The following is a 69,036-nucleotide window of genomic DNA, read 5'->3' on the forward strand; positions in this document are numbered from 1 at the left end:
ATTATAAATATATTATATATCATTTATTATTTATAATATAATATTATACATATATTTATATAATATATATTATAAATATAAAAAACCAAAAAATCGAAAAACCAAACTGGCCAAAAACCAAAACCAAGAGACTGGTTAACCAGTGGTACCAGTTCGATTTCAGTTTGACTGCCCATGGTTCGGTTAACCGAACCTTGGACACCCCCAATTAATAGTGCATTAATGGACCTAGTTAATGGCGCAGAATTCAAATAGCGTGGTACCGTATCGCTGCGTATCAGCCCATACAGCACGATACAATGCAATATGGACTAATACGAAACCCGCATGCTGCAAAAAAAACACATATGTCCATTCGTACTTTCGTAAATTCGTACTTTCGTAGTGTGGCACATACTGTCCTTTACTCCTTTACTGAAACCGATACAATGTATCGGATATAACACATCTGAACATTGGGTTCCAGAGGAATATAAAACCAATTATTCTCCTTGATCTAAGCATTATTACACATGGACAGACTTGAATTTTTACAAATCTGAACACATATATCTTTTTTCATTTCCAGATGACTTTTGGCAATGCATTTTCGTACCGCAGATTGTTTTCTAAGTTTCCTTGGAAACCATTCATTATTAGAAAGATATTCGGACTTCAAAAATTTCACCCATAGTGCATCACTAAAATTAATAAATCTCCAACCCAGTTTCAACAAGAAAGCTTTGTTAAGCTCCTCTGACTTAACCCAATCCCACCATTCCATTTACTAACACAAGTTGATCCCATAAATACCAATTTATTCATTTTTCACTTTCTTCCCTATTCCACAAAAATGTAAATCCCGGTTTAGGGTAAATTTGCACTCTTTATTTTTGCCTGTGTTTGGCAACATTACATTTATGCATTGACAAATGACAGACCAATGCATATTTACATTGATAATAAAATGTAAAAGTACATCAATAAAAAAGAAGTAAATTTGCATTCAAGTGGGCTTTTGATAAAAAAGACATGCTTTATTGGAATTCGTATTTGCATCCATTATAGCTAAAAGTTTGTTTGATAAGAAGGTAAGTTTTACACTACATATTTGCCTTGTTTCCAAATGCAGCCTTTGCAATTTATTCGGTTCTTTCAAAGAAGATTTAGGGAATTGTATTATAGACATGGACATATAATAAAAGGTGCAATATTCACGTATAAATGATCAGCAGCCATGCGTACACATACACACACAAACACACTAATAACAGAAAGAGGGGTGGTTCTAGTTTCCGGCAGGTTGAGATGACTTCTTGTGACCGTTTACATTTTTGAACTGGAGGTGCACCAGCAACAAACTTGTAATAATGCACTTAATTCTTAACATAGTAAAGGAGTACCTGTATTTTTTACTTTCAATCACTTGGCACTTGGCACAGCATCATTCATCTTCTCATATAAGCGGTAGATCAAAGTTGATTTCGACATCTGGGGCTCCCTTTCCAGCGCTGCAATAACATCCTTAACAGAAATGAAGCGTGCAACCTTCGTCTGGGTCATGACAACATGACTCCTTCCGAATTTTCTCATACGCCCTACCAGAAAACCAACAAAGAAATTAACACTTTGCCATGAAGCATCTATGAGGTTTATCTAGTACATTTCCTATTACAGGTGCATCTAGGTCAGATGGTAATAACTTCCTCTTCCTACTAGACCAATAAGATAACTGTAATAGTCAGAAACTCTCTCATGGGTAAAACAATGTGGTGCAATAAGTTACTGCCGTATCTGTTCTATATCTGACCATCTGAGTAGGCAGATAATGGCCCATTTGAGCATGCGCCTATGATTTGTTTGACAGTGTTTGACATAGAAGTTGTGAGATCTCAGGTTCACTTCATTTTACTAGTTAAAAATAATATTGAATCCCCCTCCCCAATTCAGCCTCCAAAACTGGAAGGTTCATTATATGAAACTTTAAGCGATACGTTTTCTGAAGATGTATCAATCTGATAAAAAAGCATGTCCAACAGAACCTATGTAATTCAATTGACTGTGTTAGACATATCTTAGGTTTAGTCCAGCTTAGCAGTTAAAAATAGTAGCAAAACCCCTCTTGCCCAATTCATCCTCCAAAACTGAAAGATTTGTGACATTAAAGTTAAGCAAAACTTTTTTTGGAGAAGTATAATGTTTTAATAAAGAAGTACAGGAGCATGTATAAGATAACCTATGCACAAGTAACTGAATAACAGGATTATAATATCTTCCTAGATACACAAAATGTACCATGCATGGTTCATGCTCAAACAGAAAAAGATGGAGGCATCTCCCAAATTCCTGGCAGATGGATTTAAGTCATACTAACCAGATGCAGCAGCAGCAGAAGAGGGGCCCTTGTTCTCTGCATCTTGATTGTCCTTAGTGGCTCTTCCAGAGGTTGACAAAGGTCTCTGGCTCAAATCTTTACCTAGCTGAACACAAGATGCCACATCCATTCTTCCTTCCCGCTTCTGCCGAGCTTGCTCTGCCATGAGTTGCCACTTTGATAACATGTCATCTCCTCCAACGGCTGCTCGGGCTGCAACATTTGCTGCTGTTGTCCGCATTTTATCGTCTTCCTCTTTGTTTGCCTGAATATATTAGTGAAAAATGAAAAAACCTCCTTTCCTATGGCAGTTAGCTAGGGAGAGGAAAGAGAGCCTATATTAACCTTATGGGGCACTCATACATTAGACTGATCACATCCCTATAATTAATGTATGAAAATTTACCCACCACTAGACCTGTTCATGGGCCGGGCTGGGCCGGGCTTTTACTCTTCATTAATGGAAATATGTTAGGCCCGAGCCCGAGCCCGGCCCTGATAAAAAGCTCGAAGCCCGACCTAATAAAAAAAATTGGAAAATTTCCCTATTCAATAATCAATATAAATCAGAATTTATTTACATTAAAAAAGAATATAAATTCTGAATTCAATAATCAATATAAATCAGAATTTATTTACATTAAAAAAAGAATATAAATTCTGAATTCAATAATCAATATAAATCAGAACTTATTTACATTAAAAAATAATATAAATTCTGAATTCAATAATCAATATAAATCAGAATTTATTTACATTAAAAAAAGAATATAAATTCTGAATTCAATAATCAATATAAATCAGAATTTATTTACATTAAAAAAGAATATAAATTCAATATAAATTCTGAATTCAATAATCAATATAAATCAGAATTTATTTACATTAAAAAAGAATATAAATTTAATATAAATTATGAATTCAATAATCAATATAAATCAGAATTTATTTACCATAAAAAAGAATATAAAGAAGGGAAAGAGGATGTGGGGAAGAAGGGTTCGGCTGGAAAAAGAAGGGAAAGAGGCAAAGAGGTGAAAAAAAGAGGGGTATTCGATTAGGGTTTTTAGGTTTAATTATAGGTCGGGGTGGGCCGGGCCGGGCTATTTTGGAAAATCTCAAGCCCGGCTCGAATTTATTGCGGGCCGGGCTTTTTGGCCCGAGGTTAAGCCCGCGGGCCCATATACTTGTTCAAGCCCGTCTAGGGGATGGGCCAGGCCGGGCCGAGCCGGCCCGTCAGACCACCTGGCCCATGAACAGGTCTACCCACCACTATTTCTATTCAAATAAGTCAAAGCTCTGGTTTATAAGTTCAATGTCCTATAAATAGCTACACATTCAACAGGCACATATCAATTAGTTAGTGAACCATGAAAACCAATGCTCATTACATTATCCTTTCAATAATTAAGACATACAAACATTTCTACTAATGAATACCTTTTGCGCTTTTAAACGGCCTTCATCCTTGTCCTTGTCACCATCAACTCCAGTGTTCCCCTCTGCCTGCATTGGTACTCATTTGAAACCATGGATTAAGTGTGCCTTCTCTTGTGAATTGATTTGCCAACTTTTGCAACAAGTTCATCAATCACGAGAAAAAAGAAATAAATAACACAAAATATCTTATAGGCTTAAAATAGGATGATAAATCATGATATATGTGAGCAAGTCATGGCATAAAAACAGTGTATATAAGCTATGATACCTGAATACTTGAACAAGGGTTATCATGTCAAATACTTCAATTTTTAGTGTAAATTTTGTATCTGATACCATATCCAGTTGTATTTGGGTAATATAATATATAAGTAATAGATAAGAAAACAATTAAAGATTAAAGAAATTGACAAGGTGTGAACAACATGAAGCAAAACTAGAAATATCAACTTTTTGGTATTTGGCGATGGAAGAAATGCCTAATTGTAGTTTTCAGGTTGTTATCAAATAAAATAAAATATCAACTGCAAAGAGGTCACTGCCCAGTATTGTCCCAGCTATCCAGGATCTTGAGAAGGGTTGGATTGGACATGGAGATAATCAACGGATGTTTTAGCAGAAGGTGGATGCTCTCAAGACTCGAACCCACATTTCCATACTTTCATCCCAGGATTTTTTTCTATTTCACCAAATAATGGCCCTTACTTGCTAAAGAAAAAAAAGAACACATGCAAAAAAGCAATACATTTTTCTAACTTCGCCTATGGAATTCCTGCGTATGACCTACTGTTTGTCAATGTTGTGGGATGATATAGCTACTCTTGAGCAGCCACTGAATCAGGGGCTTTGAACTGTCTAAGTGCTTAATCCAACAGTCTATGTCAATTTTATATCCCATTATGTATTCAACTTTTTCTCAAGTGATATTTTTATGATGGAATTTTATCAAGTAATATTATCTGTCATGTCAATGGTTTTAGTCTTTCGATATAAAATCTTATACCCCATCATGTACATGAATTTGTGCTTTAACACAATTCTACCAAGGCATGACTATATGAATACTTTTTCTATCTGATTGTGCCTGCAAAAATCGCAGCCTAGATGATTATCTTGATAAACTTGAATTCTTATAATATTATATAATGCACTGGCTAGGAAACTGCATCATGTTTTTCTTTCTTTTTAAGGCTAATTTTGTATCCATATCATACTTTCTTTTGAATGAAATACTTTACCTTTTTAGTTTTTCCAGACAAATGAATTGTATTCATATCAATCTATAAGAGATAAACCACTAGTATAAGAAATGTTTAAAATGATTTTTCTCTGTCCACTTTAATAGATGCTTGCATCCTTGAAGTCCAGATGTCCACTGAGACCTTATCCCCCAACTTTCTCTTATCCCTATGGATGTTGTGAAAAACCTTGAGTTCCATTCCTTCCATACTGATCAATCTTCCTTGGCATGACCAATGATATACCAAGTGAGGAATTTCATGTTTCTCCATATATGATATTCTCGGAGGATGGCCAATGGTGGTAGCTACATTAGTTAGAAGGTACGCTTATGCTATATCATGTAATCCTCCACTTTTACCAAAAAAAAAAAAAATCTCCACAGAACAGGATAAAATTGAATTTTGATGGTTGTATCATTGAGGATCTTGAGAATTCAGGTATAGATGATGTCTTTTGGGCATGGGGAGACATTATATTGCATTCTCAGGGATCATAAGATTTGAAAACTCAGTATGAGTGGAATTACAATTTGTACTAGAAAGATTGAGACTAGCAACATTATCAAGTCAGAGTTACTTGCTTAAGGGAACTGTCAACAGTAATTGTAAGAGCCACAGGGGATTTTTTTTTTTTTGTCTTTGTACACTTTTTATTTTATTTGTTGGGATTCCCTAATATAAATAGTAGAGCTGGTGCCGCCGGTCTACCTTTTTTGACTCCCAACCCTCTGTTTCATTCTTTCTCTCTTCTCTCCTTCCTCTCCTCTTCAATTTTGTTGTTAGACTTGGTTTTTATTTGTGCTGTTAAAGTGCTGTCAGCATGTTCTTTTCTTTGTTTTAAGTTCTTATTATTAGGGTGTGCCACCAGGGGCATATTTGTAATCTCTTTTTTCTTTTATTTTACATCATGTTAATATAAATAGAAAGCTGGGCGCCGCCAGCCCAACATTTTGACTCAAATACTATTCTTCATCCCCTCTTCTCTTCTTTTCTCTCTTCTCTCCTCCCCACTCTCTCCTCTCTCTTCTAGAAAGAAAACATAGCATCAGAGCGTAACTCTGGGCGACAGGAGGCTCTTTTCTCCTCTGAATTACATTCATTCCACCTAGTTCCTCTGATTCTTGGACAGTGAAGACAAGAAACCCTAATCGGACTGATCAGAACCAACTGTTGCTGTTTTTTCTGGGTTCTTCCTTGGTCGTAGCACCAACGTAACCTAGTAGGAGGAGACCGATGCTGTGAAGGCTCTCTTTCCTTTGGCTGGTGCTATGAAGACTTGGTCTTGGACCTGCACCTTCGTACAGGTGCTGTACAGGGGTGTGTGATACCCTTTTGTCACAGGTATGTGCTGCAATTGGTTGGTGCGTGTTGTGCAGACCAATGGTGACTGAACTTTAATATTTGGACTGTCCCAGGATGGTTTAATTGCTGCTAGAGGATTTCAGCAGTGTGGTTTGTTATTTCTGGACTGGTTTTTTGAACTGTTTAAGTGCTGCCAGTAGGTTTCAGTAGTGGGTTCTTTATTTCAGAAGCAGATCTTTTGGTGTTTAGTGCCCTAATTGTGACTGGGAAAGGTAGTAGTCGTGTGGGGACTGGTCTTGTGCACCAATGGTTTGAGTGTGGTCTTGTAACCTTTGTTTCTATCAGTGGCAAATGATGATTCTGGCTCATCTAGGGTTACATCAACCTATAGGTACAGCTGGTATGGGAGCTGAAAATATAATGTTTCCTATGCCAATTACCCCATTTAAATAGCCTGAACTAACTGGAGTGGGCTGAAGGTGTAAACCTTTACGTAACAAGGGGAAAAGCTGGGTACATAAATGGAAGAGTAAAAGAACCCAAGGATGGAACAACTGAACATGATAGGTGGGACCAAGAGAACAGTATGGTGATGTCCTGACTTCTACTTTATGTGGGCAAACACAGCTAGTGAGATATGGGAACATACCAAAACCACCTATTCTGAGCAAAGGCACTATGCCAAGATTTACCAGTTACAAGTCGAACCCTCAACCTGTAAATAGGGGAACCGGAGTTTGTCAGCCTATTATTCAGCCCTTACTTCAAAACGGAAGGAGTTAGACCACTATCAAGCTTTAAAATGGAAACATGATGATGATGCTAAAGCCTATAAGAGGTTGGTTTCTCATCAGCGGGTTTTTGCTTTTTTGTTGGGACTAAACCCCGTATATGAACCTCTTAGAGTTTAGATTTTAGGGAGTGTAAAACAAGAGTAAACAGAGGAAGAAGAAGAATTTGTTGTATTATTCATCAATCTCGTATGTATATATACAAGTTACAAATTCTATGTTAGGAAAGAATATGTTAAGAAAGAAGACTAATCAAATTCCTACAAATCAGTCCTACAATCAAGGTAAATCATATCTCCCTAGTATTTACTTTCTATTTTAATTATACAGTCTGTAACATCATATTTCCCTAGCATTTACTTCCTATTTTAATTATACAGTCTGTAACATCATATCTCCCTAGTATTTACTTCCTATTTTAATTATACAGTCTGTAACATCATATTTCCCTAGTATTTACTTCCTATTTTAATTATACAGTCTGTAACATCATATCTCCCTAGTATTTACTTCCTATTTTAATTATACAGTTTGTAACACTCCCCCCTCAAGCTGGAGCATAGATATTAATCATGCCCATCTTGTTACAAAGATAATCAACCCTAACCCCATTAAGAGCCTTCGTGAAGATATCTCCCAGTTGTTCTCCTGTTTTCACATAACCTGTGGAAATCAAACCTTGCTGAATCTTTTCACGAATGAAATGGCAATCAATCTCAATATGCTTAGTTCGTTCATGAAAAACAGGATTAGATGCAATGTGAAGAGCAGCTTGGTTATCACACCACAACTTGGTTGGTACTGAAGTTTTAAGACCTACTTCAGTTAGAAGCTGATATATCCACATTATTTCACACACAGACTTGGCCATAGCTCTATATTCCGATTTTGCACTCGAACGTGAGACAACATTCTGCTTCTTGCTTTTCCATGAAACTAGATTCCCTCCAACAAATACACAATAGCCTGAAGTAGACCTTCGATCTTCCTTGGATCCTACCCAGTCAACATCTGGAAAACATTCAATTCTAGTATGACCATGATTGTCATACAAAATTCCTCGCCCAGGTGCTCCTTTTAAGTAGCACAAAATTTGTTCTACAGTTGTCCAGTGATTAACTGTTGGAGAGGACATGACTGACTCACCACACTAACTGAATACACAATATCTAAACGAGTTCCAGTAAGATAATTAAACTTTCCAACCAATCTTCTATGTCTCTCAGGATCTTCAAATAATTCACCATCTTTTGTGAGCTACAAGTTAGGAACCATTGGAGTGCTACATGGCTTAGCTCCCAACTTTCCCGTCTCAGACAACAAGTCAAGTACATATCTCCTTTGAGATAAGAATATTCCCTTTTTGCTTCTTGTTACCTCAACACCCAAGAAGTATTTCAACATTCCCAAATCTTTGGTATGAAACTGAGTGTGGAGAAAGGATTTAAGGGATGAAATCCCTGTAGTATCACTCCCTGTAATGACAATATCATCCACGTACACAACTAACAAAATGATGCCGGCAGTAGAGTGCTTGAAGAAAACAGAATGATCAGACTTACTTTTCTTCATACCAAAATTCTCGACTGCCTGACTAAACTTTCCAAACCAGGCGCGAGGACTCTGCTTCAACCCATATAGAGACTTACGAAGATAGCAAGCTTTCCAATACTCCCCCTGAGCAACAAAGCCAGGCGGTTGCTCCATATAAACTTCCTCTTGAAGATCCCCATGAAGAAAAGCATTCTTGATGTCTAACTGATGAAGGGGCCAATTATAAGTAGCTGCCATAGAAATAAACAACCTGACAGAAGTAAGTTTAGCAACAGGAGAAAATGTATCAAAATAATCCACTCCATAAGTCTGAGCATATCCTTTAGCAACAAGACGGGCTTTCAATCGGGCAATGGACCCATCAGGATTGGCTTTAACTGTAAACACCCATTTACACCCAATAGCCTTCTTATTTGCAGGTAAATTTACCAAGGTCCAAGTACCATTGTCCTCTAAAGCATTCATCTCCTCAATCATAACATTATGCCATCCAGGGTGAGAAAGGGCTTCTTTAACAGTCTTAGGAACGGAGATAGAATCAAGAGATGCAATAAAAGAAAAAGAAGAGGACGACAAATGATTATAAGACACAAATGAAGATACTGGATAAGTACACTTACGCTTACTTTTACGAAGAGCAATAGGAAGATCATCATTAAAGACTGGTTCTGATGAAGAAGGAACATGATCAGTTGAGACTAGATCTGCCGACGAAGGAGCTGGTGCAGGACATGGATCTGGAGGGGTTGGTCGCCGAGAATAAACCTGTACTGTAGGTGGCTTAGGCCTCGTAGGAACAGATTCAATAGGATGTGAAACAGATGAAGTGACAGTATAGATTAACAAAACATCATCCTCCCCCTGACTTAAATGAGGAGTAGATGGAAAGAAAGGTGTATCTTCTAGGAAATTAACATCACCTGACACAAGATATCTGTGAAGAGTAGGACAATAACATCTATACCCTTTTTGAACACGAGAATACCAAAGAAAAACACACTTCAAAGATTTTGGATCTAGTTTGGTAACCTGAGGACGAACATCCTGAAATACCCTAGGCTCAATAGGAAACAGTGTTTTATTTGGAAACAGAACATGATAAGGAATCTTACCCTGAAGGACAGATGAAGACATACGGTTAATAAAAAAACATGTTGTGGAAACTACATCAGCCCAGAAAGGTTTAGGAACCTTCATTTGAAATAACAAAGCTCTTGCAGTTTCAAGAAGGTATCTATTTTTTCGTTCGACAACCCCATTTTGAGATGGTGTATCTACACAAGAAGTTTGATGAAGAATGCCATGCTGAAGCATGTAAGTTTGAAAGGAATCTGACAACTCCTTAGCATTATCACTTCTCAATATTTGTACAGAAACATTAAATTAAGTTTTAACTTCAGCAAAGAAAGCAAAAAAATGATAAAACACCTTAGAACGATTTTTCATTAAATATAACCATGTCATACGAGAGTGATCATCAACAAAAGTAACAAAATACTTAAACCCAGTTTTGGACTCAACTGAACACGGACCCCAAACATCTAAATAGACTAATTCAAAAGAAGCACTAGCTCGTTTATTGACTCTAGGACTCGAACTATGATGATGGTGTTTAGCAAATTGACAAGACTCACAATTTAATGACAACAAACTCTGAAATTGAGGACAAATTTGCTTTAACACATGGAGAGAGGGGTGGCCCAACCGACAATGTGCTTCAAAAGGGGTTACAACTCCAGAACAGGCTATGGATCTTGGAACTTGTGTATCAAAGATGTAGAGACCTCTAGACTCATGTCCCTTACCAATAATCTTCTCTGTCGTAAGATCCTGAAATAAACAATAATCAGGAAAAAATGAGACACAACAATTAAGGATACGAGTGAGTTTGCTAACAGAAATTAAATTAAATGATAACTGAGGTAAACTAAGAACAAATGACAAAGGAAGTGATGGTGTGGGACTAATTGTGCCAGACCCAATAACACAAGATGTTGACCCATCTGCTAAAGTAACAGGGGAGGTAGATTTATGTGATTGAAAGATAGAAAACATACTTGAATTACCTGTCATATGATTTGTAGCTCCAGAATCAATGACCCATTTTGAAGAGAGGAAACAAGACATGTATTGGGTTTACCTAACTTGACGATGGCAGTAACAGGAGTAGATTGAGGTTTGAATGATTCTTGGTACTGAGCAAATTTGGCATATTCATCTGCAGATATCATAACAGACTTCTCAGAAGTATCCGTGGTGGATGCAATATGGGCTGATTGAGTTTTCTTATTCTGCAACTTCCTGCAATCCCGCTTCATATGTCCTGGCTTATGACAATAATGACACATTATCTCTCCCGACTCCTGTCCACGAGTATTAGTATTCCTGTCATAGTTACTTGACCTGTCATAATTGTTGGATCCTCTACCACTACCACTCCTGTATTGTTGTCTCCCTGATTCAGATGTATTATTGCGGCTGACAAGGGCACTACTAGGCTGAACAGGTGAACTTTCTGTACGAAAGACCCTACTGAAAGCATCTTGTAGAGAAGAGATCTCTGAACTGGAAAGAATCTGAGATTTAGCAGCCTCAAATTCAGAAGGTAGGCCAGCTAAAAAACTCATAACAGCCATCTTTTTTCGCTGAGCTTGTTGAACAGTCACATCAGTACTAAACAGAAGCAACATATTAAGTTCTTCATATGTTTTCTTGAAATCCATGAAATAGCTTGTAAGAGATCTATCGCCTTTGTCCGCCCTGTAAAAGGCTTTGCACACATCATAAATGCGGGAAATATTCCTCTTTCCGAAGTACAAGAACTCTAGATAGTTCATTAATTCCTTAACAAATCCACAGTGAGTAACTAAACCAACCACCTCACTCTCAATGGAGTTACGTATCTGCAAGAACAAACGAGCATCCTCCCTCAACCAAGACTTTCTCGAGTCATCATTAGGAGGGTCATCAGTCAAATGGTTATCCATAGCAATACTCAGCAAATATAGTTGAACATTTTTACTCCAATCCAGATAATTAGAGCCATAAAGCTTATGCTCAGTTGTTTTTGACATCACTAGAACAACATCCGACATAACTACTGATTTCTTGTTTGCCATAATCTCAAAATTCAAATAAACAGAATATTTTGAACACCGAAAATCAACGGAGCACACCTGTTGAAAACATCGGAATGGATATGCACGTAACAAAGCACAAATATGTGCTATACAGGACGAGGCGAACCAAAAGACAACGACTGAAATTTTTTTTGGTGACAGACGCGCCTCCACGTGCCGGCGCTTGTGACTAGCAGAATCTTCAGGCGGTGCGTGAGACACGCGCAGGGCTGCTGACTGCCGGACTTTGTAGAGACTAGATGCTCTAACTGCTCCAAGGAGGTGACCCGAAACACCCAAAAATTTTCCTCTACCTACTGTTTAAAAAAAAAAAACGAAAGGGCAAGCAGAGACTAGATGCTCTAATACCATGTAAAACAAGAGTAAATAGAGGAAGAAGAATTTGTTGTATTATTCATCAATCCCGTATGTATATACAAGTTACAAATTCTATGTTAGGAAAGAATATGTTAGGAAAGAAGACTAATCAAATACGTACAATTCAGTCCTACAATCAAGGTAAATTATATCTCCCTAGTATTTACTTCCTATTTTAATTATACAGTCTGTAACATCATAACTCCCTAGTATTTACTTCCTATTTTAATTATACAGTTTGTAACAGGGAGTAAAGAGTTGCCTTTAGTTCAAGAGGTGTATGCCTTGGTTCAATCTAAGAAAAGTAGACAGAGTGTGATGGTTACAACTGAGGGGGAGCAACAGGTGGCATTAGCTGCAATGGGTGTAACCAATGTTTTCAAAATCATGCAATTCACGATTTGAATCGTACAATTCAAATCGAATTAGGGCTAAAATGATACAAATTATATGTGTAAATCATTTTTTGAATTAATCGTATGATTTGTAATTAAATCGGTAGTTTAAATCGTAAATCGCAATTCCTAGATGATTCAAACGATTAGAATTTGAAAGCTTCATTTGAGATTAAATGACCATTTAATCCTCTTCCTTTTTAAAGTTTCACTTTTATAAAGAGGAGCAAAGTCGTCCTTCTATTTATAAAACATAGAATGCCCACTTTGGTCGATCAAAGAAGACTTACCATTCAAGGAAAAGACTTGGACGGGAGACCGGGAGAGAAGAAACCCTCCATTGTTTCAGTGAAGCTCCAAACTCCCTTCTCTACTGGTATGCGTTGAAAGGTAAGATTTTATTTTATTGTTTCGATTTCTAGAATTTTTCTATTATCTGTGTTGTCTTCTTGGATTTCTGTTGTTTTATTGTTCAATTTCTACTGTCCTTTTTTCTTCTTCCTCCTTTTCCACCTTCTGATTTCTTGCTTCTCCTTTATTTCAATTGGTTTTTTGGAATGAAAACAGGGGCTCCGCCCTATTTGTTTCAATCGATTTTTGGCATGAAAATAGGGGCTCATCCCCAAGTCTTTCATTCATTTTTTTCATGAAAGCTATGGGTACCTAGTTTCGTCCTTTCATTTTGAACAAAAATAGGGGCTCCGCCCTATTACATTTCCCCTTGCTTCATAATGTTTTGTCTTGATTTTTTTTGCATAAAAACAAGGGCTCCACCCTTTTCCTTCTCACCCTTTTTCCATGCAAAAATAGGGGCTTTTCCCCAATATTTTTACTTGTTTTCTTGCATGAAAATAGGGCTTTATCCCTAATATATTCCCCTCACCCTTTTTCTAATCACAAAACAAGGGTTCATCCCCATTTTTCATTCTTTTTTGCACAAAATAAAACTGTATTATGCAAAAATAGATATGTATTTGCACTTTGTAGTGTCTCACTATATAGTTATAAGATGTTTATGGGTTAGAAAGCTTGTGCAAAGTCATTTTTTCTATTTTTTGAGAGATTTAGGTATATTTTATAGTTTTTAATAGCTTTTGAAAAAATAATAAAAAAATCTTATGATTTACAATACAATTCGATCAAGCCCCTTTACGATTTGCGATATGCTTACGATTTTCAGAACATTGGTGGTGACATAGGGGTTGGTGGCAAAGGGGTATAAAGCGAGGTTGGTGGCAAAGGGATTCACATAGGTGTATGGAGTGGATTATGCCAAAACGTTTGCCCCGGTTTCCAATATGGACTCCATTGGAGTCTTCTTTTCTTTGGTAACTAATTTTGACTAGGGCCTTCACTAGTTAGATATCAAGAATGGTTTTTTGAATGGTAATCTAGAAGAAGAGGTAAATATGGTTCAACTCCTGGTTTCTGTGTCAAACGCAATGAGCGAAAAGTGTGCAAACTAAAGAAATCATTGTATGACCTAAAACTATCATTGAGGGGAAAGATCTGAGTTTCATGAGGTATTTTCTTAGAACTGAAGTCGCTCGTTCAAAAAAAGGAGATCTTCATTTCTCAAAGGAAATACATCCTAAATCTTTTATAGGACATAGGTAAACTGGGAGTAAAGCTAGTTGATTCTCCCATTGGTCCTAATCACAAGTTGGGTGATTGTCATGATGAGACAGTAAAGGATGTGAAACAGTTCTAGAGACTTGTGAGAAGGCTTCTGTATTTGTATATGACTAGGCCTAACATAGCATATGCCATGGGTGTCCTTAGTCAGTTCATGCATGCCCTTAAGGCTACCCACATGAAAGCTGCTGAGAGGATTCTCAGGTATCTCAAGAAGTATCCAAGGGGCTAGCTTATAGAATGGAGGCTAATTTTTTTTTTGGGTCCCTTTGTTTGCAAACTCTCTACTTTATTCAAAAGTAACAGTGGGAATTCCTTGCACATGGACCTGTTATGTTATCAATAGATATAAACTCACTGCTTACCAAGGATTGAAGTATCGGCATCGAGAATCGTATCAGACAACTTGGATATGGATATGGATACAGATACGCTTTGAAAACGCATGGATACGGACGAAAAATATGAAAAACTTGGATACAGTAGGGAAACACATGCAAATTTCATAAATACATTAATAACACTAAATTTATGGCCAAATAGCCATAAATAATGTATAAATATATAAGAAATATATATTTAATGGTGTACATAAAAATATATTATAATTAATAACAGAATGCACAGATATCATACAATGCATTAATTAAGAGTCCAAGATGGACTTATTATATTTATCCTAATTATTATATCAATTATTTTCAACTTTATTATTTTTACATTTTAACATTAACAAAAAAAGTTAACCAAATATTAAAATTTGAAATATAAATTAAATTATCAATTAATCATTTATAAAAATATATAATTTTATATTAAAATATATATATAATTGGTTAAAATTTCTAAGATATTTATCATATGCAAATTCATAATTTTTAATTATTAAAATAAATATTTCATTATTAAAATTTTTATTTGTATAATTTTTTTTTTAAAATAAAAAATCAACTTTTCATATAAATGTAAATTAGTGGAATTGATAAATTCAATTTAATATTATATTCTTGAATATTTTGCAAACAGATTTTTATTTTTTGTAAATAATAAATATGTTGTCATTTAATGTAAATTAAAATATTCATTAATAATTATAAAAATAAATAAAAATTTGTAAGATACATATCATGTGCAAATTTATAAATTTTAAGTAGTAAGGTAATTATTCTACTATTAATATTTTATTTGTATAAATTTCTTGAGATTAAAATCATCTTTTTATGTAAATATATTTTTTTGGGTACTCCTTTTGATGTAAATATAGAATTGATAGATTATTTATTCCATTTGTTTATAAAATACTAATTTTAGATATTATTTATTTTAATTTTTAATTGGGGTTCTTAAACATAAATATTGATTATTTATTTGAATAGACATTAATAAAAAATTGTTCTTTCGTTAAATATCACAACGCATGGTATGGCGAAGTGGTTTGATAGAGTGTTTAAGGCTTCAGGCACCACACACGCGGTGCTTCGGGTTCAAATCACTCTATTAGCAGCGTTTGCATTTTTAATCAAAGACGTGTATCGGTCGGTATCGGTGCATATTGGCCGATACAATGCGATACGAGCCAATACACACTCGTATCAGTCTGATGCTCACGCTTTACAAGATATGTTTCCATTCGTAACATATCCTGTATTGTCCTAATCCGATACCGATATGATACGCCCCGTATTAGACATATCGTATCGATATTTAAATCCTTGCTGCTTACTGGAAAAAGAAAATATTAGAGAAAATATGTGTACCTCCATAAAAAAGAATATAGAAAAGAAAAGAACTAATTCAGGGGCGTTTTGATAACAACTTAAGTGACTGAACTGAACTGGATGGCTTATTTCTTTGCCTTTTCATTGTTTAGTATTTTATTCCCTAATCAATAAGTCATTCAATTTATCCACTTGAGCCATTATCAAACTGCTGTTTAGTGTTTTAAAAAGTATAAGAGGCTTATGCATTGAAGCTCAACCTTGATGTTCATGCCTAAAAGTACAAGGCACATACCTCACACCTGAAGCTGCCTACGCATATATATATATATATATATAGGTAACTATACAATTTTTTTGAAAAAGGTAACTATAATGTATTAAAGAAAACAGAAGGGAAGTACATGAGGGGATGTACACATGAAAGGCTATACAAAAAATATGCCCTTTGACAAAAAATTATGAACACAAAAATCTTTCATTGTACACTACATCCCTATTAGCCCTCGTTTTAGACAACCCATCTGTAGTAGTATTAAGATCTTTGGGAATCCAGTGAAGGTAAGAGGAAACAAGGGATATCAGATCTCTGGCTTTAGCAAACCAGAAAATGTCATGACTTTCAAATCTTTTTAATAGTTATCAAATGATTTAAATCTTCTTTATTTATGTAACAACTAAAGCTTCTTAATGATTATTAAATGATTTGTAAAAAGTTAAGAATGTGATTGGTGGCTACAAACATGTATGGGGATTTGGGGTCAAAAGCAGAGCATGATGAAGATTAGAAGCCTTTCAAGAGAGATCGGTGTACTGGTTAGATGGGTTAGCAGACAAGCAAATGGTTTGGTTGATTCTTTATCCAAACAAGGGACAAACAGGGGAGATTTGATCTGGGCTGCATCATAATAGCAATTTCTTTGGGGGTCGGAATCCCTATTCTTAGGGACTAGACCTGTGTATCTTGTGTAATATTTTCCAAATTTAAAGTCACCATTTCCTATCAAAAAAAAAAAAAAAGAGAATGCCATGACTTTCTCTAAAGCACCTAATATTCTCAACTCCTTTGTTTATGTAATCCTTCTTTTTTTTTCAATAACTGTTATAGAGTTTATTGATTATAAGAAATAATGGTGTACAAAATACCAAGAAAAAATTTAATTATGTAAAAAAGAATGTATTCCTAGCACTCCTTAAAAGGTTAGGTCAGCCCTTGCTGCCTATCCCTTGGAATGCCATCCTTCTACAGATTTTTCTCTTTGTGCCTCTTTTTATCTAAACTCATTGGCTAGGCTTTTTGTTGATCGTTGAACCCAAAAGGAATCTGTTTGTGATTATCTATTCATTTATATGCTTTTGCAAAAAAGAAACTCCTCTTATGCATATTTATGTACTTTGTTCATATTAAATCAAGGCTCCAAATATTGATACAGTCCGATATGCTGGATGAGGTGCATCGGACTTTTGAATAGAGCACTTATATTTTTTTTCTTACTTTTTTTTTTGTCAAACTGTTAGGCTATGTTTGGTTTGAAGGAAAAGGTAGGGAAAGGAAAGGAAAGACAGGGAAACCAATACAAGGTTTGTAAAGGTTCCCCTACCTTTCCCTACATTTTCCTTCAAACCAAACATAGCCTTAAAGTTAGCTGATAGGGGCATACTTGTCTTTTTCTAGTTCTTTATCTTATCGAATGAGTTTTACTTAACTGGGGGCATAGTTGTAATTTCAACAGTCATAGAATAGGAATATACCAAGGGTCGACAGTCAAGGAAGCCTGGTTCCACTTCTCCTTGGTTCTCCCTTTTTCTTCTTCTCCTTTTCTTCTATCTCTTCTCTACTGCTCTTCACTTCTCCTATCTTTTTCTTTCAATTTTATCACTTTTTCTTAAGCCAGCACATGGTATCAGAGCACTAAAGCTGACTGTCACTATTCATGTCTTTCTCCTTCGTGCCCTAGGAATAGAGAACATTTTCTATTCTTTGTAAACAGATAAAAGGACACAAAAGGACTGGTTGCCCCTTTGAAAAAGAGGTTTTAATGCCTCAGATTGCAGTTTCTTGTTAGTTGGTGGTGCTTTTCTAAGATCCCTCTACTTGACAGTTCGAAGAGGGCAGCTCTATGATGTCTCGGATTGTATTGTGATTGATTTTCGATGTGTAGTGAGTATGTGGTGTCTTGTGGTTTGGTGATATCTTGGTGGTGTGTGATGCTATCCTAGTATTTCAAGTAGAAGTGTGGTGTTTTTCCCAAGTGAAAAATGAGTGCTACAGTAGGTGTACAACAATTGTTTAATATTTCACCTAAGTGATAAATCAATAATTTCTCCCTTTCACTTATGGCTACAACAAGTGGTAACACTAAACCTATTGTAGTTGTGCAATCAGACCTCATGACTTCCTGGTTAACCACAATAAAACTCAATGGTACTAATTATATACCATGGGCCAAATTGGTAGAGGTGTCTCTCATTGCAAGAAGCAAGTTTAAGTATATCAAGGAGGACCCCTTGAAAACTGGATTGGAAGGGTGCAATGAATAGGTACAAGAGAATGCTCAAATTATGACTTCTCTTTGGGATAGTATGGAGAACTACATTAGTGTGAATCTCATGTTTCTAGACACAACAAAGGAAATCTGAGACCATGCCAAGCAGTTGTATTCAGGACAACATAATTTCACAAGAATATATTAGTTATACCAACATAAATTTTCACTACAACAAGGGGGTAAAAGTGTTAAAGAATACTATGCTTCCTTTAAGAGCTTAAGGGATGAAGTTAATGTTTACCAGCCCCTATCCACTGATTCAGTCGGGCCCAAATCTTACGGAGTAATGACCTTCTATCATTGGTTGAGGTGTTCTCCCATATAAGGAGAGCTTCAACTCCACATAGTGATCATGTTCTATCTTTAGAGAGATCAGCCTGGGTAGCTTCTAGAGTAGGTTTTATAGGGCAGAGGTGGAGGTGGTGTGAGAGGCTTTGGGCATTGACCTAGAGGTGGCCATGGTGGTGGAAGAGAGGTAGAAGGTGCAAGAGATGGTGGTAGTTGTTGCAATGGTGGTGGTCGTAGTTCAGTTTGTGAGTGTTCACTGTTCACATTGTGGCTGAGAAGGTCATAGTCAACTTTTGTTATGATCTCTGTGGTCCTCCATCTTCTTGGTCCAACCATGCATTGGAAGATGATATTGGGAGCCATGGTATGACTGAGGGTATTCCTGCACCAAGTGCTGGTAAGGATAAAGACACAATCTCTATTTTACATTAAGAGTACGATAGGATTCGACCACTGCTACACTTACGAAGTCAGGTACTACTTGCCTTGTTTCTAATTCTACACCTTCACCCTGGGTAATTGATTCTAGAACCTCGAACCATATGACTAGATCCTCAGACATGTTTGTATCTCTATCTCCTCCTTCTACATCCCAGACTGTCATGTCAGATGATGGCTCCTCTTCATCCCCGATACTAGTAATGCGTCTCTTGGTTATGACCTTAGTCTACACTATTTTTTATGAACCCAAGTTTCCCTTTCGTTTATTGTCTGTAAGGTTACTCAATCTCTTCATTGTTCAGTAACCTTTTATTCTTCTTACTATGTCTTTTAGGATCTCAAGATGGGGAAGACAATTGGTAGCGGTCATGAAGTTGTACGATTGTACCACCTGGATGATCATGGTCCACATAAAGCTCTTCATTCATCTCTTACTCCACATCAGCAGCATTGTCATCTTGGTCATCCTTCCTTACATGTTTTGAAGAGGTTTGTTCCTACATTAGAGTATGTAACTCAGATGAAGTGTGAGTCGTGTAAATTGGGCATACATCATAGAGTATCTTTCGTTCCTAGAGAAGAAGTTGTAAATCACACCTGCAATAATATGAATTAACAAAAAAAAAAAAGAAACAAGAGAAAAGAAGGAGATTAAAGAGAGAGAAGTGATGGAGGAAGAAGATGGAAGAAGAAGAGAGAGTTGTTTTAAAACCTCTCTTCTGCACCCAATGATCTCTTTTATTCTTTTGTTGTAAAAAATAAGGACAATTACACGAGCTCCCTTAGTAGGGCATCCATCACTAAAGACAACAATAAAAAACAATAAAAAATAAGAAAACAGGCCCATAATTAAGGCCCACTACCTACTAACACAAGTCACAAACATAAGTTAAAGAAAAACAAAGAAACTAAGGCCCATTAGGCCCATTACCTCTATAGAAGTTAAGAGAATCATGAATCCTTTTGCTTTATTTCACTCAAATGTTTGGGGTCCGAGTCGTGTGTCTTCCTATAGTGGATTCAAATATTTTATAACCTTTATTAACGATTACTCAAGAATGACATGGATTTCCCAGTGTTTTAAAAGGCGTGGGAGGCGTACGCTTGAACGCCCTGAGGCGTATGCCAGAGGCACTGACACCTCTGAGGCATACGCCTCATGCACATCTGATATGAAAATATAGAAAAAAAAAAAAAAAAGGAAAGGAAAAGAAAAGAAAGGGAAAGAAAAGGAAAGGAAAGAGAAGAAAAAAAAAAGAGAAAAGGAAAGAAAAGAAAAGTAAGGGAAGGGAAGAAAAGATAAGGGGAAAGAAAATGGTTTGCCCCCTGTCCCTTCGGCTAGGGGGCTTCGCCCCCCCGACCCCTGCACTCCCTTTTCGATGCAGCCCAATTTGTTTTTTTGAGTTGGGGGGGGGGAACCCCCCCCCTTTGAACTACTATTATGCATTTTTGTTCTTCTTAATATAAAAGTTTTTTTATTAAAAATAAAGAAAAAAATGAGATCCCCCTTCCTTTTCATCCTCCTCATAACCCCCCTCCTCTTAAGGAGGCTTACGCCTCCTTGTGTTTGGGAGGCTTACGCCTCTTGCGTTATGAATTACGCGTCACGCCTCCACATTTTAAAACACTAGGATTTACTTAGTGAAGGCTCATTCCAAATTATTTTCTATATTCCTATCTTTTCATGCTGAGATAAGGAATCGATTTAGTGTATGCATTCAAGTGTTTCGTCCTAACAATGCTAAAAAATATTTTCATCATAGTTTCTAGTCTTACTTTGGTTCCCATGGTATTATCCATCAATTTTCTTGTTTGCACACCCCTCAACAAAATGGGGTGGCAAAACAAAAGAACCGTTGTGTGATTGAAACTACTCGTAACTTATTGCTTCAAATGATGAGTCGCCTTTTTCTATCTTATTTCCTTTTGTTTCCCCTTTTTCCCTTCCTCCTCACATGTTTGGTTGTGTGTTTTTTTTTCACAAATTAGGTAAGGGCCATTATGAACTTGACTCCCTAGCTATTAGATGTGATTTCCTTAGTTACACTCATACTCAAAAAGGATACAAATGCTATGATCCAATCCTTTGGAAAAGCTCTATTGTTCCTGTTGTTACCTTCTTTAAGAGTCTATCTTTCTTTTCTGGGAATGGACCATCCCCTTTTGTTCCTCTTTCTTCTGCCTCTTGTGATGTATTCATTCCTATTCCCATTGATGAGGAACCTCTCAGACCATCAATTCATAGAGTGTACTCTAGACATGATCAACAACTAGAATCATCATCAACAATTACTCCTATTCCAGATTTTGACCCACCACCTATGCCTTCACCATTGACAGGTCTACTATAGTTTGATCTTGATCTTCCATTGCTCTCTGTAAGGGTAAGTGTGCATGCACAAATCATCTCATTTCACGATATGTTTCACTTGCTCATTTGTCTCCTTCAAACGTTTCTCTCTTTTGTCCTTTGTTTCTTTGCCCCGTTGTTTAGGAAGTCCTTTCATCTCTTGACTGGATGAAGGCAATGGATGAAGAACTTCTTGCTCTTCAATCTAACCACACTTGGGACCTTACTCCCTCACCTCCTAGGAAGTATACAATTGGTTCCTGGTGGGTTTATACAGTTAAACATTGTCAAGATGGTAGCATTGAATAATTTAAAGTCCAACTTGTTGCTAAGGGATATATTCAGACTTATGGTGTGGATTATTTAGATACTTTCTTCCCGATGGCTAGGATAGACTTTGTACAGGTAATCATTTCCTTAGTTGTCCACTTTGATTGGCCCTTTTATCAGCTTGATGTCAAGAATGCCTTCATCCATGATGATCTTTAGGAGGAAGTGCATGTGGAGCAACCTCCTGGATATATTGCTTAGGGGGAGTTTGGCAAAATTTGTAAATTGAAGAAGGCCATTTATAGGCTCAAACAGTCACCACAGGCATGGTTTGGTTGGTTCAATAGTGTAGTGTAGGACTTTGGTTTGAAACAATGCAATGTTGTTCACTCCATGTTTAGCAGGGATACTTCATTCAGAAAGAACATCTTGGAAGTTTATGTTGACAGTATTGTTCTTACTAGCAGTGATACAAAGGGAATTAATGAGCTGAAACATTTTCTCTAGCAACATTTTCAAACCAAAGATCTAAGAACCCTAAAGTACTTTCTGGGTATTGAGGTTGCCAAATCAAAGTGGGGAATCTTTCTATGATAATGAAAATATGTTCTAGATATGTTACATGAAACCAGATTGTTGGGATCCAAACTAGTGGAAGCTCCTATGGATCCCAATGTGAAGATAACTCAGTCAGGGGGAGCCTTGAAAGATCCTGCAAGATATATGAGACTAGTTAGAAAGATAATCTACCTTACTACCACTAAACTTGACATTTCCTTTAGTATTGGAGTTCTCAACCAATTCATGTAGAACCTCACAATTGTTCATTGGGATGGTGTTGTGAGGGTATTGAGGTATTTAAAGGGTGCTCCCAACCATTGGATGTTGTACAAGAAAGAGTGAGATTTCTCCCTAGAAGGGTACTCAAATGTAGATTGGGCAAGGTCTCCAATGGACATGAAGTTATTGTACATTCTTAGGTGGGAATATTGTTACTCGAGAACAAGAAGTAGAGTGTGGTTGCTAGTAGTAGCTTTGAAGCACAATACAAAACAATGGCCCATGCTACCTGTGAGATGACTTGGTTAAGATATCTACTTCAAGAAGTGAACATTCTAGTTCATTAGCCCATTAGGTTGTGCGACAACCAAGCAACAAGACATATTGCCTCCAACTCAATGTTTCATGAAAGAACTACACACATTGAAGTTAACTGTCATTCTGTGAGGGAGAAGGTGACAAGTAGGGAAATTATTACTCCCTATGTTAAGTTATAAGACCCAAGTTTTGACATTTTTACTAAAAGTTCAGGGAGGTTAAGGATAAACTATATTTGTAACAGGTTAGAACTTTATGACATATATGCTCCAGCTCACCAGCTTGAGGGGGAATGTTAAAGTTAGCCTATAGGGGCATACTTGCCTTTTTCCAGTTCTTTGTCTCACTTTTGTATGAGTTTCACTTAATTAGGGGCATAGTTGTAATTTCAGCATTCATGGAATAGGAATATACCAAGAGTCAACAGTCAAGGAAGTCTTGTTTGACTTCTCCTTTTCTTCTACCATCTCTCTACTTTTCTTCTCTTTTTCTTTCACTTTTATCACTTTTTCTTAAGTCAGCACACAAACATGTTTATGAGGTTGGTATAAGGCCTGGCCATCTCTTGAAACTGGTCAAAACCCTGTGACTCTTTGTATTTTGCATATCAGTGGCCCACTAATACAACACGTACTGGCCGATACAAGCCAATATGTTGTAAAATTTTGATCCTTGTATTAAATTGATAATTTCTTAAAAATTGTTAATCCATGAGGCTTAAGCCTCAAAACATATGGATACACATCCAAAGATCCTAATGCCTCACCCCACATGTAGCGTTTTAAACATTAAGATCAAATCAAAGTGTTATATCTAAAAATAAAATTTCACATTAACAAAAGCAACAATATACCAGAACTTTTTTTCCCATAAATATACTAAAAAATAGATGAATTTATGTCCAATTAATTGAGTAATAGTGGTTCACTTACTTCATTGAGCTTTCGGAGTTTTTCAGCTTCTTCAGCCTGTTTTTTATCCCATTCCTCCTTGGCCTTACAGTTCATCATTATAATTTGACATCGAACATCTGAAGTAATAAGAGTTGGGTGTCTCGGCTTTTCAATATCAACCCTCTAAAAATATTTCACTTAAAATTAGGAATATGAAAATTAAAAAAAAAAAAAACATGTCAGCAAAAAAGAAAAAAAAAAAAAAGCTTACCTGCTTTGATAATCTGATTAGATTACTTATCAGTCCTCTCATTCTCTCCTCCACAGACTGTAGATTCAACTGCATAAGAATACAGCAAAAATGTACCACTATGGAAAATGACAAATTATAAAGCCAGTTATCTTACCAATGAAAGGCAACGTTCCACATCACTGCTTACACTTTTTATGCCACATTTTGACACTGTCATTAACACCAGATCAAGGTATAAATCATGCAACCAATTTTCTAGTTTAGCAAATTGCACAAATATCAATGGCAAGTAAACTGGAACCAGTTTCTTGTGGGTTCATAATGCTTTGGCAAAGCAAGGTGTAAATAAGCTCAGCTTTTTCAGGGACTATCTTGAGATTGTTAAGTAGTTAAAGCCTTAAAGGAAAAAGGCCTAGGTGACAGACACCAGCCTAGACAATCTGATGTTTGGCATACTTGTATATTTTTCTCACTTTTCAACTCTTAAAGAAAGTTTAACAGTTACGAATCAAAAAAAGTTGAACAAGTATCAAATATTCAAAAGGATTTCCCAAGGAGAGGGGGAAAGAATTTCTAACTAATTTCTGTCAGTTTCTTTTGAAGAGGTATTTTCTGCAAGATTAATCTTTCTTCTTCCTCTTGTACAACCCTTCGAGTTGCTTCTGAAGCTCGGATTTCCTCCTTCGACCCAGAGAATAACTGCTCTTCCTCTTCCTGTTCCAGAAAGAATATCCCGTGCACAATGAGCTTCTAAAGTACTCAATTCAACTGTTTGCTGTTATACTGCTAACTAACTTCTGATTCAGGTGTACATCACTACTGAGAACTAAAGAAAATACCATACCCTCAAATTAACTCCACTGACAGCAGTAACATCATTGAGCTGTTCAATGCTTTGATCAAGAAAGGCCCCAGATACCTTTTGTTTTTTACTGTATTGCATCACATGAAATGTTTTGAGACATCCGATGCTAAATGAGGATTAAGATTTATGATGCAAAAACCAAAGCGTGCTGTCATCATGAAGTTGTATGCTGTGACAAGAGAATCAATTCACCTTGATGAGGGCACAGAGGTTCCAAGTGCTTCAAGAGGTTTCTTTTGACCAACAGAAGGTTTCTTCAGGGGTGTCTTTGCACTAAGTCCAGCCCCAACTGGAGTGGCTGCAGATGGGATCTGGGTCCGCATCTGAACAGATGAACAAAGCAAATAATAATAATAATGAATATTAGACTAGAATATCATCAGAAAACTCTAACAAATTTATTTAACTTCTTTATTTGATATCTTAGTATTCTCCTTCATTTGCTTTTCAACGATTCTGCAATCAATTTACCACCCTTCATCTAACCCTTCTGCCACTGTTAAAGTTAAACCCCTAGATCCCGAGAATCCCTTTGCCAACTCCTAATCTATCACTAAATATTAGACCCTTGCCTTAACCTTATTTGGATAAGCATTCATAATCACCTACACATCTATCTACAGCAATCCTACTCTTTCCCTACGGCAAACCTGGTCTTCCTCAGCAATCTGGCATTATGACAATATCCCATAAAAAATTTAATGCCGTTGAGTATTTTTTTAATCAGTAACTTGACTTGGTTGAGGTTGCTCATCTTATGAAGATATTTAGGAAACTTTTTTCCATGGATCAATAAAGAAATTAGGATAAGGTTGTTACTTGTTAGAATGCAAAGGCCCTCTGTTTTTTCCCTAGATTAGGAAGTGGCATCTCGGCATTCAAACTCAATCCTCATGTTTGAAGCATCAATAGTTCACAAACTAGGCTACATCAAAAAGATTCCAACTTTTGAAAATAACCACTTGAAAATGCTTGGCCCCTCAAGAACTCAATCCTTTTAGTTGGCAAGTCACTCCCAAGAAAATTAACAAATGAAGCATGCTCTAATGAACAAGGAAGATTTGAGATTTTTTCTCTTTATATGAATATGAGTAAAGGAAGCAAAGTAAAATTGGCAATACCCATTCTTCGTCGTAGTAATTTAATAGTCAGTTTGTGATGTGGAACCATTCTTTATCTGTATATTAAATTGGATCCCAATAGGATATATAGAATTTTATTCTAAGCTAATTTGCTGTTCCTCTTAGAAGGAGGGGTAAACTATTATGCATGTGGCAATTTGGTCCTTGTTCTCAATATTTCCAGAGAATAAGAAAAAGGATTTTGAAGACAATGTTGGTCACTCTTTGTCAATCACCTAAGTAATGAAGTCGTAGTGGCTCCTCAGGTTTGGGATCCAGTTTTGAACATGTTCAAGGGCTTCTTATTGATTCAGTTACTTGAAACTGGCCCCTAATAATCTACTCTATCCCCATGAAATCATGGTCACACATCCTTATCTTTGAAAAATGCTAAGACAATGTAATGTTGGTCTTTTTGGTAGCAGCAAGAGTAGGGACCCTTGTGGAACTGATACTTGGGTTCTTATTATTTAGGGGCTAAGAGTGGCCCATCTCCATGGGATGAACAGATCAGAGATGCAAGGGATTAGACTTGTCAATGGGATGGTAAGGTCATTGAGCAAGGGTCCATGAGAATTACCATCAGGAAGATAAGGAGTTAACATCCAGGATTAATAGCTCATTCTCCTGGGTTCCCTGGGGTTACCAGAATGACCTCCCTAATGGGCTTGATTACCAAAATATCCAAAGTGGCACGATATTCGGTAAAACAATTCCTTTTCTGTTTATACCATCATAGTTCTTTTTCCTGAGATGCCTTTCTCTTTTAGGGAGTCATTCCTTTCTCTGTCTCCATTTCTTTTCTTCCCTTAGTTAAATTGTTGACCTTTGTTGAACCAAAAGAAATTACTAGTGGTTGTTCCATAAGGAACTTTATCTTTTTTAACTAAATAAAAATGCAAAGATGTACGTTCAGCTCAAAATCTTCCAAACAGGTGTTATCCCATGTTGCTATGCAAGATTCTGCAAGCAACTAAATCAATTTGTCATGATTCTGTAGAACGTGCATCTGATTAAAACACAAAAATACCTATGAGAAAAGCAAGCTTGGCATTACCATGGACTCTAGTTGTGCAGGCATGGTACCCAATACTGAATTAGTGGGCCCAATACTTGTAGATGTTGAAAAGGTCATCATAGTAGATTGTTTATCCATGGTTTCCTCCTGCTCAGTCTGTATAGTGGCAAAAGATGAACCCTGGGGAACTGACAATTGGGATTTGTGCTGCTGCTCAGCAGTCTGATCATTTTGTTCTTGTTTTACATAAGACACTGATGATGGAATAACAGTTTTATGCTCCTTAATTGATGATTGCCAGGGAACCGGACTTTGTTGTAATGTTGAATGGCTTGACAAGTGGGGAAGAGATCCTCCTGGCAATCTCTTGGATTCATTAATTGAATTTTGCATTTCATACTTAGGCACACTCATCATGTTCATAGGCCGAGTTGCTCCTCCTAGCTGAATTGATGCCATGCCTTGATGAAGTGAAACTTGCCTCATTTGTGAATCTTGAGTTTGGGATTTATGAGAAGTTGTTGTACCACTGATAACTGGTCCAGAATAGGCATGAGCAGCATGATAGTTACTAACTGCACTCCCATACATTGCGAAAGATGTCTGTGGAAGGTGTAAATGCTGTTGCTGCAGCTTATTAAGTCCTTGCATGGGAATTGAAGGGAGCTCCTTTTCCTGCTTAATCATGCTCATATTAGCAGATGAGATTTGGCTTGCATGTGTTCCCTGTGAATCTAACTGATTTTCTGAATCTTTAGACATCTGAGCACTGTTTTCTGTGGTAGAGAAAGTTGAATTACTCTGTGTTTGAACCGTTGAAGTGGGAACCCGAGACAGGTCAGTGGGTGATTTGTGGCTATTCTGATGAAGTTGTGCAAATGAAAGTGGATCAGTAAACTGTGATGCATTAAGAGATGGCATTTTAAGTGGTGGTGGTGGTGGCTGCTGCTGCTGATGTTGTGAAGAAGTTTGAGACTGAAACTGGAAATGGTGGGATCCTGTCTGTGGGTTCCGAGAAGCCTGAGCCTTAGCTAGTTCCTGATGTTATATGTGTTTTAGTTTAGAGACTTCTAAGTTTACCAAAACTACCATAGAAACAGTGATCCACTTGCCTGCATACGCACTTTGGCTAGTGCCTGTCTTAGCATATGATCCCCCACAATACTCTTCATGAGCCTGATGAATCCCTCTTTATGGATTTCATTTTTCTAACAGTAAAAATAATGGTAATGAAAATAAGGATGAGAAATAAATAACCAGTCACTCTAGAAAAGCAAGAAAAAATGGTTAACAAAAAAAGGAGCATGCTAGAGACCCACCCTCAATTTGGTAGAAAGTGTCTGAAGCTGCATAGCTCTGTCTTTATCAAGGTGAGGCAGTAAGACAGGGAGCAACAAACTAAATGATATTTGTTTGCCACGGGACATTACCTGGTCTGCTGTTGGGGCCTGTTGATTACTCATCTTATATAATGTGGGGTACTGATGTTGGCTATCAGCATTTTGCATTTTATCCTGATCTGAAAAGTGAAGTGGATTTTGTTCAGATATCTTAACCCCACTTTTTTGAGAAACCTGGAGAGAATTTTGTTCTTGATGCTGTTTCTGATCATCATTGGGCTGCTTCTGTTGCAAAGGGAGTTGAATGTGTTCCTCTGAGCTCTGGTTGTTAAAATCAGTTCCAAGTTGCATTGGATCAGCTTCAGATGGATACTGCTCTTGTGGTTGTACATTCTTTAGTTCTTGTTGATTTTGGCAAGTGATATTTTCTTTCTGTCTAGAAATTGGCCATTGTAGAAACAATTGACTGGATGTAGGATTTATATTATGGGACAACACAACTGCATGGTTTGTTACATACACCATGAAAAGTACATCTTTGATCAGGTAAAGTTACACAATATAGTTCTATGCAGAAAAAAAAATTCAAGAAGGATAAGAAAACAAAAAACTAAGTTGAAGATTATTGTCAGTCACAAGTTGGTAGCATGTAGGTATTAGGAGTGCATACATGCTTGAATGATGCATGCATACGTCCATGTGTATGTGTGGGAGAATGAGACGGTATGTTTGTGTGTGTACAAGTATAATGTGTATTTCAGAGAGAGAGAGAGAGAGAATCAATCTCTGTACACAAGCTTTAATCTTAGCATGGTGTTAAATATAATCAAAACTAGCACCTCATTTTGGTTTTATATGCCTCGTAAGAACTAATTACCATTCATCTATGAAACTTTTGCCATGCATACTTAATTACTTATTTCTATGGTTTTTTCAGAAAAAAACTTTCATTATTTCAAAAAACATATACATCCCCTGCGCAACAAGTCACTGTGCAAGAGATATAAAAAGTCAATTGAAATTAAAAAAAAAAAAGAAGAACTATATGCACAGATACAAAAAGTCTATTGAAATAAAAAAAAAAGAACTATATGCACATATACATCCTTTCTATACATTTTCCATTCTGCATGCACAGATACAAAAAGTCTATTGAAATAAAAAAAAAAAAAAGAACTATATGGCTTGTTTCTGAAGTACTTGTGAGCCCCTGCCCATGAATACAATATGCCCCATAAATCTTTCAATGAATTTTCTTCTGTGCCCACATAGCCTTTCCTTCTTTGGATAAACCTTTTAAGTGCCAACCCCATAGAAAAACCACCACAGATTTTGGGAAATGGAACTGAGCTTCAAAAGGTCCCAATAGCTTTACCCATATGCTCCTTGAAAACGTGCAGTGAATAAGGAGATGATCCAACTCTTCTAGGCTTCACCACACATTACACATCTGCTGGTTCCACCCTCATCCCTCCATCCACTGTTAGGCACTTACCCTAAGTTGCAGTCCATAACAATAAAGCAACTTTGGGGAGGGGGGCTACTGTCTTCCAGACTCTAGCCTCTGGAAATCTGTACATCTCTTCCATGTTCAATCTGCAGTAGGACTTAACTGTGAATCTACCTGATTTTTCCCACACCCAAATTCTTCTGTCCTTGACCTCTCAGGTGTGATTGTGCTGATTCTATGCATCAATTCCAGGCACTGCTCTACCTCACTATCACTCAGATTTCTTCTGAAAATGGGGCACCACTCACCTTTTTGAGAGAAAAAAAAAAAAAAACCTCTGCCATCGCACACTCCTAATGTGGGAAATCTCAAACCAAGAGGGTGAAAGTCTCTTTAGGGGTGCGATTACCACACCAGATATCATGCCAGAATCTTATCCTTGTTCCATCACCTACTACATAGTTAATACCTTTTCTTAAATCACTTAAAGACTTCTGAACCCTCTTCACACTGCATACCCATTTCTATGGGGTATAATCTCATAATATTTGATATCAAGGTTCTTAAGTAACATTCTAAGATGCCAAATATATGAATCAGGGTTGTATGCAAGAGGTTCAACTATCCAACTTTATTGTAAGATGTAAATATGAGATGTTCATGGTGTTAGACAGTTTTGCGTGCCCTTAGCTCCAATCAGTTTGATGTACTTATGGCATTTATTGTAAATGAATAAAGTGCATATTTGATTCATGTTATGTGGTGTGTTTCTATGTAATACCCTTAAAACTGGATACTATGAGATTTGTATTGGTTTAGAACGTTCACAGCCAGTGGGTCGGTCTGGGGAGACCTATCCTGATAAGGCTGACACTGATGTGCCGCCAAGTCGGTTGAGGTGGCCTATCTCTGCCACTAGGGTGAGACCCGAAGTACATGCAGTGTGGGATCATCTTGAGACCTTGAACCAGACCAGAATTCCAGTATTTCCCTGGACCTTGGCAATTAGTGGGCAAAACTGGAATGTTACACCTGACCCCTAGACTCGATTATGGTACCGCACTAGGTGGCGGATTGGGTCATCTTTGATATGCCAATTAGTGAGACCCTTGGAGGGGGTCAAAACCTGAGTATGTTGAAATGGTTCATTAACCCATCTGAGTGGGTGATTATAGTGACAGGATCAGCTCCTTTGTCGGACAAAGATAATGATCGGGGAAATGCTCTCTGGTGGAAACCAAAACTGCCGACAGTTGAATTCAATCGTTGTAATTTTGTTTTGCAAGATATATTTATACGATATAATATATATACTATAGGTTTCTAAAATTGTTTGCAAAAGGTTTTAATCCCCGGGGTCCATGTAAGAGGAGAGTGCAGCATTGTACCTTGCAGTCCGGGGAGAGGTCCTCCCTTGTCGGGCAATGTTTGATCATTATGGATTGAGAGGTTAAGTGTAAGGCCATTGAAAGTTAAACCTGATGGGCTAATCTTACATCTACCCATAGTCCTTGGGTGTTACAAGGTGGCATGGCCCAATGACTACTTATTGTAAGTGTTGGGCCCATAGAGTCCATATGATGGGCTCAAGGGGTTCACTGGGCTTTCTAGTGAATTCGGCTAAGCCTTGTAAGAGAGACTGGGCCGAACCCTTGTGGACGATGTGTAGATCAACGTTTGGGTCCCACGCCATACAGAGAAAGCCCAACTAGGCAGCAATTTGGAAGGCTTAAGTGAGTACATACACTTAATGGGCCAAAAGCCCAATACGAGCTGGTCTAATTAGATTGGCTTGAATGGGGTGAATCTGAGATATGGACCAGCCTTAAAGGATAAGGGAAAGTCCCTATCCACTTAGTAAGAGTCCAGATTTGAATATGTTTCAAAACTGGAAACTCCTAATCAAATTAGGAGGGCTGATCATGATCTGCAGATTAGATAAGGACTCTACCTTATCACTTAAAGGGATCCCTTTAAGATTATAAAAGGAGGAAGGGGAGGCAACCTCAAAACACACTCATCTGAGATACAGATACAACATAGAAGAGAGAAATCAGCATACAGTGAGACTGTGACAATTTCTCCCTGCCGCCGCCGCCATTAGCAGTTCATCTCCACTCACGTGGTATTCATCAAGAAGGGTTCTTGATTTCAGTTCTTTGTGAAAGAATTGAAAAGAAATTGTGCTCACCTGTCGTCCAGTGGGTTCTTGCGAAGGATCCAGTTCTTGTGAAGAACGTTGTTGATTTTGCTCCGTCCTACACTGCGCCATCTTCAGTGGGAGCAGTCTTTGGTGACTTTTTTGGGCGTGAACACCTTCATTGGGGATACTAATTCTCCGTATCAAGTATTTCCTTCTCCTATTGTTTTGTTCAGATCTGGTTCAGTTCTTGATTCAAGATTGATTCTTGAAAATCAGTTTTCTAAAATAGGGAATGTGATTCCCAGTTGTAGGAAGGAAAGAATTTTTTGAAATTCGCCCATTCTATTACGCTTTATCCGGGCGTCTATATGATGGATCTTTCCATTCCTTCACATGGCTGGTGTTGAATGTAAGCATCTTACTTGTATGGATACCATGTATAGGGTTGCTATCTTATAAGCAGATGGATGGGTATATGCATGTACATGCAAGAAAAAAAACCATAAGTTAATACATTTCATTCATTTTTATCGATAATTGAATACAATTGATAAAAAGAGAAAAGGTGTTAATGTTATTCTTGTTAGCAGGGCACAAATTATCTGAAGGCCTGAGGTGTGTATGTTTGTCTGAGAATTCATATTTAATTTGCCAACCTCTTTTGAGCTCAAGGGCATTCTGGGTAATAAATTGCTAGATCCTATAGCTCCATGTGAATTACTAAATTTCAAATAAATATTTCATTTAGATTTTTTTGAAAATAAATAACAAGGAAAAAAGGCAATGAATAATCCAAATCTATATTAGAAACTACCAGCCCAGGTTGGTATACAAATGTTAAAAAACTTTTAGTTTGCCCAAACTATCTTATCAAATAGTCCTACAATCCTATCAAAAACCACCAACCCAGGTTGTCACTTTACTTTCGTCCTTGGGCATATTGGCAATAAATTTCAAAGAGGAGGTTTTCTTATGTTGATTTTTCAGCTCGATTTACATCATTGCAAAGGAGCAATTGAATGCAGGCAAAAACTAATTAAATACGTCAAAGAATGCGCAAGCAGGTCAGAAATCATACCGCTGTCAGAATCTGATGGCTGAGAAGTAGAAATATCACCTTCAATGTCTCTATTTAGTGCAGCGGTGAAAGCATCTACATCTGCCCCTGAATGTATAGTGTCATCCTGAAAATACTAACAAAATATAATTTTAAACAAATAAAACTCTAGAACACTCTAAATTAAATAGGTATGAAATGAAAATAACAACTCAAAACGGTAGCGGAAGATAAAAAAAACGTTGGAAAATTAAATAAATATGAACTTTGAAAAATATGAGATAGATAACCTCGTCCTCTTCGAGGAGCTTCATGATGGAAGGATCCATCTGAACCTTCTTTGCTAAAATACAAACAAAAGGCCAAGAGAACCACTTTTTCTTGGTTGTCTGTCTAGAGGAAATTGCATTGTTTCCTCTACGATAATGGAATTCGAGGTGCTTCAAGCGAAGTTATCGTCGTCCCGCGATCCAATCTGTAGGTTAAAATGGAACGGCTTTTTTTTCTGCTCCTAAACAAAACCGCTCGAGAGGTAGATTTAAATTCACCAATAAATTTTAAAGCCGATACCTCCATAATTTTCCCAAAGTGAGGTCTGAACTCTGAAAGAAGGAAAACGCTTTTCTTTCCGGTCAACCGCCATGGCCAACGATTTGGAGGGAGCCCGTGATATATATAAGTTTCTGCTTGTCACTCCTATCTGCTGCCTGGGTGTAGTGTGGTGCTGAAACCCAATGAAAATGTGACAACTGTCCGGGACGAGTGTAAGAAAAAATCAGTCTGTGGGCCTTCAACGACAATCCTGGAGATTCACGCATGAACCCGCCAATGAGATACGAACACGTTGTCATTGATAGGGTGGCCACGAGCCAAGCTTTTTATGAATTATTCAAGCTCGGTTTGGTTCGGCTTAAACCGAGCTTTTAGTCAAATTCAAGCCCGATATATAGACTCGTTTATTAATTGAAGCGAATTTGAGACCAGTGAAGCTCAGCTCATGAGACTCGCAAGCCTAATATTAAATAAATAATTTTTATTATATATACATATATATAATAAATAATTTTATACATATATAATAATATTTTTATTATTTATGTATAATAGTAAATAATTTTTATAATTACTTTTGTATATATAATATTAAATATTTTTTTGTCTGGAAAATAAAAATAATAATAATTTTATACATATAATTTTTATTTTCAAAAAAAAAACTTGTCTTATAGTCGAGCTCAAACTTGCGAGTTATGAATCGAGCCGAGCTCAAGCTCAAGTCTCTAGCTTGAATCAAACTCGAGCTCAACTCTCTAGCTCGAATCGAGCACGAGCCTATAATATTCCTACAAGCCGAGCTCAAATAGCCAAGTATTCGGCTCGAATCCATCCCTAGTCACCGGGTCTTTGGTCGTTAACTGGAATGTGCGGTTGAACCAGGCACAAAATAACAAAAAGCTTATTAAAACCCCTCTTAGTCCAAACCCTCCCTCTCATTTTCTCTATTTTCCTCCACTGAACCCTCCTACCCCACACACCAACAAGCACACCACATCAGCCGTCGTCCGTCGACGGTAAGAACTCTAGTGATATGTTCAACATCCTCCTCCTCCTCCTCTTCTTCTTCTTACAAAGGTCTTCCTGGTTTTCTATTTTGGTGGTCTAACGCTGCAAAGTGGGTTGGTGGAGTTGTAGGGACTAAAGGTATTGGTAGTGGGAGTAGGCCTTATAGCCATGGCCACATTGTTAGCAACAGTATTGTTGTTATCAGGTGTGGGCCTATTAATCAAATGGCTTTGTTATGGTTAATGTGCTAGAAAGTTAAACTATTTTATGTTTATTTTGTCTTCTTCTAAAGCATGTACTAAAGGTCTTTTTTTTTTCATTTTTTGTTAACCTGAGTTAATTGTAAGAAGTGTATAGAAGAAGCTTCTATTTGGCTTGCTCAAGAAACCATCTTTTTGTATTACTCTTTGCAAAAAATTAGAATACGTAAGAAGAAGATTTCAGCCCTCCTCTTGCTCTGTTTTATTCTTTGCCTTACTTCAATATGTTGCATGTAAATCCTCTGTTCTAAAATATTTTCTCCACTCTACATGCACCCATATTTAGCTGAAATTACAATCCAACACCTAACAAGTAGTATCAGAGCTACAAAGTTTGTTGGAACAAGTTTGGGTGCAAGAAAAGTTGAAGAAAAATTGACTACGAAGAACAAATCATGGCTAACACTAATGTTGTTAATTTCAACACAATCCAAGTTCCTATTTTTTATAGAGAAGATTATGATTTTCGGTATATTAAAATGAAAACTTTATTTTTGTCTTTGGATTTATAAGATATTGTTGTTATTGGATATGATAAACCAGAAATTGTAGTCAATCTCACAATAGCTCAACAAAAAGAACTAAATGACAAGAGAAGTAAGAATGTAGGAGCACTTTCAATGATTCAAAGAGGAATTAGTAAATCTACTTTTCAAAGGATAATGAGCACTAAAAAAGCAAAGAAAACCTAGGATATAATTCAACAAGAGTTTCAAGGAGACAAAAAGGTAAAGGTTGTTAAACTCCAATCTCTTAAAAGAGGTTTTGAAAATATGAAAGTAAATGAAAATGAAAATTTAAATGATTATTTTAGTAGATTTATGGAGTTAATAAATCAAATGAAAGCATATAGTGAAAATTTTGATGATAAGAGGATTGCTGAGAAGATTTTAATTAGTTTACTTGAGAAATTCGATCCTATTATAACTACCACTGAAAAAACAAATGATCTCACTGAATTAAGTATTCAAAAATTGTTGGCATCACTAAAATCTTATGAGCAAAGATTGGAACGCCACTCTAAAAAATCAATAGAGAGTGCATTCTAATCCAAGCTCAATGTTAGTTCCAAAAGTCATGATGGGACATTATCAATTCATGAACATGGAAAATGAGACTCCTATAGAGGATATAGATATGCAAAAGAAAGAGGAAGGGGTAAAAACCTAAGAAGAAGAAGCAGAGGTAATTTTGATAGAAAATCAGTAGCTATGTTTCTAAGAATTGAGAATGTTGCACTAAACATTTTTATTAGACTACAAATTGAATTAAAATGAGAACTCCACCAAATATCTCCACGTTGTTGCAAAGTGCCAATTTGATCAATCCCTCTTCTAGTATCAAGATCATTAATTGCAATCAAATGTGCAATTTCAGCTGCTTAGGTAGCTTGCAATTCATCATTATGCTTACAAGAAGCACTAACAATGTTAACAATAAAAGTCAAGTTCAAAAAGAATGTGTGAATCTCAGCTATTTCTCTACATACAATAATAAGAGCCAATTGCAATTGATAAGCTAAGCAATGCATGTAATATGCATTAAAACAATTTTTAAGAAATAAAGCTTGTAGGCCATTCAATTCTCCATGCATATTACTAGTTCTATCATACCATTGACCTTGAATATTTTGAATATCGAGGTTATGACGAGATAAAACATATGAAATCCCTTCTTTAAGAGTTAATGTAGTTGTTTCTTTGATATGTACCAAATCTAAGAACTCTAGTACATATCCATCCCCATCAACAAACCTCACAACAATGGCCATTTTTTCTCTTCTAAATTCATCTCGAGCTTCATCAATGATTAAGCAAAATTTTGCATATTCAATTTCCTTGTGAATTGCACTTTGCACATTTCTAGCAAAAATATGCAAAATTTCCTTTTGAATTGTTGGTGATGTGTGTTTAGCATTTTGTGGGGCATTTTTCAAGACAATTTCACTCATTTGTTCATTGTATGATGCCAAAAGTTTGATCATTTCAAGAAAATTACCCTGATTTCTTGAATCTGGATGTTCATCATGTCCTCTAAATGCCCATGCCTAAAATGTTAACCACCGAACAACATCTATTGACACTTTTAGGCATAATTGATTGTTGCAAACTTGTTCTGAAATTTGCTTCTCTATCACCTTTTCAATATGACATGATTGCTTTCTTAAGTTCTCATAACACCTAATAACATAGTTATGGGTTGAACTAGCATATTTCTCCATATGGTTTAAGAATGCATAATTTTTGCCATTATTAACTTTTTCTCCAATTTCTAAATCTTTTAATAGTGAATGTATCTGATGCAACCTTTCCAATTGGTTTCTTTGAAAAAAAAAATAGCATGGAAAACAAAAGGCAATATCTTTTGTAAGGGAATATTCTAACTAAGGAAAGCTTTTGAACCATTATGAACAAAATCAACGAGGATGACTTTCTAAACCAGATAATGGATAGTCAGATTGAAGAAATTGATATGGCCCAAATTTAATGTATGCCCTTCAAATTTCATCTTATTGATTAATTGGATAGTTTAAAATTTGTGGTCATAATCTTGAATCACAAATTAAAGAAGCAATATCTACCTTTTCTTTTTCAGTTCTTGGAGTTCAAGAATTGTGATTGGTAGATGGTTGCTCGGGAATTGTACTAATATTAGATGCAAGAGTTGGTTCATTAGATTTTGATTCTTGTGAATATGTGTTATCAACATTTCTTTCTTTCCTCTTGAAGAATGAATCAATCATTTTTCTCTTAACCATATCTCAACCTAAAAAAAATATAAATCAATTATTACTTTGGACTAAATTTTTAAAATTGAAATACTAGCACATTATATAAAAAATAATTAAACATGACTATAAATCTACATAACAAATAATATATGAAAATCTGAATCAACAATTGGAATTAATGAATTAGACAAAAAACAACTAAATAAGGGTATTTTCTTTTAAATATATAAAAATTTGAAATATAGAATTAATGAATTAACATATTATAAGGATAAAGTGGAAATTTGTATAAATAGAAAGGGTAATATATGTTAAGCAAGTGATTTTACATTTTCTTTAAGTATTTTTCTGTTGATGTTAGTTAACTAATTGAGAAAAATATTTATTATTGGATATTTGGGTGTAAATAGTATTTTTTTAATTTTTATTATTTTCAAATTTCAATTGATGTTGCCATGTGATATTTAATACTTTGGGATTTTGTATATTTTTCTTTTTTTAAATTAGTTTCCTTTTTTTAATTGTTTATCAAAAAATAATTGAGTTTTCATTTTTTTTCCTTATTAATAACAAGGAGGGGGGTTGGGTCAAGGGGGTGGGCTAGGTGGGTGGGCTTAGTGTGGAGTGTGGTCAAGAAAGTGGGTTGGGCAGGTGGTTGGGTGGGCGGGTTAGGCGTTGGGCGTTGGGCGGGCAGACGGGTTGGGTGCTGGAGAGCACGCTATGCACCGAGCGAGTGCCTTATGCCTGTGCGTTGCACGCATTGGCTAGGGCATGCTTGCGCAGTCGAGACTCGCATGCACGGGCACAGGTCCCTTTTGGACTTTTTATCGAACATATGGAGGTTATATCATTTATTAAGTTTGTTTATTTTTGAAAATGGTCCCCATTCGTCCATTTGAACTAATAACTCTTACATTGAGAAAATAATAAAAAAATACATCAATAAATAAAACAAAAATGAAAAAAAAAATCAAAGAATTTAAAGTAGTACCAAATATGTACTTCTAAATTTACAAGAATAAGGCTGCAACTTGAATTCCAACTTTCCAAGGTTTGTAGTCTGTACATTGACAAAAAAAATTCATAAAGAACCAATACAAAGTACAAACTCCAATTATCACAAAAGAAAATAAATAAAAATAGTGACTCACTATTGAAACTTCAAAGTTTTGGTGGTTCCAAGGTGCAATGTTGCTGACTTACTATTCATCTGTTGCAGCTTTCTTGAGAGGTTTTAGCTTTTAAAGTATTTTTTATTTTTTAATCTTCTTTACTATTTAGTTTTAATATATTATAAGTGGGTGGATCCAATACGGCAATTGGGCAGTTTTAGTTTTATTTTATATTTTCTTTTTAAAATTTTCTTTTATTTTGTGAAAGAAAGCAATTAGGGTACATGACTACCTATACAGTTGTACTACTATATTTGAGTGTTGACATTTTGACTAAAATTGATAGGGGGACAAAAGCCCAACCCCCCCCTCACCCTACGGTACTACTGAGTCATAATATTTTTTCAAAATCATAGGGGGGGCCATGGCCCCCCTAGGTCTCCCCCTGGCTATGAATGTCAATGAGGTTGATGAGTCATGGCTATAACATAGAAGATTTAGCCACTTGAATTTCAAGGGGCTGATGTTGGTATCACAGAAGTAGATGGTTCAAGGGCTTCCAAATATTGAAGACAAGCATGAAATTTGTGAAGGTTGTGTACTTGAAAAGCAGCACTGACAATCATTTTCAAGTGGAGTTGCATGGAGAGCCAACAAAGTACTTGAATTAGTTCATACCGATGTGTGTGGACTCATGAGGACTCCCTTTCATTCCTAAAAACATGTATTCATTCTTTTTGTTGATGATTATACTTGCATGACTTGGGTCTATTTTATGAGAGAAAAATATGATGTGTTTACTATTTTCAAGAAATTTAAATGTCTTATTGAGAAACAAAGTGATTGTTACATTATAAAATTGAAAAGTGGTCATGGTAAGGAGTCTAATTCAAATGATTTTGATAAATTTTATGAAGATGAAAGCATGGAAAGCCAGCTTACAATCCGTTATACTCCTCAACAAAATGGAGTATCGGAGAGGAGGAATCAAACTGTGATGGAGATGGCTAAATCCATGCTACATGAAAAGAAACTTCCAAAAGTTTTTGGGGGTGAAACTGTTAACATTGTTGTGTATTTAATGAACAGATGCCCCATTGTTGCTATTAAAGGAATGACTTGATTAGAATCTTGGAGTGGAAGGAAATCATCGATTAGGCATTTGGAAGTGTTTGGTAGTGTGTTAAGCCCAAATTCCAAAAGAAAAGAGATCAATTAATGAAACAAGTGAAAAGTGTATTTTTGTGGGTTATAACTCCATGAAAAAGGGTTATAGGTTATATAGTTTGAAAAAAAATATGATTACTAGTAGAGATGTGTTGTTTGATGAAAAAGTTATTTGGAATTGGGAGCAAGAAAAATTTGAAGAAGAACATGTTCTCATGTTTTATTTGAAAGAGAATACAACTCAAAATAGTGAAGGAACTTCTCAATCACCTCCAAGTTCAAGTTCATCTTCATCTAGCTCAACTCTAAGAAAAATGAGGAGCTTGAGTGATGTTTAGGGCTATACACAAATCAAGGCAGTTTGGTCTTACATAAAATTGCAAACTGAATTAAAACTGTTGAATTTACCTTTATGTAAACCGAAACTAACCCATTAGAATTCAAAACAGATGGTAAATTAAATTTAATTTTTGGTCACTTTTATCAGTTTGAAACCGATGTGAAAGATTTATCCTTTACACAGGTAAAAATAAATTTTGACTAATGGACACAAGACTTTTTGGAATAAAAAAGATGAAGAAAAGTAATTATTTATGAATGAACTTGTAAAAGAATGGTTACTAACCACTTTGTTGCAAGTTTGAATGTAAACACAAAAGTAGAAACTATAAAAAGAAATTAATAAACAATGACTAAAAGTTAGACTAATGTCATTGTACCTGAATTAGAGTAATATAGGTTTGACCCCTAGGAGAGAGACCAAGGATTAGGTGCTAGTGGCATAAAATAGTCAAATAAAAAAACAAACTAGAAAAACTCATCATGAAGAATAGAAGAATGCAAAAGCTAGGACTTTCTGGGTTATGTAGTAATAGTATACATAGCCGGTTCAGAACAATTTAAATCAATTTATAATTAACTAAATCGAAATCAAACCGACCAGTCGGGTTTCATAACTAACCAACCCAAGTTTTTTGAAAACTGATCATAATGGTCAAGTCGGGACGATTTGGTCAGTTTGAACCGTTTGATGAACAACCCTAGTGATGTTTATGCAAAGTGCAATTTTTGTGTTATGGAACTAGAAAGCTTTGAATAAGTTGTTAAAGAAGAAGCTTGGAAAAAGGGAATCAAAAAGGAAGTTTCTATCATAGAAAAGAATAAAACTTTGGAGTTGGTTGATAGACCAAACAACAAAAAAGTGATTGGTGTTAAATAGGTTTATAAAGTAAAGCATAATTCTAATAGTTCTTTGCAAATAAACAAAGCAAGACTAGTTGCTAAGGGTTATGCATAACAGCTCGGTGTTGATTACTTTGAAACATTTGCTCCCAAAGCACGGTGGTATACTGTTAGAGCTCTCATTGCACTTGCTGGTCACAAGGGTTGATTGTTATGGCAACTTGATGTTAAATCAGCTTTCTTGAATGGAGAATTAAAAGAATATGTATATGTAGAACAACTATAAGGCTTTGTGATTTAAGGCAAAGAAAACAAAGTGTATAAGTTGAAGAAGCCCTTATATTGATTAAAACAAGCACCAAGAGTATAGTATAGTCAAATTGATGCTTACTTTGTTAAGAAAGGGTTTATGAAAAGCAAGAGTGAGCCTATTTAATTTGTATGTGAAGAAACAAAGTATGGATGATATTATCATTGTTGCTCTTTATGTAGATGACTTGGTTTTTATTGGAAAACAATATGAAAATGATTGAAGATTTAAAAAAAAATGAAATGGTGAGAACATATGAAATGAGTGATATGGGACAGTTCCATCACTTTCTTAGTATTGAAATTTATCAAGGTGATAATGGTGTATTCATTTGTCAAAGTAAATATTCTGAAAAAGTTCTCAAAAAATTCAAAATGTTTGGATGCAAACCTTAGCTACTTTACTGGTTGTCAATGAAAAATTAATGAAGGAAGATGGAGGTAGGAAGGTGGATGAAACTTTGTATAAAAAGCTTGGTTGGAAACTTGTTCTATCTCATTGCTAGGGGTGCTCATGGCTCGGTTAATTGAACCATTGGCCTTTTTTTGTAACTAAACCGGTACTACCCATTTATGGAAAAATGGTAATCAAAACTGAACCGAAGCCAATCGGTTGATCGGTTCAGTTAACTGTTGATTTGGTTCATCAATTTTTTGGTTTTTTAATTTTTACAATATATATTATAAAATATATATATAAAATATAATACAATATACATAAATATATATAAAATATATAAAACATAAGTATACCAATCGATTCGGTTAATTGTCAGTTTTCTATTTGGGTTAACCGACATCGAACCAATACCTTCGGCTTTTTTAAAACACTCAATTGAACCAGTTAACCGATTTTTCAGTTTGGTTTTGGTTGATTTTTTTTTTTTGTCGGTTTCGTTTTTGGTTTCTTTGCTCACCCTACTCACTACTACAAGGCTAGACCTTATGTTTGCTGCAAGTTTACTATCCAAAATTATGAACAACCCCAGTCACATTCATTTTCGAGATGCAAAAAGAGTGTTAAGATATGTACAAGGCACCATGGACTATGGAATTAAATATGGCAAAGGAAATGAAGTGATATTGGTTGGTTTTTGTGATAGCGGTTGGAGAGAATGTGTTGATGACATGAAGAGCACATCTGGTTATTATTTCAATCTTCATCAGAAACAAAGTGTGTTTCAGCCTCAATGGCAACATCTCAAACAATTTGGCTTTAGAGAATTATGGAATATATTAATGAGAAGCAAGAAGATGCGACGGTGATCCATTATGATAAAAAATCTGCCATTGCAATGTCAAGAAACCCATGTTTTCATAGTAGAACAAAGCACATTGCTCTAAAACATCAATTCATTCGAGATGCCATTGAAGATGGAGAAGTGGAATTAGTGTATTATAGGACTCAAGAGCAATTAGTTGATATTTTCACCAAGCCATTGACAAGAGAAAAGTATAAAGAATTAAGAGAAGTATTAGGAGTCCAACAACAACATATTGAGGGGGAGAATGTTACGGTTAATGTGCTATAAAGTTAAACTATTTTATGTATATTTTGTCTTCTTCTACAACATGTAAAAAGTAACTTTAGTTGGGTCTTTTTTTTCACTTTTTGTTAACATGAGTTAGTTGTAAGAAAAGTATAGAAGCAGGTTCTATTTGGCTTGCTCAAGAAGCCATCTTCTTGTATTACTCTTTGCAATAAACCAGAATGCATAAGAAGAAGAAGATTTCAACCATTCTCTTGCTCTGTTTTGTTCTCTGCCTTACTTCAATCTGCAGCATGTAAATCCTTTGTTTTAAAATATTGTCTCCACTTTGCATGCAGCTATAGTTAGTTGAAACTACAACCAACACCTAATAGGCTTCCGCTGCCACAAGCAGTAGGAACATCATGGTTGTGTTTTCCCTTGTAAGTGATGATCACCGCCCTTAGGTCATGGGATGCTCTCTCCACATGCTTTCAAATTGGGCATCCCACATGTGTACACTTGTAGTAGCTCCTACAGACAAGGAAGAAAACCATGTCAAATAGAAAAAACATGCATACAAACACAGAGAATTTAAACATCTTTGATGCAAATAAGCAAAGGATCTATTTAATAACTTGAAAAGTAGGTCCTAAAAAAGGTTCAAAATCAAAAACGAAACCCACATTCCATGGAACATGTAAGAAAATGTCAAAAGTTGATGGATGAAGAAAAAACACAATACTAAATATGACTAGATTGAACACTTCTATGGATAATGGATGTTTATTTTTTACTACAACTTGAAATCTAAATGCCTTTGCAAAAGTAAAAGGTGGGATGAGGAATGCTTATTGCCTTGGATTGGGATTCCCCTTCATTACTTTCTTCCCATATTTTCTTCATCTGTAACCATCATCAAGAATATCGATATCGCTTGTTGTTTGGACTATAACTCTGGTCTCTCTCATGGTTTTGCTCCCAATAGCTGAGATACTCTCATTTTGATCACCCTCTGTAGTAGTCTTCCAGAACTCCAATGAAATAATGAACAATCAAAACCAAATTTCACCATCACCTTACTTAACTACGGAAACATACATAAATATGAAGAGTATATTCCTTATTGCAATGAATATAATGGTTAAGCTTAGCATCATTCTGCATTAGGTTCATCTTCATCAAGATCATCTTCTGCTGATAGGCACATATTCGGATTTCACCATGGGCTTCTTGAATGAGAAATAGTTTGTTTAGTGGATTGAAAATTCCACTCTTGTTGAAGTCCTTAGGAGGTTCGGTCAGAGAATGTAGCACCGATGTGAGCTAAGGTTCAGGTCACCTTCGATTTGTTGAAAAAAAAAACTATGAAGATCTTTGTAAGAAGAAAAAGAAGAAGAAGAAGAAGGAGAAGGAGGATGCCAAAGAATGTACCGCCAGAGCTCTCGCCATCGATGGACAATAATGAGTGTGGTGTGCTCGTTGGTGTGTGGGGTCGGAGGGAGGCTTTGAACTGAGAGGGGCTTTAAAAAGCTTTTTGCCATTTTGTGCCTAGTTCAACCCCTCACTCCAGTTAACGACCAAAGGACCATTAACATTAGATTGTTTTTATCTAGATGAGGTGGTCATTTCTCATTGACGAGTTCACACGTTCCGTGAACCCATGGATTCATAGAATGCGGACTCCCTTCGGTAGGGCTGCAAATGGTATCCGATTGGATCAAATATGAATTCACCTATTTGATCGAATATAATCCGATTCGATTCGATTGCAATATACAATGCTTATATATACTTAAAACCAGTAAGGAATCGTGCAATGCATAAGAAAATCTGGAATCTTGAATAATTTTATTTACTATTAATTAATTGATAAATTAATAATCAAAATTTGTTGTTAATTAACTAAAAGTATTCAAAGTTATTGTTAATATTTAAAATTTTAATAAATGTATTTTCATTTAATGTTGATTTATAGAAAATAATTATTGTTAATTTAATATTAACAAAAAAAAATTAATAAATTTAATTTTATTAATCATTTGTTATAATTTTAATAATTGAAATTATTTTCATTATTTTAAAATGAAATTTTGATTAAGATTAAATAAATAAAAATAATTACAAAAGCTAATATTTTTATTAATTTTACTAATAATTAACAACTATATAGGAATGGCAACGAGTGGGTTTGGGTCGAGGCACCCCATCCTTGTCCCCTTCTCATAGTCAAGACACTCTACCCCGCCCTTAGTGTTATGCAAGTTCAGGGTAATGCACCCACTCGTTGTTAAGGATGGAGAACCTTCGAATTTTCTTATCTCGTCCTCAGTATCAAGTGAGTTTAGGGCCAGGCACCCACTCCTTGTTAGGGATAGATAATCATTGAATTCGCCGCCTCATCCTTAATGTTAGGTGAGTTCAGGGCAAGGCACCCACTCCTCATCAAGGATGGGGAATCCTTGAATTTTCCCCACCCTGTCCCTAGTGTCGGGCGGGCTCAAGGCAAGGCACTCACTCCCTGCCAACCTAATATTCATTTAAATGACAAAAATGATCAAAAAGATGTATTGAGTAGAGGTATAAATCGGGTTTGGTCGCCCGTAGCACGACACGGCTTGGTACGACTGTATGGGCCAATGGACCATGCCAGACTTGGGGTTTCAGGTTGGCCAAGCCGCTCGCGGCCTATGGGCTTATAATGGTTGTGTTCGGCCCATCTGAAGAACTAGTCATTGGAGACCCCCCAACAGCTAGTTTCAACAATTTTCGGAGGGTTATAGAAATCCCACCAATAGCTATATAGGGGGTATTTATGTATTTTGGATTTAAGAGGAGATAAAAAGACAATATTGCCTCCAAACAACTGTATACCAACTAGTTTAGGGGTACTTAGGTAAAGTGATAAATGACTTTATAATGACCAAAATACCCCTCCTAACAACTAAAAAATAGCTAGTTTTAGGGTATTTTGGGGAATTAAATTATTTACAATGCCTATAAATAGCCTTACCCTCCACCATTCTCATCACACCAGTTCTCATACTCTCATAGTCTCTTTCAAATCTTAATCTCTTCTTATACAACATACATCATACTCCCATACTCTCTATATTCTCCAATTCTCAACTTCATTCAAGTTTTAACAAGAAGAAATCTTGGTCGAGTATCTCAAATAGCAATTTGGGATACTTGGTGGCTTTAATCATTGAAATCAAGTTGAAATCTGGAACAAACAATCTAGATAAATGCAATTAAATTATTTTTTATTTTTTATAATTAAAAAATGGCCAACTCCTCCTCTCGCTCTCGACACCAATTCGTCAACATGGTCAATGTTGAAGATGTCGATGTTCAATCACAATATGATAGTGTTAGTGCTGATATGGATGCTGCTAATATTGTCGATATTCCCACCCCTGGTACTGCTACTAGAGGTAGGGGAAAGAAAAAGGATAACACTAGGTTGATTAGTTCGGTTTGGACAATATTTAAAATAGAGGAGGTTAAGGGGAAGGAAAATAAAGCCGTTTGTCAAAAATTTAGGAGTGACTTTAGTTATAATAGTGGTGGTGGTACTGGCCACTTAGGCAAACATTTGAAACACCATTTGATGAAAGAAAAATAACAAAAAGAAACATCACAAGCACAAATAGAAAGTGAGATTTTTGGTACTTTTAAATATTCTCAAGAAAAAATGAGGCAGGAATTAACAAAACATATTATGCATGTTGAACATCCATTTTTATTAGTTCAAGATACTAAGTTTGAAAAATTATTACGTAGAACCGTAAATCCACAATTTGAAAAAGTTTCTAGAAATACTATTCGAATAGATGCTTTAAAATTTTTTTATTCATATAAATAACCTTTAATTTTTACATTATCAAATCGTAATTCTAAAATTGCAATTACTTATGATATTTGGACATTTATATTTAACAAAAGTTATAGGTGTTTTACCGGTCATTTTATTGATGAAAAATGGCTTTTACATAAAATAATTCTAAGTTTTACTAGGTTTGAATGGCCGCATGCTGGCCCAATTATTGCTACAAGTATTTTAAATACTTAACATATTTATGAAATTGAAAATAAACTTTTTCTCCTAGTTTTGATCATACTAGTCATAATGATTCAATAGTAAATATTTTATATTCTCACTTCAAACCATTTTTAGATGGTAAATTAATTCATATTAGATGTGCATATCACATTTTAAATTTATGTATTCAAGATGCTTTAAATATTATTACTCATCATAAAATTAGAAATTGTATAATATATATTAAAAGTTGTAGACAAAGAAAACAAGAACTTAAATATTTATATCAAAATTATGGTTTAAAATATAAACATTTTGTATTAGATGTTCAACATAGATAGAATTCTACTTATTCTATGTTAGGAAGTTGTATTGCTTACAAATAAATTCTTATTAATTTTTATTAGACAAAAATGCCACACAATCCTATACTTGAGGAAAATTAGAAAATGGCAATTTGTATAAAAGATTTTTTACAATTTTTTTATGACGAAATTAATGAATTTTCAGATGTTTATTACTCAACTAGTTGTCTTTTAGTTATTCAATTATTTATAATTAGTGAATGTTTTGCAAAATATAAGAAAAAACCACAAGTTCATAGTACTATAGAAATAATGGAAAATAAATTTAAAAAATATTGGGAGAAATTTTCTTCCCTTTATTGCTTAGTTGTAGTATTGGATCCTAGGATTTAAAGGTGTAAATCGAGTCGTGCCGTTAGTGGCCTAGCCCGACTTTGGATTGGCTTGACACGACACAACACGACGGCATGTGGGATGCGCTAGTTCTAGGGTTCGAAGTCTATAGGCCGACATGACACAATGGTCCACCCGCAGTCCACAAGCCGACATAGCCAAGCCCATGACATAGCCCGTCACAGCCCAAGGACCCATAGTGGTCGAGCTTGACCTGTTCGAGAACTAGCCATTGGGGACTCCACCCCCAATGACTAGTTTCAGCTTTTTTTTTGGGGGGGGTTATATAAATACCACCAACAGGGAGCTAGAAAATATAACAACTATTTTACGGGGGAGAAAAAATGACACAAATGCCCCCAATAACAATATAACAACTATTTTAGGGGGGCAATTTGGATAAAATGATAAATAACTTTATAATGACCAAAATACCCCTTCTAATAACTAAAAAACGACTAGTTTTATGGTATTTTGGGCAATTGACTTATTTTTAATTTCTATAAATAGCTCTATCCTCCACTATTCTCATCACACCAATTCAACAATTCTCTTAATCTCTTCTCTAGTTCTCGTATTCTCAAGTTTCAAACTCATAATCTCTAAAATTCTCAATCTCTCATACTTTCTCTAAACTTCGATTAACTAATTCTCCAATTCCCAACTTTATTGAAGTTTAAATGAGAAGAAGGCTTGTTCAACCAACTCAACTATCTCAAGTTATCAATTTGGGAGGCTTGGACTCTTGGAGTTGAAAGGCTTCGATAAAATCAAGTTGGGATTTTGAATCGGCAATCCTGATAAGTCTAATTAAATTAATTTTTAATTTTTAGAATTAAAAATAAATGATCAGCTCCTTCCAAAACTAATTCCCCAACATGTTCAATGTCGATGATATTCAGTCACATTATGATAGTATTAACACTGATATGGATGCTATTGATATTGATGGAACTTCCACCCCTAATATTGATACTAGGGAAAAGAAAAAGAGGGCTACAAAGTTGATTAGCCTGGTTTGAAAATTATTTAAAGTAGAGGAGGTTGAGTGGAAGGGAAAAATAATTGTTTGCCAAAAATGTAGGAAAGACTTTAGCTATTGCAACAACGGTGGCACTGCCCATTTGGGCAGACATTTGCTCACCCATGAGAAGGAAAAAGAAGAAGGGAGAGAAACAACACAAACACAAATTGGGCGAGAGGTTTTGGCACATTTAAATATTTTCAAAAAAATGAAGCAAGAATTAGCAAAATACATTATGCATGTTGAACAACCATTTTTGTTGGCTAAACATACTAAATTTGAAAAATTGTTACATAATTCTGTAAATCCACAATTTTAAAAAGTTTATAGGATTACTATTAGATTAGATGCTTTAAAAAATTTGTTCATTCATATAAACAAAATTTAATTTGTATGTTATCGAATCTTAATTCTAAAGTTGCAATTACTTCTGATGTTTGGACTTCTAAATTTACCATTAGTTATATTTCTGTTATCAGTCATTTTATTAATGAAAATTGACTTTTAAATAAAAGAATTTTAAGTTTTGTTAAGCTTGAATGTCCACGTATCGGCCCAGCTATTGCTACAAGCATTTTAAATACCTTACATGCCTATGAAATTGAGAATAAATTATTTTCTATTAGTTTGGAAAATGCTATTAACAATGACTTAACAATAAATATTTTAAAATCTCTATTAAAACCATGTTTAAATGGTAATTATTTCATATCAGATGTGAATGTAACAACTTAAATTTATGTATTCAAGATGTTTTAAATATTATTTCTACTCATATTTCTAAAATTAGAATTGTATTATATATATTAAATGTTCTGGAGCATGAAAACAATAATTTAAATATTTATGTCAAAACAATGGTTTAAAATATAAACATTTTATATTAGATGTTAAACATAAACGGAATTCTACCTATGCTATGTTAAAAAGTTGTATTTCTCACAAACAAATTCATAGTGATTTTTATAATGCACAAATGCCTAATGATATTATATTTGAGGAAGACTAGGAAATGACAATTTGTATAAAAGATTTTGTAAAAATTTTTTATGATGCAACTAATGGATTATTGGGTCTTTATTATCCAATTAGTTGTAATTTACCTTATCAATTATTGGTGATTAGTGATTGCATTGCAAAATATAGAAATAATTCACAATTTAAAAATATTGTTAAAATAATAGAAAAATAATTAAAAAAAATGTCGTGAGAACATTTCTCCTATTTATTGCTTAGCTATAATATTAGATCCTACGATTATGAAAGATAGTTTAGATATTTTACTTGAAACATATTGTGAAAATATGAATATTGAAATTAGAAATAAAAAATAAGAAATTAATATTTTATCATTAGAAATGTACAGTTTATATGAATCTGAAATAATAGGAAATAATTCTACAAGTTGTACAGTTGTATCTTCCACTTTTAAACTTGAGCCTAGTAGTAGAAGAGAAATTTTTTTATTTAATAAGTAGAAGGTAGAAATCTATTTTCATTTACTAAACTTAATTTTTATGTACAAGCAATTTTTTTCTACTTTAGGTGAAGGAATAAATAATTTTGATATTTTAACTTGATGGAGTGACCATTCAAAAAACTATACAATTCTCGCTGCCATGGCACATGATCTAATAACCCCTCTACTGTTTACAGTTCCATTGGAGTCTCGTATTAGTGTAAATACTAAGGTGTTGGATGACAAGAGAAGTTGTATGAATGATGAAAATATAAATATGTGCATTTATTTTAAAGATTGGCTGAATGGTGAATATAGATTACATGACAAAGGGGGGTATGACACTACACCCAATATTTCACTAGAAGTAGATGATGAAAGTCATGAACAATAGGAGAAAATTATAAATGATGAAGTCAATATTTTTTGTATACTCATTCAATAGTTGTATAGCATTTTTTCAAATTATTGTAAATTTTGTTTTAATTCTATTTAATTTATTTGCCTTTTTTAACAATTTAATTTTGTATTTTCAATTTGTAACTATATAGTATATTTTATATTTTATTAATTTTATTTTCCAATTTTTATATTTCATTCATCCAAGTATCCAATCATTTTATGCTTTGTAATTTGTATCATTCAAATTTAAATGAAATAAAATTCCTATTTTTATTCCAATTTGTTATTCCATTCTTATTTGGTCAAGTATTTTTTTTTCATTTATTTGTTAGATTTCACATTTCTTATTTTTTCAAATTGTGCCCAAAGCCCAAAGGAAAGTTAAACATTTTAGTTTTACACTTTTAATTAGCAAAGAAATAAAAAAATATAAAATATAAAAAAACAAAAAAATGTAAAATACCGGTTTGACCCACGCCCAAGGCCTAACCTGTAGCCCAATGCGGCACAGAGGTTAAGTAACTTTCTTGATCATAGCTGTAACGAACTAGAGGTCTAGAAAACCGAGTAAATCTTCTAAGTTGGATATTATTATCTAGAATTTGTGTGTTATCTCCCATTACTCTTAAGCTCTTTTCATCAAGAACAACTTCTTGATGATGATTGTTCAGGATGTATTCATCTTCCAAGAAATGGCATTTCGACTAACAAACACTTTTTTTTCTTGTGGGTCATAAAAGAGATACCCTACGGAGTCCTTGGAGTAGCTTACAAATAGGTAGCAACTGGTTTGGATTGCAATTTGTTCGTATTTGTCTTTTGATATATGTTGAACAATTCCATATTTTCAGGTATCTTACACTTAGTTTCTTACTGGTCTATAGCTCATAAGGAATCTTTAGGAACGGGTTCGTTAGAACCAGATTCATCACGTAAATTGCAGTCTCCAATGCATACCCCCAAGAGGATATGGGTAACTCTGAATGGATGAGGAGTGATCGGACCATATTAAATAGAGTTCGATTTCTTCATTCTGACACATTGTTTAATTGTGGTGTAACAGGAAGAGATAAGTATGATGCAACCTCATTGTCTTTTAAATAGTCCCTGAATTCGTCAGAAAAATATTCACCTCCTCGATCTAATCAAAGGGTTTTGATCTGTCTCCCCTAACTGTTTATCGACTTGTTATCTAAACTCCTTAAGCATTTCAAAAGATTCAAACTTATTTCCCATACATTAGGTAATTCTAACCATACTGAGAATAATCATTGGTGAAGGTTATGAAATAACAATGTTGATTCTGTCTCCTAACATTCATGGGACCACATACATTAGTATGTATAAGGTCAAGTGTGCTTGTATTTCTTTGATGCTTACCTATAAATGACATTTTTGCCATCTTGCCTTGGAGTCAAGTGTGCCTATACTCCTTTCGTTTTGTTGTCATCTAACAATTTAGTGAACTGTTCGTGTGCCACTTGTGATAAAATGAACGATTAATTAGTTCAGACCATAATATTGTTTCGTGTTTTCTTTCATAAAATGGAATGTTATCTCTATTCCATCTCCATTTGTTTATCTTTGGGATTTCCCTCCTATCTCAATGTTGAAGACACAGTTTATGTCCCTGAAAATGTGAAAAATTACATAGGTGCGTAGGGTCAATTGTTTTAGCTGCATAACCCCATTACTTTTTGTGAAAGATCACATATCCACCCATCTAATGAAGTTTCCCTTTGGCATCTATTAGACAATGTTCATTATCATTTTAGGTTAAACTTTTTAATTGGTAAAGGCATACCCATTATATCGGGAGCCCCAATGTACTGTGGAAGAGTCTTATATTTTAGGATAGCCCCCCCCACTAGTCTATGACGCACATATCATCTTATGAAACAATCCCATTGGTTGTCTCAATGAAATGAATAACCCAATTTTATGGTGCATCTTCACCTACCAATTCAACCCATTTTTATGCTGATGACGGAAGGCAATTAGAGATATCATCTTATGATATTCCCTATCTCATTGCACTTATATTAATCATGAGGTAGGGTGTATATCAGTCACTAGGCTAGATTTAGGTTATACCAACGTAGCTCTCACTGACTTTTATAAAGTCAGATTCAAATGGGCCTTTAATGGGCTACGGTCCCGTGAAATTCCTCTTGGGGAGGAAGATATTGAGGGGGTCCATTAGAAAATTAGATCATGTAATAATCCATGGGCATCATGGCAATGATGTGCATTCAGCCATGATGATCGTGGAGAGCCACATAAGTCAATACATGGGCCAAGCACTTATGCCACATGAACAAAACACATCCATTCAACACATCACATTCATATATATAATTGATCCATATCAATTTAAAACTTATAAAACTCATATCCATTTAGATTAACACATAATCACCCATCAATGGACCAAATTATCTATTAATTTTATCTTAGTATATGGGCTAAACTGTAAAAAGTAATTTGGCCCATATAGCAGTCCATGCTGAAATGGGAAAGTCTTGCTTTAATCTAACATAAAAGGGTTTTTCAAGTATGGGCTGAATTGGACCATGCAATGGGCCATCAAACCCCTGGCCTAAAATCAATTTTTGGCGACTTAAATAGTGATCCAAGGGAATGTGATCAGACCCCAAAGAACCATAGGCTTGGCACAACAAAATTGGACCAAAACTATGTCAGACCGACCTAGGGTTCGGTGTCCAAAACATGTATCAATTCACATAGGTAATAACATGAAATTTCCAGTTATGATTCACAATCATATAAACAAATAAATATCAAATAATCAAAAATAAATGGTTAGGGCTGATAGAGTGATGGTTCGAAATCTAGACAAAAACTACATCCCTACGAATCTGCAATCTACAGATCGATCTCCATCTACAATCTTTAACTTCTTTGCAAGCTCCAGTGATTTCTACGGTGTAAAAAAAAAAAGAAATATGTAATTTCTATTGCTTATATAAAAAAACCTAATACGTTCTTTCTAGAAAAGAAAAATAATTAATTATAGACCAAATAATCAAATTAATAAATTTGGTGTGAACCGATCTTGCCACCATCAAGAGTTTGATCTCCATAATAAGTTCAGCCCAAGATTTCAAAAATCTATAATAGAACAATTCTATAATATATTAGAATATATCTATAAAAATTTCAGATCATAGGCCCACTATGAGAACCGAATTCTCAGAGATTTCTGCTAACTATTCAAATCGGCTAGACTAGTTCTTGTCGATTTGAATTTCGGTTCAAATTAGGTTTGATTCAGTCCAAGGGATAAACTAGTACTCCGATACTATTGTTGGAAGGTTTAGGATCCATCATATGGATGGCCGAACCATGCTAAATGGCTGGGAGAATTTTAAAAAATTTCCTAATCCTTCTAGGAATTGAATTCCCTATGTTTTGAAAATATGTATTTTTTAGAATTGGTCTTGAACTGAATCACACCAAACTTGAAACCAAACAAAAAGGGAGATTTATACTTGATATGAATACCACAAATGTAGATCCTCGAGGTGGAAGTTCACACCCAAATCAGTCATAAAAATAGCCTCCGTTGAAAATGGCATAGTGTGTAGGTGAAGCTCATTCAATAACATAGTTTTCAGCAAAACTACAACCTAACTGCTTCGATCGAACTAGGGAAGGTGAGCCTGATATTCCCTAAATTTTTGTTGCAAAAATTAGAGGAAATTTGATCTAAATCAGTCCCAGGTAGCTGATGTCAAATTGGGAAAAAATGGGAGACAAAAGGGTGCAGAGAAAACTAGAAACTGTAAAAGTATGAAGTTGTCTTGGACAGGTTCGCCCACCATCTTTTATAATTTTTTATGGAGTTATTTCCTAATCTAATTAAGAGATAACCCATATCTAAATCAGATATGGACTCTAATTAGAGATATACCTTATATTCTAATAAGATTAGGTGCTCCATACCCAGATCCAAACCTAGATTTTCCCCATGTAACATGACTAGTTGTTATGTAACAACTTAATTAATCATATTAATTTTAGTCCTTAGGCCCATCAGCCATAAGGCTCACGACCCGAGGGTGTTGCATGAACAACTTAAGCTTGATTTGTATGGCATGAGTCCCTACAATGACCTCACATAAGTCCACATGGGTTCGGCCAAACCTCTGTCAAATGACTCGGCTGAATTAACTACTAAACACAGTGAATCCCTGAGCACATCACTATGGGTTCAATATGGGCCCAACATTTATACTTAAACAATCATTGAATTCAACCACCCTATGAAGACCCAAGGATAACGAACTTAAGTAAGATAAAGTTCATCATATAATCTGCCCTTAGTGGTCCCTTACACTTAACCTCTCGGTCCATAATGATCAAACACTACCTAACAGGGAAGGACCTCTCCCTTGGTTACAAGGTGCAATGTGACACTTTTTGCTTGGATGGGTCCCGAGAATTAAAACCTTTTACAAACAATTTTCATAAAACATTAATATCTCTCTCTCTCTCTCTCTCTATATATATATATAGAGAGAGAGAGAGAGATAGATATCATATAGATATATTTCACAAACTAAATCTTAAACACAATTGAAATCCACTACCGATAATTTAGGTTTCCATCAAAGGGAGTGTAAGCCCTATCATTCACTTTGTCTGACAAAGGGGTCGATCCAATCACTATGATCACCCACTCAAGTGAATTCTCAGACTGCCCCAATATGCCCAGGTTTTGACCCTCAATGGATCTCATTGATTGGTATATCAAAGACAACCCAATCCAACACCTAGTGCAGTACCATAATCGAGTATAGGGATTATGTGTAATTTTTTAGTTTTTCCCATTAATCCCCAAGGTCCAAGGCATAATTTGAAAATGGACTGGGTTCAGTGTTTCATCCAAACACACACCGCATGTGCTTTGGGTCAAACCTTAACAGGTGAGACAAGCTGCCCTAACTTCTTTGGCAGCACATCAGTGTCAGCCTTCGCAAGATAAATTCCCCAAGTTTATCCAACGGTAACATTCTAAAGTAACACGAGTCTCATAAGTGTTCAGTAGGAGTAATCTCATAGAAACATGACAATATCAACATGAAGCACTAATGTACTTTTATTCATTTACAATAAATGTATATTATATCAATCTGATTGGAGCTAAGAGCATACACTGTCTAATAGAAATCTACTACCAATTCATCAGCAAGTTCATTTACTGAATTTAATTTTTATTTATAAGCATGTCATTTTACTTTAATTGATTCCTACGACAACAAGGGATGGGATAATTTTGATATTTTAGCTCGGTGGAAAGGACATGAAGAAAACTATCCAGTCCTTGCTGCCATGGCATGTGATATACTAACCCCTCTGATGTCTACAGTTTCATCGGAGCCTTGTTTTAGTGCAGGTACTAGGATACTAGACGACAAGAGAAGTTGCATGAATGATGAAAGATTGGAGATATGCATCTGCCTTAAAGATTGGTTGAATGTTGAAGATAGATGACAAGACAAAAGAGGGCATGACATTACACCTGATGTTTCACCTGAAGCAGATGATGACAATCAAGGAATTGATTAGATGAAGATGTAGGTGGAGGTAGAACTTGAAGAAAAACAATGAAGCCAATATTTTTTATTCTTTTGTGTAATCAATATTTCATTATTTTAATTATTGCAATTTTTTAATTTTTCAAATTATTAAACTTTTTAGTTTTATTTATATTAGTTCTTATTTTTTCAACAATGTAATTTTTTTATTTTCAATTTATAAATGTATTATATTTTTTTACATTTTATTCCTTCTTATATATTTCATTCATCCATTGTCCACTGACTATTGTATTATTCAAATTCAAGAAATAAAATTCCTATTTTTTCTAATTTGTTAAGTATTTAAGTATTTTCTTTTAATTTCTTTGTAAGATTTTTTAATTTTCCAATCTTTCCCAAAGCTTAAAGGAATTATTGAATTAAGGAAAGTAAGTGTTTTAGCAAAAAACAAAAAACAAAAAACAAAAAAAAAACAAAAAAACACAAAAAACAATTTTGCTCGATTGGGCCCGGCCCGTAGCCCAGCTTGAAATGGGCCAGGCCCACTACATGGTCCGCAGTCTGCCCGGCCTAGGCTCGTGCCATGGGCCGTGCTGCACCGACCACCAAAGTATCCTAGGGGAGGGAAGCACTCCCGGTCCAGCCCGCACTTCACACAAGCTGCACGTGGGTCATGTCGTGCCGACGCAACACAACCCGATTTTCACCTCTAGTACTAAGTATCAACCACATTGTAAATTTCTAAAATTGCACTAAATTTCTTTAATTTTCAAAAATATAATTTTATAAAAATTTTAAAAATTTTATTACATTTGTGTAATCTTGCAAACTTACTCAAATTTAAAATGGTTTATTTACCCAATTTTTTAGAAATTGGTTACAGAGTTTTAAATTTCTATAAAATGTTTTTAATTAACAAGAATTTAATAGTATTTAGTGAAAATACTTTAAAAAGTAATGATGAGTTAATTAATAACACTATTTATTATTTTTTTTGTAATTTACTAACTGTACTAATAAGAATATTTAATTTTTGGTAATTTATTAACTTTTAGTAATAACGCTATTTAATACTCATTGAATATGGGTTGGATTAAATATTAACCATATTTAACTATTTATTAACTAATATGAATATTTTAAATGAGAGAGTGGATATAGATTGGGATGAGATATTTTAGGAAATGATTGGGGAGTGGGGTAACATGATAGGTTTCTAATGGCTTAGAAAAGATACCTTAGAAAAGTGATTCTAGGAATATTTTTAGGTAGTTGGGTTCAAAATGGTGACATGGCTTAATGGGAGTGGTGGGAAGAGAAGAGGAGAGAGTCCAGGAAAATGCAAAGTGGGGGTAAAGGAGAAGGAGAGGCATGCTGATGTGGACCATCTTGGTATATATATACTAGTAGGGACCTGTGATGCACAGACTTTATTAATTAAAGCTGAACAATAAAAACATATAAGAGTAGATAATTGTTTTATAACTTTTTAAATAATTAATAATTATTTATATTTTATATACTATTTTTAATAATGTTTTTGAAATACAAAAATAACAATAATTAATTTCAACTTGGGTTGTTCATCAAATCGATGAATCAAACAAACTGACCAACTTCCTATCGGCTTTGGTTTAGCAAATTTCCCAACCCAACCAGATTGGGTGAGTTTTGGTTTGGCCACTTGTAAATCAACCCGACCTGACCAGAGATATATATTAATATTTTATATTTAAAATATATTTTTTAATACTAAAAAGTGGAAAATCTGCATATTTGTTAGTCTAAAACATCTTATATAAGTTTAAATTTTTAATTTATTTTTTAATAATACCATTGTTATATTGTAAATATAAATATAATTTTTAAAGTTTAAATCTTTTGAACCAACTGACCAAATCGAAAACCAACCCAAATCTATACAAGTGTTTTCAACCTGTTGTTGACTTAACCAAGTGAACTATTCGAATCACCATCTAGTCTTGATTTCAGGTCAAGTCCTATTGAAACCCATCCTTTGGAAAAGTAGGAAAATTCCCATATTTCTTAGACTAAAATATTTATATTATAAAATATAAAATTAATTTATTTTTTAATAATATGATTGTAATTTTTTAAGTTTAAATCTTTTAAACCAATTGACCAAACTGAAAACTAACCCAAACTGATACCAGTGTTTTAAACTCGTTATTGACCTGACCGGTTTAACTGTTCGAATCATCACATGGCCTTGATTTCAAGTTAGGTTCTATTTAAACCTACCTTCGTTAGAAAACCGTCTAACCCAAATGACTCAACGTTGACATATTCGACCTAGTTACTTAATCCACTTGCTTTGAGCTTATAAACATCTGGGTCCATCTTTTTCAATCTCAAGAAGTAACTTTGTATCTTGGTGCAAGTTAAGCATTTGTGTTCTACTTTGACAATTTATGTGGACTTGGTAGTTAACAACACCAAGCTATGGAGAATGGATTTAATCATGCAAGAAAACACAACCCGGTTTTGAATGCGGTTGGCTAGTTGAGTTATTAAATAGGGAAGCATGTAAGAATGAACCAACCCAAGTCATAGAAATCAGTGTCATTGAAAAAACACATGAACTATGATAATGTAGAGATTTCTCTAAACATAAAGTTTACTCAATCCCTCCAAAACCCTGCAATTGAAACCTCAAATGCATATCTATTGAAATTAAAATAAGGACCCTTGCTTGATTGAACATTTCCATTCAATCATTTTTATAGCTAGTCAATCCATGAAGCTCAAGAAAACACCCTATAGTACCACGAGTTATTATATGTTGAAATTAAAATATGGATACTTGCTTGATAAAACATTTCCATTTAATTGTTTTTACAATCAATCTATGAAACTCATGAAAATGCCCTATAATGCCACGAATTATTTCTGTTGAAATTAAAATAAGGAGCCTTGATAGACCATTTCCATTTAATTGATTTTATAGTCAATCTATGAAATTCATGAAAATACCTTATAACTCCATGGTAAATTTGAAAATGTTAATTTTGATTTAAATGTCCAAAGTTAGTAAAAAGCACAAAATCATAGAGCATCTTATGATGAAATGAAATTAATCCCTTTAGTAATGAAACTTATGGATATTCTTCAGGAAAATATCAAACTAAAGCATTTGATTCTTTCCAATAAGGGATATGACACAATTTCAAACACTCAAATTTGAGATTTGCAATCTTTGATTCAAAACTCCAAATCTTGGATTTCAAAATCCTCCCCATCCCAAGTAGTTAAAATGAAGTTAAAACCTGAATGGGTCACATCAACAATAATCAAGTGGCAATGGATTTTAAACAATCGAGTGGCAATGGATCTTAGATTATTAGAAGGGAAATTTCCCGATTAGTACCCTATACTTTGGGCCTAGTGCCATTTTGGTCCTCAAACTTTAAAATGCGACAATTTAGTACCCAATCTTTTTAAACGTGACAATCCAGTGCCTACCGTTAACTAGCTGTTAATCATCCATTAAGTGGCATTTCAAAAAGACACAAATGCTTTCAGGTGTTATTTATTTTTCTTTATCAACCATCTAAACATTGACAAAAAATAACAGTCCCAAATCTTTGCCTTTTCCATTCAAGAAAATTGGGGTCATGTTTGAGTGGGCATTCTGGTGACCCCAACTTTCTTGAATAGAAAAGGCAAGGACCTAAGACTAATAATTTTTTGTCAATGTTTGGATGGTTGATAAATAAAATTAGATGACACTCGAAGGGCATTTATGTCTTTTTCAACTACCACTTAATGGCTAATTAACAATTAGTTAACAACAGGTATTGGATTGTCATGTTTTGAAAGCTTGAGTACTAAATTGTCGCATTTCAAAGTTTGGGGACAAAAGTGACACTAGGCCCAAAATACAAGGTACTAATGGCTAAAATGAAGTCAAAGAAAACAAAGAATTAAAAAAGATAATGAATGTAAATATACAATTTTAGAAATAATCTATAAAACTCACTTGGACAATGATGACGGGGTCATGTATATAATGGTGGGTCACACTCTTCTCAAAGCTCGACACATGGGGAAATAGCTTCCTCGAAGACCACAACTTTGCTTCATGTACCCTTATCATAAACCACTCCTAACTCAATTTTTTAATCAGTTTCAAAGAGAAACCGTTGTTTAGTCATCATCATTACACATCAGATATAAAAATACTTTCTTCTCACAATATTGGTGCTAGACAATAAGACCTCAACTTCTAGCAATGTGGACACCGGTAAGGGCTCTGTAGTCACTGGTAACCTCCTAGAATTCGATTTTTGACATGTAATTAGCAATATGAGAAAAAACCATTGAAATCCTTTCAGTTTCAAATCTAAAACCCTCTAAGTCAAGTACAAACGTGAGAAGAAGTTTCAAACAAAAATATGATTTACCTGTTTGAATATAGAAATGGAAGTTACCATTGTTTCCAAACCAATTTCAATTAGTTTTCAAAGCATGAAATAAAAATGATGAGGGGTAATTTGGTCCTTTGAATAGCATTGAGACACGTATCACTTTCGGACAACTAGATGACAATTCAACATCGAGTAAGCAAGGCACCTCGACAGAGCGGCTAGCAGCACCTCGTCCAAGGCCGACCTATAGTACCTCGGCTTGGCTGACCCAAAGGGCCTTGGTGTAAGGAGCGACCTCCTCCGAGGACTGGCCGAGCTAAGGTAGGTACAGGTAATGACCTACGAGATGTGCCCGCTGATGTGTGCACAATTTACACATAATTTATGAGGTTTTATGCATGGTTTTTAGGCTGGTTTGTGTGAGTTTTTACCCCAATTTAGCTTAATTTTAGGAAATTAATAAGGGAGAACAATTTAGAGAAAAGAAATCACAAAACCAAGAAAAATGAGCTAAATTGGAGGTAATTCAGCCCAGCTGAAACAAAAGCCCAGCTAAGAGGTCAAAGGAGGGTCATTCGGCCCATGAAGCTCTTGTTGCACTCTTTGGGAGAGCCCAAAGAGAGAGACCAGCCACAACCTTCCAAGGGAGCCTATCTTGCCCAACAAGAAGGAGGCCCATTAACAGCTCAAGAGCAGCCCAAGTTGCAGCCAAAGGAGGCTAAGGGCGGCAACTTCTAGAAGAGTTTAAGAGAGACTAAGGGCGACAATTTCTAGAAATCTTGGAGAGCTTAAGGAAAAACTGTATAAGGAGAAATCTTGGAGGGAAAAAGGGGTTCAAACATTTTGAAGTTTAGCTCTTTGGAAGATTCAAACCTTGAGTTCGAATTCTTGGAGGGAGAAGAGAGAGATAGGCGCAAGAGAGGAAAAGAAAGGAGATTCAAGAAACTTCAAGAGGAGAAGAAGCAGAATTTGAAAGGTGAAGAAGCCATTGGAGATCTAGGTTGTCTTCTTCCTTGAATGCGCCATTGGTAATTGAAATCAGCTAGGGTTTCATTTTGTTTTCTCCATTAATTTTCCTTTCTTGCTGTAATTGAAGCATGGTTTCTGTAATTTCATACCTGTAATTAGCTTTCTATGTTCATTTGAATAGATTAGATGCAATCTTGATGTTTCTTGATTAGGAATTTGATTGTTAGAAATGCTAGCCGAATTGTTGTTTTGTAATTTCAGATATTGATTTTGTAATGTTTGAATTGTTTGAGAAAGAATTTAGGCAATCTTAATTCTGTTTGGCCGAACTATTCTTGATTCTTGGAAGTTCTAGAGTGCTTGAGAAAGACTCTAGAATTTTGGATTTGCTAATTAAGAACCGAATTGAGTGCAAGGTTAGAGATAACTTGCACAATTCGGTTGGTGTTTATTCAAGCTGGAGTGATGCCTTAGAATGTTTAAATCTTAATGCATGCATTGGGATTAGATTCTTGATAGAGATATAAGAATCATCACTCATGCATAAAATGAACATGCGCTTGAGATAGGTTGTTTATTGCTTTGGGGTTTCACCAAACTAAGGTTGAATCCTAATCTAATCGAATGGCCTAAAGAACTAATTGTTGAACCAATTCTATGCATACTTAGCTTGTTTTCTCAACTTGCATGCAAGATGTTTGAGCCAATATGTTAGAGATAGTTTGCGAGTTAGGAATTCAGTTGTAGGTTAGATATACATTTCAGTTTATCAAATAATAAAAGGTTGATATACTACTAATAGTTGCTACATAAGTCCTTGTGGGAAACGATACTCTATTCATCATTCTATTACTTGTGCGGTTAGTGCACTTGCTAGTGTGGCAACTACACATCACTCGTTGACTTATTCTTTATGCTCATCATCAAGACTGGATTCTCTGGGAGTAACGATGCTCGATCGTTAAGCCCACCTACCCGCATTGTCTGTCTCAGAGTTGATCGAACGAACCTTAGACCTCTACGTGGAATATGTAACTAACAGATATATTTTCTCTGAACTTAGCAGGAGCGGCTCCCCGAGAATCTTGGACCCGTTGCAAAGGGTCTTTAGGCCCTTGCACCTATATAAAGGCATCACTCTCTTGAGAGAATGTATGTGCGATTCAACTCTCGCATACTCTGATATGCTAGCATTTTAAATTCTCTCTAAAACTTCCAAATTGTTGACTTAAGCATAAGAGTGCTCACCCCAGGTAAAACAACCCAGGCACTCTAGTTCCATTTCCCTATAGGTCATCTCAGAAAACTACACAGCTCGTCATTCGCGTAGTTTGCAAATTGAGCTATCTTCCAATTCAGCCTTAGCTCGGTTTCGGAGTCATCCTCCAACAAGAAACTTCCCAGCTCAGCTTCTGAGTCACTTGCCAGTAAGGAGCTGCTGGATCGCGCTCCATCAAAAAAGAACACAGAAAGTCGTGTCTTACAATAGTTTGGTTGTTAGTTCTTAAAGGATAGAAAAAAAGATCACAAAGAGCGGTTTCTGGCATTTTGCATCATCAAAATAGGAGATAAAAAATAAGGAGAAATTGAAAACCGAATCTGGGACATTTTGCAGCATGTGACAAAGTGGAATAAAACTGATTCTTAATTCATTAGTAGAGAGTAATGCATAATCACGTCTTGTTAAACTGGGCATGTAACTTCCCACTTATTTCAAAAATCTAATGGAAGAAGGAACTCTTTTGGCAAGTTCCCTTTTCTTGTTGGTCATTTGGCAAGTTTCCACTTCTGTTAGGATTGTAAATTTTTAAAACTGTGATGATGTGGCCTAACGGGAGGGGCTCAAAAATATGAATGTTGTATTTTCACGTCATAGTTTAAATTTGGGTAAAATACAAAAACCTCCTGTATAGTTTCTGACAATCATAAAAACCTCCCGTCTATTTTTCAAAAATTCAACAAATACCTTCCTTCCGTCAATGATCAAGACAGAAAACGTTAAAGAGATGATCGTTTTTTTCAAAATACTTATTTTACCCTTTTACGAATTAATGTGCGTCTATTTTTACTAAAATAGACCTATTCATCTTCTTCCTCACAACGCACAGTGGTATAATGGCAGTGCCCCTCCAATCACCGATAGTTCATATGGTATGGCCATATACTTCTCTGTTTGGTTGGATTTGCCTCATCAGTAAATGGAATCCAACGAATTCTCATTGCCCAATTTCCTAGTGTCTCAGCTTCACTGGTCACAACTCTCTACCATGCTCCAGAACGTTGTTGGTACTGATTTTTGGTTCATCTATAACAAAAAAAAAATTCGTCTCATACCGACATTCGGTGGGTTCTTAATAAATACTGTGGAGGAGATGGACAAGATTGGGCTGGATTATTTCAGAAGGAAAACAACCCGAAACGTTTGGCCGATTGTTGGATTTTAATCTCATAAGAGATTAAATCCAATGAGTTTGATTGGTCAATTACATGAGAAATTGCATTTGCACACTTGATTAAAAAATTAGCTTTTCTCTTACAAAACCCAGTTTTGAACTTGTCCCACACTGGAAAGTTATAAGCTTTGTTTTCAGTATTTTAATAGGAGCTGATTTACACTCCTTAGAAATAATAGAGGAGAGTATGGGGGTTTGATACCATGCAATGCGTGCGCACGGGTGTGCACGCGTGTGTGCGGCACAATGAGACGCTTTAGAGGCACACTTTGCTCGCACCCGCGTGGTGCACTTTAACAGTCATTAACTGTTAAATACTTTTTAAATAGTCACAATGTTTGAAATTGTGACTTTTCAATGTGCCTTTTATGAACAATCACCTACCTTTTCTTCATACATCTTCATAAACTATTTAAAGAGCATGAATTAGACTTCAAAAACATATATTTTCAAAATCCACTTTATCTTTCTCTCTCTCTCTCTCTCTCTCTCTCTCTCTCTCAGTCTGGTCTGCTACTATCTCACAGAAGGTTTGTTCGGAGATTCTTCAACTTTACTGATTGTAGATTCTCGCTCAAGGCTCTGTTGTATCCTGGGAACGGATTTGCCTGTAACCCAACAACAAACTCAGTGAAACTGAGTGGGGGAAAATAACGTTCTAAAAACAATGTCTTCAGACGTGCCTTAGAGCTTCTCCTCCAAAGTTACAGTAACCCCATTTTCCAACATCGATTGGTCCTACTTTTTCTTGCTTCATGAACAAACCTCGTGTTAATCAAGTAGAAGATACCATAAGGAATATCTGTGTCAAATGGCTTAACGCTCATCCTGTGAATTTAATTCTATATGTACCCTTTGATTCTCATAACAATATCTCTCCTTCCCAAATGATGGAACTACCAAAGGCTTTGGAGGCAAGCGGCAAAATTTTCATTTGGGTTCTTAGGCCACCGGTCGAATTCTACATTAATGAGTAGTTTAGAACTGAAGAGTGGATGCCAAATGGATTCGAAGAACGAATGAGGGAGAGCAATCGATGGCTACTAATCCGCAGATGGGTGCCTTAATTGGAAATTTTGTCACATAATTCTACTTGTGCATTTCTTAGCCATTGTGGTTGGAATTCAGTGTTAGAAAGTTTGAGCTAGGGAGTGCTGATAATAGTTGGCCATTGGCTGCAGAGCAATTCTTTAACTCAAAACTGTTGGAGGAGGAGATGGAGGTGTGCGTTGAAGTTGCAAGAGGGAAACTTTGTTCCTCTTGCACACATAAGACTCTAGTGCGTATTTAGCGTGATGAACTCCAACAATGGCAGCTTTAATGGATCGCATGGCAACGGCGATGTCACAGTGAGCAGATCGCATGAGCAAGAGAAGCAGAGTTGTGAAATACTTGTAGGTTTCTTTGACCTGGTTCATCGTTTCTTCGAACAGTTCTAGTGCAGGTGTTGCTGCAACTAGATAATGGGTTACCGATGGATATTTGCCAGTTGTCAAGAGTTGAGACTCAATTTTTAGAATCGCCGCCTTGTACGACGCCACCGCGTCCCTCAGCGAGACCAGCCCCAGTGATTCTCCTTTTTCGGCTCCTGTAAACCTCCTCCAAAACTTGCCTTTCAGATAGACCAGTCGCCTCAACTGTCACCACCGCAACGTCGGCAGCACTCATCTTCTTCAAATCCCAAGGACAATGCACCTCTTGCAAGCCAACATATGCCCTCTTCACTGCCGACACTACTTTGAATACCTCCCCCATTAACACCTCTATTTCCCTCACCTTCTCCACACTCACTAGCTTATTCTTCTCCACACTCACCAGTATATATTGCTATTCTGTAACTTAAGAAATTTGCAGAATGATTAGCTGACCTTAACTTGTGCTCAGATCGTAACGAGAATTTGGATTGGTTGTCTGTCGATTTCTTGTAAAAGGGAATTGAATGTAGAAGTTGCTGATCTTTGATTTCCTTTTCGACGTTCCTCCAATCGGCCTTTTTTGGCTTGAAAAAATAGAAAATCACCGTTACAGGAAATTGATCGGCCTTGCCATTTTCAAGCAACCAGAGGAACAGAGTTTCACCCTTGTACAGAGGGCAAAGGGTATTTTAATAAAAATAGGTATACAATAACTCATATAGAGGTAAAATTGGTATTTTGAAAAAAATTATCATCGGTTTAATGTTTTCCGTCTTGGTCATTGATGAAAGGGAGGTTTTTATCAATATTTTTTTTAAATAGAAGGGAGGTTTTTATGATTGTCAAAAATTTCAGGGAAGGTTTTTGTATTTTACCCTTTAAATTTTTATATATATGTACATTTTAACTCATTTTGTGCATAGTAAAGTTATTTTTAGTTCATTTTTTTATTAATAATATCTAAGATTTTGATGATTTTAGTTTAATTTGCTTATGCTAATTAATATACAATTATAATCTGAAATCAAATTGAATCCTATAGTTATGATTGATTCAAATTCAAATACAAAGGAATCAAAATTGAATATGACTGTACGTGATTTACTTTAATCCATTTGCAACCATACTCTTTCCAACAAAAATTGTGTTGGGACAGTTTTGTTTGGAGAAGATCTTAGTTATTTAACGCTTTAGGCCTTTGGGACATTTAAAGATAATAACTAATATAATATTATAGCCACACATGGATAACATCTCATCCTCTTACATAATATTTTGCAAGGGAGATGTTCCCAATTCACGGGGTAGTGTGTTGTGGGTAGACGTGGGCAAGAGATCTGGAGTCGTTAATGAGGGTGAAAATCAGGCCAAGGTTGACTGTCACATGGGCCATTAATCCAAAGGGTATATCTATGTGGTGTTTGGCATTGATGCCATTGTCCTAGAAAACGGTGACACATCAGTGCCACATTGGAAAAATTGGTGCTTCAGAAAATGGTAACATATTTGGAACCATTTTTCCATAAAAAACAATGCTCCAAACCACGCCTTGGAAATCGATAAGGCGTGGTCTGGGGAAATGCTAAATTTGGCATTTTCTCAACTTGGAACTCATTGTTGCCAATGAAGACATGATGTGGCAGTGATGTGGACTTTCTATAATGGATACCCGTGCTGAAAACATATATGGAACATTGGTACCAAACAAAAGGTATTGTTGTTGCCCTAAGAAACATATTACCTAGCAGCAATGTTTCCAAAAAAAAAAAAAAGACATTGTTTTCTCAGAAAAATGGTGCTTCCAACCCGCACATATAAATCATCGTTTTCTCTGAAGCATCAATGCCAAACATATACCCAGTAGAGCTAAGGGGACATGTCATGTACAGGTGAGAGTTAAATGGTACATTTTAAACAAAATCCACTTAATAATATTATAATAATTAATTATAACTTAAATAATTTAAATTCCCTTCAATGATTCAAAATAAATTCTATTAAAAATAAAAGTAGAATTAATATATAATAAATATTATCATCATTTTAAGATTAATTAATAAAAATAAAATTAATTAAATAATTAATACAAAATAAGAAACAATAACAAAACCTGTTAAACTTAAAAATAATGTTTGGATTGTACTTTGACCCTACTAGTTTTTATAAATGGGTAAGATATGGATTAAACCGGTTCCTGATTGAAACCGGGATAAACCAGAAATTTGGTACGGGGACAGGACCAGATCGGCTCGACACCCGAGACGCTCTGTCCTTCGGCAAAATCGGTTGCGTATTCCAACAGCCCAATTAGAGGATTGGATATTGTCACCTAAAAATCACGTGTTCCGTTGGAGTCTCGTTTGCTAAATTTACATCTGCGTCCCGCAAACGCCCCAAACCCAGTATGGCAATGTTACGTGTGAAATTGTGAATCCGAATATCCGATCAATGAATACCAAACACATAAAGGGAACGTGGAACTCTTTCCTTTGGGGAACGAGAAGAGAACCAAATGAAAATTGAATGGTGGTCACGCCTAACCATCGCCGAACTCCACCAAGAGTTGCATGTTTCGTTTGTAAGGTTACGATTGGAAACGATGCAAATATATAGAGTATAAAATGGTTTATATAAATTATAAAGTTGAATTAGTTTTACACTGATAAATTTATTTTTTTATCAAATAGACTTTTAGCTGTAATGGATATAAACAGGAATTCTAATAAAAATATGCATTTTTTTTTATCAAAAGTCCACTTGAATTCAAATTTATTTCGTTTTTATTAATGTAATTTTACATTTTATTATCAATTTAAATATGTATTGAAAAAATGTATTTTTCATCACTTGTCAATGCATAAATGTCATCTTGTCAAATACAAATAAAAATGAAATAGAATGCAAATTTACCCTGAACCGGGATTTACATTCTATTTGTATTGTTTATAAACTCAACCTAATGGTTTTTCTACATTTTTATTCAAATCATACAGCCTAAGATTACTTGACTTGAGTAGTTGCTGACTGCCCCATCCCCCTTGGGTACCTGATTAATCCAACAAGATTGGGGTTAGGGATGGGAATAAAATCCTCACCCTGTTATTAAAGGCATTGTTCTCCTAGTGTTATTATGGTTCAGTTTTAAGGTAAAGGATAATGAACAGTTTTTTGTTTTCAAAGATAGTTTTAATATTCTGAAAAATTTTAAATTGCACATGTCATAAAGTGAAAAGATAACTAATGAATTATTAATGATAAGGACTAAATTGAGACTTTTTAAAATTTTAGGTATTGCAATGACACATTTAATAGTTTATAGCACATCAAGGCAACTTTTTTTGCTTTCAATGTCAATAAAAAGTAATATTTTATAAAACAACTAAAATAAGAGAACTTTTTTAAAAAAATATCAAAAAAGGGGAGTGGCATTGTTCATTGTCTTCCTCTACCTTCCTTTGTATTCATGCACTCATTTCAACGGGTCAACAGGTATCGACAGTCCATCCCGCATGCCGGAGGTTCCAGAAGTCGGAAATACGATGGGCTCTATGCGACATTGGTTCTTCCAGCAGAATAAGTAGAAAAGGGCTGGCAAAAGGACCTAACCCAATCGCACTGGATGTGATCAAGCCAGACGTTACGGCACCGGGGATGAATATATTGGTTGCCTGGCCTCTTACTGTGAGCCCGACTCGACTGAAGAGTGATAAAAGAAGTATTGAGTTCAACATAATCTCAGGGACATCCATATCATGTCCACATGT

The 69,036-nt window shown here is 35.3% G+C and overlaps 1 protein-coding gene across 6 annotated transcripts; it reads right to left on the reverse strand.

Moving 5' to 3' along the window:
- Window positions 1-995: 995 nt before the first annotated feature.
- On the reverse strand, window positions 996-33,709 carry LOC148877347 (transcription initiation factor TFIID subunit 4b-like). Of its 6 annotated transcripts, none has more exons than XR_016113081.1 (14): window positions 33,353-33,704; window positions 33,084-33,198; window positions 28,392-28,912; window positions 28,185-28,280; window positions 27,112-28,110; window positions 25,126-25,256; window positions 24,913-25,000; window positions 24,647-24,782; window positions 24,223-24,278; window positions 24,087-24,143; window positions 23,855-23,998; window positions 3,794-3,923; window positions 2,354-2,618; window positions 996-1,577 (listed from the first exon to the last, which is right to left on the reverse strand). XR_016113081.1 is itself a non-coding variant. In XM_088985339.1 (14 exons), exons 1-14 carry the CDS (start codon window positions 33,389-33,391, stop codon window positions 1,402-1,404), a joined length of 2,517 nt encoding a protein of 838 aa, XP_088841465.1. In that variant the 5' UTR covers window positions 33,392-33,709; the 3' UTR covers window positions 996-1,401. The 6 variants fall into 6 exon arrangements, 5 of the variants coding, with proteins under 5 accessions (XP_088841465.1, XP_088841447.1, XP_088841439.1 ...); XM_088985339.1 differs by having other exon boundaries at window positions 3,794-3,859; window positions 27,112-27,747; window positions 33,084-33,189; window positions 33,353-33,709; XM_088985321.1 differs by having other exon boundaries at window positions 3,794-3,859; window positions 33,084-33,189; window positions 33,353-33,709.
- Between the last annotated feature and the right edge of the window lie 35,327 nt (window positions 33,710-69,036).

This window comes from Nelumbo lutea, chromosome 1 (assembly GCF_056320005.1).
Source record: "Nelumbo lutea isolate HS-2025 chromosome 1, American lotus-T2T, whole genome shotgun sequence".
Classification (NCBI taxonomy): Eukaryota; Viridiplantae; Streptophyta; class Magnoliopsida; order Proteales; family Nelumbonaceae; genus Nelumbo; species Nelumbo lutea.

Bases quoted from the DNA above. Each gene is read 5' to 3' on its own strand.
- LOC148877347 (XM_088985313.1), bottom strand. From the start codon at position 33,391: ATGGATCCTTCCATCATGAAGCTCCTCGAAGAGGACGAG. The intron at 24,783-24,912 runs GTATGGTATTTT...TTTCTGGAACAG, and splicing joins TCAGTGGAGTTAATTTGAGG to GAAGAGGAAGAGCAGTTATT. The intron at 3,860-23,854 runs GTAAGTGAACCA...GTACCAATGCAG, and splicing joins AACTCCGAAAGCTCAATGAA to GCAGAGGGGAACACTGGAGT.